This window comes from Triticum urartu, chromosome 1A, assembly GCF_056163025.1.
Source record: "Triticum urartu cultivar PI428250 chromosome 1A, HENAU_Tu73, whole genome shotgun sequence".
NCBI lineage: Eukaryota > Viridiplantae > Streptophyta > Magnoliopsida > Poales > Poaceae > Triticum > Triticum urartu.
The window spans coordinates 404,152,397-404,224,485 of NC_141873.1; the positions used below are offsets into that span (position 1 = coordinate 404,152,397).

Sequence of the window (72,089 nt, forward strand, 5' to 3'; positions counted from 1 at the left end):
ATAGAAGTGTGATGATCATCATTCAATAGAGCATTGTCCCAAAAAATAAGAGAAAGGCCAAAGAAAAAAAAAGAAGGCCCAAAAAAAGAGAAAATAAATAAAAAGGGGCAATGCTACTATCCTTTTTTCCACACTTGTGCTTCAAAGTAGCACCATGTTCTTCATATAGAGAGTCTCTTGAGTTATCACTTTCATATACTAGTGGGAATTTTCATTATAGAACTTGGCTTGTATATTCCAACAATGGGCCTCCTCAAGTGCCCTAGGTCTTCGTGAGCAAGCAAGTTGGATGCACACCCACTTAGTTTCTTTTGTTGAGCTTTCATACATTTATAGCTCTAGTGCATCCGTTGCATGGCAATCCCTACTCCTTGCATTAACATCAATCGATGGGCATCTCCATAGCCCATTGATTAGCCTCGTTGATGTGAGACTTTCTCCTTTGTTGTCTTCTCCACATAACCCCCTCATTATATTCTATTCCACCCATAGTGCTATATCCATGGCTCGCGCTCATGTATTGCATGAAAGTTTATAAGTTTGAGATTACTAAAGTATGAAACAATTGCTTGGCTTGTCATCGGGGTTGTGCATGATGAGAGCATTCTTGTGTGACGAAACGAAACATAACTAAACTATATGATATTGTAGGGATGAACTTTCTTTGGCCATGTTATTTTGAGAAGACATAATTGCTTAGTTAGTATGCTTCAAGTATTATCATTTTTATGTAAATATTAAACTTTTGTCTTGAAAGTTATGGATCTGAATATTCATACCACAATTAAGAAGAATCACATTGAAATTATGCCAAGTAGCACTCCGCATCAAAAATTCTATTTTTATCATTTACCTACTCGAGGACGAGCAGGAATTAATCTTGGGGATGCTGATACGTCTCCAACGTATCTACAATTTTTGATTGCTCCATGCTATATTATCTACTGTTTTGAATGTTTATGGGCTTTATTATACACTTTTATATCATTTTTGGGACTAACCTATTAACCCAGAGCCCAGTGCCAGTTTCTGTTTTACCCTGCTTTAGGGTTTCAAAGAAAAGGAAAATCAAACGGAGTCCAATTGACCTGAAACTTCACGGAACTCATTTTTGGAAGGAAAGAAGCCCAGAAGACTTGGAGTGCACATCGGGGGATCTGCGAGGAGGTCACGAGGCAGGGGTGCGCCCACCCCCCTGGGCGCGCCCTCCACCCTCGTGAGCCCCTCGTGGCCCTCCTGACGTACTTCTTCCGCCTATATATCTCCATATACCCTAAAAACATCAGGGAGCACAATAGATCAGGAGTTCCGCCGCCAGAAGCCTCCGTAGTTACCGAAAACCAATCTAGACCCGTTCCGGCACCCGGCCGGAGGGGGCAATCCTTCTCCGGTGGCCCTCTTCATCATCCCGGTGCTCTCCGTGACGAGGAGGGAGTAGTTCTCCCTCGAGGCTGAGGGTATGTACCAGTAGCTATGTGTTTGATCTCTCTCTCTCGTGTTCTTGAGATGATACGATCTTGATGTATCGCGAGCTTTGCTATTATATTTGGATCCTATGATGTTTCTTCCCCCCTCTACTCTCTTGTAATGAATTGATTTTTCCCCTTTGAAGTTATCTTATCGGATTGAGTCTTTAAAGATTTGAGAACACTTGATGTATGTCTTGCCGTGCGTATCTGTGGTGACAATGGGATATCACGTGATTCACTTGATGTATGTTTTGGTGATCAACTTGCGGGTTCCGCCCATGAACCTATGCATAGGGGTTGGCACACGTTTTCGTCGTGATTCTCCGGTAGGACTTTGGGGCACTCTTTGAGGTCCTTTGTGTTGGTTGAATAGATGAATCTGAGATTGTGTGATGCATATCGTATAATCATACCCACGGATACTTGAGGTGACATTGGAGTATCTAGGTGACATTAGGGTTTTGGTTGATTTGTATCTTAAGGTGTTATTCTAGTACGAACTCTAGGGCTGTTTGTGACACTTATAGGAATAGCCCAACGGATTGATTGGAAAGAATAACTTTGAGGTGGTTTCGTACCCTACCATAATCTCTTCGTTCGTTCTCCGATATTAGTGACTTTGGAGTGACTCTTTGTTGCATGTTGAGGGATAGTTATGTGATCCAATTATGTTAGTATTGTTGAGGGAACTTACACTAGTGAAAGTATGTACCCTAGGCCTTATTTCCTAGCATTGCAATACCGTTTACGCTCACTTTTATCACTTGCTACCTTGCTGTTTTTATTATTTCAGATTACAAATACCTTTATCTACTATCCATATACCACTTGTATCATCATCTCTTCGTCGAACTAGTGCACCTATACAATTTACCATTGTATTGGGTGTGTTGGGGACACAAGAGACTCTTTGTTATTTGGTTGCAGGGTTGCTTGAGAGAGACCATCTTCATCCTACACCTCCTACGGATTGATAAACCTTAAGTCATCCACTTGAGGGAAATTTGCTACTGTCCTACAAACCTCTGCACTTGGAGGCCCAACAACGTCTACAAGAAGAAGGTTGTGTAGTAGACATCAGATACCAAAGCAGAGAAGTGCGGGCAAAAACTTATATCGCCGGTGAGCTCGTTTTACGCCTCCTAGAGAATAAAAGGACAAGCTCAAACCAAAATGGGAAGGTTCCTTCATTATAGATGAAATTCTCACTGGAGGAGCCTACCGCCTTCGCAATGCATCAGATAATCGCTTAGAGCCGAACCCGTGGAATGCTGCTTGGCTCCGAAGATTCTACGCATAAGTTCGGCTATACTTCTTTTCGTTCTCTTTTTCTTTCTTCTCCTCATCTGTTTTTCATTTTCTCGTTTCTGTACAATTTCCATGATATGTTCGGATAAGCCGAACACTTGAGGGGTACATCCTTAAATATACACACCCCACCATGACTGGGGGCTTCTGTAAGTAGAAGCTTATCATTATCCCGAGCCTAGAGCTCACAATATATGTGTCATTTGTTGATATGCATCCTTTTTTTGCCATTATATGCACCTCTATGACTTAAGTTTTTGCCAAGTTGGGTTGCCTTGCTCCTGTGCTTATGCCCTACGTTCCCGATTGTTCGGCTAGAGCATAAAGGGAGCACCTCTGCGATTGTTACAACCGGGTTATCCGAACATGTACCTCAGACGGGTGAAGCCAAAAGCTAGCGTTCTTAAGGGAATAATTGGTCGGCAATCAAACGACAGATTGTTGCAGTATTGCAACTACTTTAAAACACTGTGAGACAGTTTTTCCGTATTTCGGATCGCACACGCCGGCCCAAGGAAAGGAATCCTTAACGGAACTATTTTTCTTGGAAGATTTTTCTTACATATGTAATATAACATACATTCTGAACTCAAATTTTGTCTGTTCGAGCACAATGATTGGGTTGCTTGGTTTCCGGATATAATGCATACTTCTTTCATTTCAAGAGAAAGTATCCGGAAATACTCCACCAGTTTCTGTTCGAAGGACAAAAGCCAAAGGCCTGCGATGACAAAATTTTCACATGTTCGGATAGAAGGTACAGGTTGACTAATACAAACACCTATTCCTTATCTACTCCATCTATAAGACTGTCTAACTTACATTCCTCCTGCAAGTACTTCGCAACTATCATTACTTGGTCATAAAACAATTTCACTGGAATTTCTTTCCCATCTGGTCCCTATGGTCCTACTCGGGCCATATGATTTGGGTCCAGTTTAGTGAAGAATGTCTTCACCATAGCCCAATCTTCTCGTGCGCCTTCATGGTAGGCAGATGTCTTCCATAGCTCGAACCGGTGTCGGGCACCTTTGAACAGGTCTGCCAGGCCCTCCATACTTTCCGGAGGGGTATCAGATGGCCATAAAGCCTTCACCATACTTTTCATGGCTTTCCGGGCACGAGCATGTACCACGGACAGTTCCTTCAGCACGTCGCCTTGAAATCCGGATACTTCTTCCTCCGGTCGACCAGTCAACAGGCCTGTGGCAACAGAGTCATGAGATTTTAAATTAAGGGATTGCACATAAGCACCTAGGATGGTTCTAAAGAAGAGAGGAAGACATACCGAACATGTCTCCTTTCAGCTTCTCATTTTCCTTATGAGCGGCCGATAAATGAGCCTTTAAGCTCTCTATCTCTTCGGATAGTTTGTCTTTTTCCATGTCATGTTTATTCTTTCCGAACACACTCGTTGTGCCCTTTTTCATTTCCGCCAGCTCGGCGGTGACATCATTTAGCTGTGTGTGATTTTCTTCTAGCTCTTGGGGCAGCGCGGTATTTTTCTCTTTGAGAACCTGCGGGTGATAGCGATCCTTAAATCGGTTTAACTCATCGCTTCAAGTCTTGGGGGCTACTAGCACATGACTATCAAAACTTTCCTGAACTTTTACTTGTATGTCCTTTTAGAACAGCTGAATGACTCCAGCAAGTCCATCTCGAGCGGCTCGGAGATACGCATCCACCGAGCTGAGTGTGGTAAAATCTTGTTCGGAAAACGACGGAGCCTGCATAGCCTCTTTCAATCGACGGTGATTCATCACTCATTCCACTTTGAAATTCATGACGGATACGTCATCCGAATCTTCTTGAGGAGGCATAACTGGCATTGCATCGGCGCTAGTTGACGAGTCCGGCACCGGATCAGTGAACATTCGGCTAATCGGGCGTTTTTTCAACCGTCCGCCGCGTACTCCTCCTGATGTCAAGGATAAAAGGAGACTTTTCACAATCTGGACTCATGCCTAGGCATGTATTAGAGCACGCGTACCTCTTGGAAGGCTGTGAGGTCTTCGCAGCACTCCCAGTCTCTTTCCGTTTTGAATGATGGCCTTGCGTAGGGGCTGCCCTTGAGGAGGTACGGTCCCTAGAGCGTCAATCCTGTTAAAATACGGATCAGTATAAATAGATAAAAATGCAGACAAGGATTTTCTTTTAAGGGCCCTCCGAATACTCACAATGCAAAAGGGATAGAGGCAGGGGTAGTCGGCGGTAATAGCCACCTCCGAACCGTCAAGGCTCGCTTGATAAAATACCCCGTCGTCAAACTCTACATATATGTCCGGATCCTCACAAAAGCCAGGATCTTTATCACGGTTATGATCCTCTGGCTAGGGAGCGGGACAGTAGACATCCTCAGTCATCTTCCTCCATGACTGTTGGTGGGAACAAAGATCAATTTTGATTAGTGTCTATAAAGCAATAAAATAAATACAAACGATCGAAATCTTACCCATTCAATGGGGGTGTACATGGAATAACCCTCCCGATAGTTTAACCGGAGAATCGCCCTTATACAGATCGGCCAAGATTGAGGACAGTTCGGCTGGAGTATCCGGACCCTTCCGTCTGTAGCGGGATGTGTCGTCATTCTCCGTTGTAACACCATAAAGGGGTTACTCTGGATTGAAGAGGCTGGACACACCTCTATATTGCAATGGACATAACCTCAACTATCAAAAGTTTGGTATGGGCTAACAGCCTGACCTTGCTGACCAATCTCTTTATCTCCGCACTGTCCACTTCCTTGGGGCTTCGGGGACGCCAGTTGAGGCGCTTCTTTAAAGGAGCATTTGAAAATTCTAGGAGGCCACGCCGAACTGGATCCGGCAGCGGAACGTCATCCATATAGAACCATTCCGAAGACCACTATGGGTATACCTCTTTAGGTGTTCCTACGGGGTATCCGGATCCGGCTATACGCCATACTTCGGCACCGCCCACTTCAAATATGGAACCGCCCCGGTGGCGGGAAACGAGGCAAAAGAACTTCCTCCATAATTCAAAATGGGCCTCGATGCCTAAGAATAGTTCGCAGAGGGCAACAAAACCTGAGATGTGCAAAATCGAACCTGGGGTGAGGTTGTGTAGTTGGATGCCATAAAATTCCAATAACCCCCTGAGGAAGGGATGGATGGGCAATCCCAGGCCCCGCAATAGGAATGAGATGAAGCATACCCTCTCCTCCTTATTGGGGTTGGGGAAGTTCTCAGCCATCGCATTGTTGCCGATTGAATATAATCCCGCTCGAACGGAGACTAGATCCGCGGGGGGGGGGGGGTAACCCTGCGTCTAGAGTCGGCTTAGCTGAAGATGAGGCATGGAGCAACTCTGCCAATCACCCTGAAAGTGCAACTATCCCTGGGTGGTTTTGGTAATTCCTAACAACATATAGCTCATTGAGCTAATACTATTTTAAGATAAATATTTCAGGAAAGCTCAATGATTGGCATGGCATGGATTAGAAATGTGGACCCCTCAAAATGCTAAGGACAAAAGATTGGCTCCAGCTCAAGCTCAAGACTACATTTTACCATTTAGTGATCCAAGATCACATTGAGTCCATAGGAAAAGCCAATACTATTAAAAGGGGATGAGGTGTTGCTTAATGGGTTACTTGCTCAAAATGCTTAGTGATATGCTCCAAAACCCTCAACCCCTTTCTCAAATCCACGTATGTTCCAAACCAAAAGTCAGACTTGGCCCCACCGAAACTTTCCATCCGGCGCCACCGAGTTCAGTTGACATAGCCACTGCCACCAAACCCTAGTCTCTTTGGTCTTACCAATAGGGATCTCGGTCTCACCAAGATGGGATTGCAAACTCTCTATTTCCCTTCATAATGTTTTGGTCTAACCGAGATGAGTGATCGGTCCCACCAAGTTCGCAATGCAAACTCTCTGTTTCCCCTTCGTAACGTTTCAGTCCAACCAAAATGAGCGAATCGGTCCCACCGAGTATGTATGACCAACTCTCTGTTTTCTTATTACCAAAATCAATCCCACCGAGTTTGTGTAATCGGTCTCACCGAGATTACGTTATGCCCTAACCCTAACAAAATTGGTCCCACCGAATTGACATGTCGGTCCCACCGAAAATCCTAACGTTCACATTATGAACTAAATCGGTCTGATCGAGTTCTCTGATTCGGTCCCACCGAGTTTAGAAAATTATGTGTAACGGTTAGATTTTTTGTGTAGGCTATATATACCCCTCCACCCACTCTTCATTCATGGAGAGAGCCATCAGAACATGCCTACACTTTCATCATACATTTTCTGAGAGAGAACAACCTACACTTGTGTTGAGGTCAAGATATTCCATTCCAAACACATAAATCTTGATTTCTAGCCCTTCCCAAGTTGCTTTCCACTCAAATCATCTTTCCACCAAATCCAATCCTATGAGAGAGAGTTAAGTGTTGGGGAGACTATCATTTGAAGCACAAGAGCAAGGAGTTCATCATCAACACACCGTCTATTACCTTTTGGAGAGCGGTGTCTCCTAGATTGGTTAGGTGTCACTTGGGAGCCTCCGTCAAGATTGTGGAGTTGAACCAAGGAATTTGTATGGGCAAGGAGATCGCCTACTTCGTGAAGATCTACCCTAGTGAGGCAAGTCCTTCGTGGGCGATGGCCATGGTGGGATAGACAAGGTTGCTTCTTCGTGGACCCTTTGTGGGTGGAGCCCTCCGTGGACTCGCGCAATCGTTACCCTTCGTGGGTTGAAGTCTCCATCAACTCGGATTTACGATAGCACCACCTATCAGAACCACGCCAAAAATCTCCGTGTCTATATTGCGTTTTCTCCCTCAAACTCCCCCCTTTACCTTCATGTGCAATGTTTTACATTCCGCTGATATACTCTTAGACTTGCATGTGTAGGTTGTTTACTTGACTAGTGCTAAGTTGCTAAAATCTGCCAAGACTTAAAATTGGGAAAAGGCCAGATTTTTATTTTGTCAAGTAGTCTAATCACCCCCCTTCTAGACATACTTTCGATCCCACAAGTGGTATCAGAGCTTTGGTCTCCATTTCCCTTGATTCCATAGCTTTTGGTGATCATAGCCTTGGTTTCACAACCTAGGAGAGTATGGCGTCTAGCGAGGGAAATTACCACCATAGAGGTCCTTACTTCGATGGTACTAATTTTGCTAGTTGGAAGCATAAGATGAAAATGCATATTCTTGGACATAACCCCGCCGTTTGGGCTATTGTATGCATTGGCTTACAAGGTGAATTCTTTGATGGGAGAGAACCAAACTGTGAAGCTAGCACGGAAAAGTTGAAGATGCTGCAATACAATGCTCAAGCTTGTGATATTCTCTTCAACGGATTGTGCCCCAAAGAATTCAACAAAATCAGCCGTCTTGAGAATGCAAAGGAAATTTGGGATACTTTGGTTGATATGCACGAAGATACCGACTCCGTCAAGGAATCCAAATTGGATGTGCTTCAAAGTCAACTTGACAAGTTTAAAATGAAGGATGATGAAGGTGTCGCTGAGATGTACTCTAGGCTTGCTCTCATCACAAATGAGATTGTCGGCTTAGGAAGTGAAGAGATGACCGATAGATTCATCATCAAGAAGATCCTAAGAGCCTTGGATGGAAAATATGATACTGTGTGCACATTGATCCAAATGATGCCCATTACAAATATCTCAAGCCAACGGAAGTCATTGAAAGAATTGTTGCTCATGAGATGTCACTTAAAGATAAGGAAGAGATTCACAACAAGTTAAGTGGTGCTTACAAAGCCTCATGTGATGCTCCCACATCATCAAGTGAGGAACAAGCCTTCAATGAAGAATTGAGCCCAATGGTGAAGAATTTCAACAAGTTCTACAAGAGTAGAAGCAAGGAAAGAAGTTCCAAGTCAAAGTCCTACAATGAAAAAAGATCTTCAAGTCGTGAATGTAATTGCTACAATTGTGGAAGACCCGGACACTACTCCAATGAGTGTAAGGCTCCCTACAAAAGAAGAGAAGATTCTACCAAAAGAAGGAGCAGGAGATAAGAATCACCACCAAGAGAGAGAAGGAGTAGAGATGACCGTTATGAACGAAGAACACCACGGAGAAGCAAGGATTCAGAAAGGAAGGGCAAATCATCAAGAAGCTACACAAAACGAAGGCATCAAGCTCATGTTGGTGAATGGGTATCCGGCTCTGACTCTGACAATCACTTCGAGAGAAGTTATCACTCCGACTCCGAATATACTCAAGATGAAGGTGTTGCCGGTCTAGCACTTGTGTCAACCAACTCCTACGACATATTTGAGTCACCAAATGAAGGAATTGGAAGATGCTTCATGGCTAAAGGCCCAAAGGTATCACACCCCAAGTATGTTGATTTCAATAGTGATGAAGATGATTTGCTAGGTGATGATGATTTACTTGTTGACAATTCTAGTGATGAAAACTATGATGAACTTGCTATTAATCATGCTAATTAAGATAAAATGAATGACGATGATAAGAAGGAGATTGAGTGTCTAACTAAAGAACTAACCACTCTTCAGTTAGCTCATGAAACTACCTTGGAAAATCATCGAGAGCTTTTAAAGACTCATGGGAAGTTACGCTTCGAAAATCTCAACCTTGATCAAGAGCATGAGTTCTTAGAAGCGATCAATGATGATCTTCGCAAGAAAAGTTCTTCTTACATTGCCAAGCGTTTACTCTTGTCTACTTACATGCCTCAAGTTAAATCTAGCAACAAGAGTAAGAAAGATTCTTCGTCTAGTAGTAACAATAATCATGGTAAACCCAATGGTGTTGCTTCTAGTAGTTCTCTTGATTCCACTAATGATTCTCTTAGCCAAGTTACACTAGAGAAATAAAATAGCTTATTGAAGGGAATTATAGAGAAGGGTGTTTACAAGAGCCTTGCCGGAAGTAAGCAATTTGAGGATATTGTACGCAAGCAAGGAACACACCGGAAGAATCAAGGTGTTGGTTTTGAACAGAAGTTCAATTCCAATGGAGCTGAGTGGGAACAAGATCAATACCCCAAGACAAAGTTTGTTTCTCAAAAAGAGAAGTATGATCCTACTTCTTTCCAAGGAACACAAGCTCAAGATGATCTTCCACCACTAGACCACAAGCAAAAAGGCAAGGACAAGCTTCAAGAGGAGATTGATGCTTTCGAGGAAGCTCCCAAAGCCTTGGTCAAGTGGGTTCCCAAGACTACATCAAGTTCTACTTCATCAAGTACGACTACAACTCCAAGGATTCCCATCAAGATGGTGTGGATCCTGAAGAAGAAGAACTAGAGAGTTCTTGAGGGTGACTCCGCCAACATACTTCACTCATATCATTTTGGCGAGGACAAGTGCAAACAACTTCCACATCTTGCACTAGTTCAAGGAGTCACAAATCCTCTTGTTGGTAAGACAAGGGACAAGGTAACCTAATGCTTTCATGGACATCATCCTATGTGAACATCACTCTGTCTATGGATATCCTTGTTTCTTCATTGTGGGACTAACCCGTGTAGGTATTGAAAGTGCAACTCACTCTAATGGACTGCTGCAAATGATCTACATCAACATTGAGCATCTACATCTTCAACACCTACATGAAGTCATCATCGAGAAAACCCAAGGTTAGTTCATCCCTCTTAGGGGGGATATCACATCTATGGGGAGCTTTACTCTAACCAATTGAGCTAAAGCAACTCTAATGGTGTGAACACAACAATGCTCTATGTAAAAGTGGCAACCCCACTTGTGCTTAAACGATGAGTATGACCTATGATCAAATGTTCTCATTTGACTCCTCAATGAATATACTCATATATAGATGACCTAGTCATCGCAAATTGATTGATAGATGCTAGAGTGATTGTGCATGCTTTGTCACATATTTCATTTGCCATCTTATTGTGTGAGCATGTTGGTTGCATATTTTACTCATTCGAGGACATCCATTTGTTGTTTTGATTGTTTGCCTTTTTATCTTTTGCCAAATGGATGGACAAGAATGTCTAAGAACCTCCTTTAGCTATCTATACTTTTCTCGTCTCAAACTCTATTCATGCTACATCACAAAGTTTGATCAAGTCAGATTCGAACCACTCTGTGAGGAGCACTCGGAGTCCCCGATTCATCATAGACTTAAACTTCCAAAACCTCTTTCTGCATTTTGGTATGACCGAGTCATGCACTTCGGTCACACCGAGTTCACTAAGTTGATCTAGGTTTTCCATCACGGTGCAACCGATTTGAACTTTTCGGTCACACCGAGTTGCAGTAACCGCTCGCGATTCTGCATCTCGGTGCCACCGCATTGTTCCACTCGGTCACACCAACAGGGTCGGGATATATATACTCACGGGTTGAATTTTGGAAATTTCTCCAAAACTCTTCATCCCATGCGTGTCCTGCTCTGCCTTCTCGGGTCTCCGGATCGTCTCCTCATCACCAGCGACCTCCCGCCACTGGTCTCCGTCGTCGTCAACGGAAATCTGCCCCACCGTTGTCGCCGTAGCGAACTCCCGCCGAACTAGGGTATGGGCTCGACCTTTTGTGCTATTACTTTACCTCTGATTCATAGCACATTGATTTGCCATGATCCTTACCATGTATGCAAACACTCTATCCACTGAAAACATTCTTTACGATAGATTCAATTTGAAAATTTAGGGTTAGGTCTCCGCCCAACTCATCTCGGACCGACCGAGTTGTAGAAATCGGTCTCACCGATTTGGATTAGGCCATAGCACATGCATTTTTGGTCCGACCAAAAATTGCAAATCGATGTGACCGAGTTCGATTCTTTGTGAAACCCTAGCAGTCTCGGTGCCACCGAACTGTGACTCGGTCTGACCGAGTTTACTAGTTTAGGTTCCAAAAGCTGCTTCGGTATCACCGAGTTTACAAATCGGTAGCTCTGAAATGCTTTCTGTAGAGAACTAAAACTAAGTTTTTAAGTCATATGTTTTGCAAAACCTCTGCACTTTGTGATGCTCATCCACTCTACCTCATCTACATCTATTCACAGGGTCTGCTGTCAGTAAGTTTGCAAAGATGTCTGATCAGAGTGACAGTCAGAACAGGTCTGAGGAACATGTTCAATTGAGTGAGGGATCAGATCCCTCGAGCACTTCTGATGATGGCAGCAGGAGCACTCCAAGTAACTTACCAAAGGAAGCCACCAGAACAAGGAAGAAGAGAACCTCAGATTCAGAGGATGGGACTATGTGGCTACTGAGGAGGAAGTAAGCTCCAAGAAGAAGGTGCTGAAAAAGGAGTATGGCACAGCTGATATAGTTAAGCCAGGGATGAATAGGAAGGCTCCAGCAAAAAGGATTCCTATGTCTAAGGCCAGAGCCTCTACTCAAGAAACAATGGAGTTCACTCTTGAACCCAAAGAAGCTGGAGAGGGAAAGAAGAGAAAGGAAAGAGTCAAGAAGACCATTGCCAGAGTCATTGGCAAGCCCTCCATGATGAAAGATCCCTCTAAAGATGAAGAAGAAGAAGAGGATGCTCCAGCATCCAAAGCTTAGAAGCGTATGGGAGATGCTATAAAGTCAGGGGCTGCAACATCAAAGCCCAAAGTTGCCCCCAAAGCTCAAGCTCAGAAGCCTCCTAAGCCCAAGAGGAACACCAGAAGTATTCCAGCTGAAGAGAAGAATAAGGCCCTAGTGCCTGAAGCTGAAGAAGAGGATGATGAGTTTCTTGTTTTGAGAAAGTTGAAACCCAAGATCCCAGACCACAATGATACTCATCCAGTAGCTGAAGACATGCACATCAGAAAAGATGCTGGACTGAGATTGTGGAGACAGTCTGATCCATATGCTATGAGGAGAAGGACTGCAGTTGACTACAGGTTTCAGACAAAAGAACAGCAAGACTTCTATGAAACTATTTTGCTTGACAAGAAGCCCATTGTGTGTGACATGAGATGGGTTGATTGAGAATTCATCAAGGAGAATGAAGATCACTTCCCAGGAGTTTATGACAGCTTCAAAGCATGTGGAGTAGATGAGTTTGTTGGACAGAAGCTCACAAAACGGAATGATGAGCTGATCATGCAGTTTTACTCCATTGCTCACTTTTACCCATATGGGAAGATCATTTGGATGTCAGAAGGTACTAGGTACGAGTCCACTATTGAAGAATGGGCCAAGCTGATAAATGCCCCAGAGGAACATGAGGATGACTTGGATGTGTATGCCAAGAAGAAGAAAGACCACAACACTATGGCACATGTACAAGGAGATCCCAGATAAAGCTTTGGAGACTCACAAGCTTGGATCAGTACATTTCTTGTTGTCTGGTCTGCCTACCATCATATGGATCCTGAGGCACACATTGCTACCCAAGTCAGGAGATCACAAGATGATCAGAGGGCATTCAATCAACCTGCTACAGTTTTTTATGTCCCTCAGAAGTTCAAGGTCATGAGTCTGATTATAGAGACAATCAAGAGGACTACCGCTGACCAGAAGAGAAGTTGTGGGTATGCTCCACACATTCAGGAGCTCATCAACTCCAAGATGGGCACAGGAACATATCTGTTGGATAAGGAACATCTACCCTTATATCCTGATTTTGAAGACAACACTGTAGTGATGATTGAGGAGGAACCATCATCAGTTCAAGCACAGGAGAAGAGAGCCAAAGGAAAGGCTGAGAAAGCTGCCAAGTGTTGAAGAGGCATCTCAAGTTTTCCTGAAGAGCAAGCAAGATCAACTTGCATATCTGATCCAGTCTACACTGAGGATTGAGAAGGGCTTGGCCACACTGACTCAAAACTAGGAGAGCTTGGAGAGGATCGTAGAAACTAAATTTTATGATCTTGATCTGAAGGTAACTGAGATTCAAACAACAGTTGAGCAGCTCCAGGAGGAAGCAAAAGAGAAGAGAGGGAAGGCAACTACTGATGCATTTCAGCGAGTGTCTAGAGGACAGAGGTCTGCTGCAGTGCATGTACCTGATACAAGAGCAACAACATTAGCACCACCTCTAGTAGCCACTCCACCAGCTCCAACTACATCAAAGGATGCCTTCGCCCTTGGATTTCTCTCTACACCACCTCCCGAAGACCAAGCCTGAGAGACGCATAGCACTATGCATATTTGAACTTTTTGGTAACTTGTTGCCAAAGGGGGAGAAATATGTATAGATCATAGGCCTCGAGAGAGTGTTTTGCTTCTTTGCCTTTTGGTTGAACTTTTTATTTGCCTGTGTGAGATAGTTGTGTGATCATGTGATTGATCATATGCTACTTTAATGCTTACTTGGATGATACTATCTTTTATATCTCTATATGATCATTCACTTTGCTTGGTGATGAGTGCATGCTTTTAAGTAATATCATTTTGAGCGCTCCATCAAGATGTATATGACATGGAAGAGTGACCCATGATCCGAATCGATTGTGCATTTGCATTCAAAAGAAAATTTTAAATAATGCACAAATTTAGGGGGAGCTCTTGCTTATCACATACTTCTCAAAGCGACGATGTATTTCAATCTTATTATCATTTGTCGAAGCTTTGATCTATATGTTGTCATCAATTACCAAAAAGGGGGAGATTGAAAGTGCAACTATCCCTGGGTGGTTTTGGTAATTCCTAACAACATATAGCTCATTGAGCTAATACTATTTCAAGATAAATATTTCAGGAAAGCTCAATGATTGGCATGGCATGGATTAGAAATGTGGACCCCTCAAAATGCTAAGGACAAAAGATTGGCTCAAGCTCAATGTCAAGACTCTACATTTTACCGTTTAGTGATCCAAGATCACATTGAGTCCATAGGAAAAGCCAATACTATTAAAAGGGGATGAGGTGTTGCTTAATGGGTTACTTGCTCAAAATGCTTAGCGATATGCTCCAAAACCCTCAACCACTTTCTCATATTCACATATGTCCCAAACCAAAAGTCAAACTCGGCCCCACCGAAACTTTCCATCTGGCGCCACCGAGTTCAGTTGATATAGCCACTGCCACCAAACCCTAGTCTCTTCGGTCTTACCGATGGGATCTTGGTCTCACCGAGATGGGATCGCAAACTCTCTATTTCCCTTCGTAACATTTCGGTCTAACCGAGATGAGTGATCAGTCCCACCGAGTTCGCAATGCAAACTCTTTGTTTCCCCTTCGTAACATTTCGGTCCAACCGAAATGAGCAAATCGGTCCCACCGAGTTTGCCTGACCAACTCTCTGTTTGCTTATTACCAAAATCGGTCCCACCGAGTTTGTGTAATCGGTCTCACCGAGATTACGTTATGCCCTAACCCTAACAAAATCGGCCCCACCGAGTTGACATGTCGGTCCCACCGAAAATCCTAACGTTCACATTATGAACTAAACCGGTCTGACCGACTTCTTTGATTCGGTCCTACCGAGTTTGGAAAATTGTGTGTAACGGTTAGATTTTGTGTGGAGGCTATATATACCCCTCCACCCACTCTTCATTCATGGAGAGAGCCATCATAACATGCCTACACTTCCATCATACATTTACTGAGAGGGAACCACCTACACTTGTGTTGAGGTCAAGATATTCCATTCCAAACACATAAATCTTGATCTCTGGCCCTTCCCAAGTTGCTTTCCACTCAAATCATCTTTCCACCAAATCCAATCCTATGAGAGAGATTTGAGTGTTGGGGAGACTATCATTTGAAGCACAAGAGCAAGGAGTTCATCATCAACACACCGTCTATTACCTTTTGGAGAGTGGTGTCTCCTAGATTGGTTAGGTGTCACTTGGGAGCCTCCGTCAAGATTATGGAGTTGAACCAAGGAGTTTGTATGGGCAAGGAGATCGCCTACTTCGTGAAGATCTACCCTAGTGAGGCAAGTCCTTCGTGGGCGATGGCCATGGTGGGATAGACAAGGTTGCTTCTTCGTGGACCCTTTGTTGGTGGAGCCCTCCATGGACTCGCGCAACCGTTACCCTTCGTGGGTTGAAGTCTCCATCAACGTGGATGTACGATAGCACCACCTATCGAAACCACGCCCAAAATCTCCGTGTCTACATTGCGTTTGGTCCCTCAAACTCCTCCCTTTACCTTCATGTGCAATGTTTTACATTCCGCTGCTATACTCTTAGACTTGCATGTGTAGGTTGTTTATTTGACTAGTGCTAAGTTGCTAAAATCTGCCAAGACTAAAAATTAGGAAAAGGCCAGATTTTTATTTTGTCAAGTAGTCTAATCACCCCCCTCTAGACATACTTTCGATCCTACACACCCTCTTGAGGGAAATGGGGCGCGAGGAGGAGCCTGGAGCACTGGCCATGACAGAAGGCTTTGTTCATGGCTAAATTTGGCAGTTTCCCTTTTTTGCGCGATGTGGAATGCATTAGGGGATCTACATCTCCTTATATAGATGTCATCTGGGCGTGGTGAGGGGCCTGTTTGTAAAAAAGCATGGACCGTTCGTATTCACTCAGTGCACGTAAATCAAAGCGACAACAGGGAGGAAGCGTAAGGGGTTATTGCCGGGCTGTCGTTGGTCCGAATTATAATGAAGAACCCGCCTTGCAAAGCCGAAGACATGAGCCGGATACTACATCGTCATTGTAGGCAAGTTCGGGGGCTACTGAGGGAGTCCTGGATTATGGGGTCCTCGGGTGTCCGGGCCGTATAGCATGGGCCGGACTGATGGGCTGTGAAGATGCAAGATGAAGGGCCTTTACCCGTGTCCTGATGGGACTTTCCTTTGCGTGGGTGGCAAGTTTGGCGTCTGGATGTATGATTTCCTTTTCCTGTAAATCGACTCTGTATAACCTTAGGGCCCTCCGGTGTCTATATAAACTGGAGGATTTAGTCCGTGGAGGCTATCGGAATTCATATAGGCTAGACATCTAGGGTTTAGCCATTACGATCTCGAGATAGATCAACTCTTGTAACCCCTATACTCATCAAGATCAATCAAGCAGGAAGTAGGGTATTAACTCCATTAAGAGGGCCCGAACCTGGGTAAACATCGTGTCCCCTTTGTCTCCTGTTACCTTTGATCCTCAGACGCACAGTTCGGGACCCCCTACACGAGATCGACCGGTTTTGACACCGACAACGGGTGCTAATCATATGTTTTTGGTGGCATTGGTGGAACAACTAGAATAAAGTCAGAGAAGGAGAACTTCCGTTGCATGTGGCAGAGATTGCGAGACGGGCGCGATGTGGTGCACTCGAATATGAGCATATTTTCTTACCGGCCAAGCCTAAACGGCCTCCCGAGAAGTGGCAACCGCCTATAGATGAGATCATTAAATTTAACCTGGACGACGCCTTCACACCGGGGAATTCCTTCAGTGGATGGGGAGTTATGGCTCGCGATAGCACAGGGCATGTCATCATCGCTAGGGCAGGGCGGCAAGAGCAGGTTCATGATGCTTTTGGAGCAGAAGTCAATGCTCTGGCGGCGACGGTGTCAACAGCAGCTGAGATGGGAGCCATCAGGGTGTCTTTTGAGATGGACTCTGAGCTACCGGCTGATGCGATGGATATCCGGCGTGTAGACTCCTCGCCATATGCAGCAATCATTGAAGACATGAAGTTTCAATTGAAGATGTGGTTCTTCAAATGGAGTGTCAATGCATGTTGACATGCTATGAATTCTGTTGCTCATGAGTTAGCCCAGATTGGTTGTAATTGTCCACCAAATGAGTGCGTTGAGTGGGATACTATTGTATCGCTCGAAGTGGTTGCTTGCGTGTCGGGCGATTTGCCCGGACGTCGTTGATCTATAAAGCTTTGCTTTCCCTAAAAAACACTATGTGATCTAAATTTCTAGTTTTCTAATTCTACGTGATTCAAAAGGACACGCCACTCTATTCCCATGTTTTTCCTGTCAACAATTCTACAACTATGGATGAATGTTAGGAATCAAAGTTACACGCTAATGTGGTTAATGAATAGAGGCGGCCACCTACCGCTCGTGGATGATCCTCTACGCTTCCTCCTGCGTTGTGCGTAGTGCGGCCACGGCCACTTTGGACGTGGGCTTGGGGAGAGGGCGGCGGTCTCGGAGGAGGCGACGTCGATGTCGGCGAGGGACCATACCTCGTTGTACCAGACCATCTCCGACGTCGTCATGAAGCGGTCCAAGGCCCAGGCGTACGCCAGGTCTGGGTACGACGTGATGTGTGGCGGCGGGACTTCCGAGTCCCTGTACTCGGACCGGTGCACGGCGTTGCGCCTGTCCCATCGATGCCGCTCCCACTCGACGTACTCCTGCGCCGTTATGGTGTTGCAGGACAAGGAGCAGCTGCTGCCGGACCAGCCACTGCTGAGGTAGTGGAGAAGACGACCGCACACCTTGGGCAGGGGCGGCGGCGCGCAGCGCTCCTCCTTCACGATGCGCCAGGGCTGTGGCGAGCGGCGCTCCTTCTCGAGGCGGCGGTGAGAGACGCTCCTCCTTGATGCGGCGGGGCGGCGGCGACAGCCACTCCTCCTTCACATGTCGTCTGATTTGGACGTTGTGGCTGGTCCTCCTTTTCGCCGGAGGAGATGACGATCTCCGCATGTGTCGAGTCGCCGCCAGTCGATGAGGACGATGGCCCCGAAGTTCGAGGGCAGCATCGCCACGATCCGCTAGATCCTGCTCCGGAACTGCCTGCCGATGCTGAAACCCAGGACTTGCCCATTGCCAGAGATGTGGAGGGAGATGGGCGGGGGGGAGGAGGAGGATGCGATGTGGACGGCGTCGGAGTGCAGCTTAAATAGACGTGGCCAGACCATGCGAACGGCCGGTCAGCCGCTTCAACGTGGCGCAACAGCCGGAGTTGGTTCCTCGGGAACCTGCGTCTACATTGAAGCGGCGGCTGCCGAGAGTTTGTGTCGGTCAGCGCCGCCCTCCCTTCCCCCGGTCACTCGCGACGTCAATGCCGGCCTCTGCGTACTCTGGGTCGGCATAAATACGGCGCGGTAAGCGGCGCGTGCATCGGAAAGAAAGCGTGGGAGGGACGGTGACGGGATTTTGATGGGCTAAGGCGATCAGAAGCGAGCGGGCCGGACTCCCGCAAACCGCCCCCACGTTTGTCTCCGGTTTACGGGAGAAAGCGCGTCTGTACCGCTCTGCGGACCGATACAAGATTGCGTTGAATGGCTTCCGTGGTCCGGACGGCACAGTCCGGATTGTTGCAGGAGGTTTGAGGATCCGCCTTGGACATGCTCTTACATTCTCGATATATCCTTGATCGCCTCAAAATGAAGTGGTGTTTTCTTCGATCCCTCTTTCGAGAGTGGAAAATCCTCAAATCTCAAACGCCTATAGAGGAAAACCCATATGTACCTCCGTTGGCCAATTCATGAAGGATGGATACACAGAGCAACAAGTGATTCACACATTCTCAAAAAAAAAAACAAGTGATTCACACATACTATTAACCATGGTATATTTTTCTGTGACCATAAAGAAACCAGTCATGTCCAAGGGGAGCCGAGAGCCCCCTAGCTAGCTAGCTACTCCGGTTTGCACCACACTCGATGGACGCACCACACGCTTCCTGTCTCCGTAGGGCAAACCCACTTGAAGACTCAATCCCCCGCGCCTCTCTCCCCCATGCGTGCGACGTCACGGTGTCATCGATCACTACTTTATGGCCGAGGAGCGGAGGATCGCTCCCTCCTTGCTGTGGCCGGCCGGGCCGGCTATATAAACCCAGCTGTGAGGCGTTGTTCTCCACTCGAGCATTCACCTCTCCCTCTTCGTCTACCTCCTCCGCCTCCATGGCGCTCCAGCCAGCTACCTCACTCTCCACTTGCTCTTCCTCTTGCTCTCTCGCTGCTTCTTGCGCCTACGGGCTTAACAAGTTGGTGAGGAGGTCCCTGTTGGAGAAGCAGGGCACGTGCAAATTATGATCGTAGCACGCTTCGTGCTTGTATAGTACGTGCATGCATGGATCGTCGTGCACGCGCTCCCCTTCTCCACCATGGCCTTCTCACCTAGCCTTCGTCTTCACCGGCCGCTCGCTGTACCAAGTTCTGCGGGCTGCGGCTAGCAGCGGCTTTGGTCTCGCATTGTGTGGGTTGTGCTGCGCATGCTTTGCTAGCTAGCTCGACATTGCACTTTCCCTCAAGTTCAACACACATTTTGTACTATAATAATTGCAATTACATACTACTTGGTTTACAAGTACGTACCGAGTATAGCTTATAAGCAACGACAAGAGCTTATAGGAGACAAAAGTAAAAAGAAAAAGAAAAAAAAGAGAGGAAAAGGGCAATCACGGGTTGTACGGCCATGAGGCTGTCCATCCCTCTTAGTCAAGTTCTAGTTTGTGTTGGATTTGCCGACTAATCCACATTTGTGATTACTATACTTGGAACATTGTCATGTTCCTTTCTGCTCTGTAATTTCTACCAAGAGAATCATTTAAGCAAGCGCCTATGTAAGTAGTACTATATACTCCTAAACGGAAGGGCTAGCTATCTGCGAAAGAGAGCATGCATGGGTAATTGAACCTCCATAATCCCGAGTTAACTTAGCTACCGACCATGTATCTCATTTCTTCCGGCAGTGCATGGCATGGCACACGCACACACATGATACATATGCATCCATCCATTTCTTCTGCTTAATTGCCGACTATTTATGTACTGCTTTACATCTATCTAGCTCGCACCCCAATCCGTAGCTAGAACGTAGAATTGTTTTTTTTTTCAGTGTGAACTCAGAGCGGCAGAGATATACGTAGGTTTTTAGAGAGCGCCGGGCCATGGCTGGAGGCAGCAGCTCACGCAATGAGACGGCTGAGACGGTGACGTCTGATTTCACGATTTGATCAATGTATATTGATTTCTGCGTGCGTGGAGAACTGGAGATCGACGACTTTGCATGCACCTGCTGCAGCCTGAGTGCAGAACTGCAGCACGGACCGAGCTTGCATGCGTTGGGAATGATTTATTGTTTGTACAGTGGAGCAGAGCACGTACGTACGGGTGGCACTGTCAACCACTTGCAGCTCTCTCTGGTTCCGACGCACCAAGGGGCGGTGGTAGAGGTAGCGGTAGAGTAGAGCACTGCAGATGGATGGATGCATGCACGGAGACGGAGATGAGACGGGGTACGGGCGCGAGCGATTCCCGGGGGGGCCTGACCTCATCTGACGGATGGGACGTGCACACAGGCGTTGCTTCATCCTCGCATTTCTTCTTTTCTTTTAGCCCGTCGTTCTCTGGCTGGCGCTTCTCCTTTTCTTTTCCTTTTCCCCTTTTTAATGGGCGTGTACCCTTTTCTATATGCATAAGGTTCGATGAGGGCATGGTCAATGGGTAGCCTCAAAGATGATGCTTCATAAGCCAACTAGGCTCGGATGCCACTGTGGCAGCATGACGGCTGCTTGCATGCGCCAGGTGAAGCTTGCAGAGGAGACGGGTTCTTCAGCAGATAAAGAAGGAAAAAGTAAGGAAGGAGAGAAAAAGAAGGGGAGGAAGAATGGAAAAGATGAACACATGGGGACCAAAGGATGACGGGTGTGAGGCAGCACCACCATAGCCACCATTGGACTGAACGCATGTGAGCAATAGCCTCAATCCTCCCATGCCTGTGTGTTTGATGAAGCACCTGTCTTTTTTTCGCCTCCATTGGTCATGCCCTGAGTTGTGTGATGTTCGAATTCGCAGTCGAGTAGAAAAAAGTACTGCTGTAAAATGCTTCCGATTCTTTCTCTTTTTTTTGAGACATGCATCCTATTCTAATGAGGTCTCGTTGTTAGTTCATTGGGCCTTCCAGCCACTTGGTTTGTTCGCCGTGGGAGCTATATCTCACATTAAGCTAGTTTTTTTTTTTGAGAACACAACATAGAGTAGGCGCACATATATACGTGCATACACTCATTCTATGAATACAAACCTGCAGATCCTGTCCTTATGACCATTTTCGAGAGACCGAGTCAGCATATTATTTTAATATTGACGAAGTCATCATTAAAAGGATCTTAGGACAGCCCATTATTTTACACCGGAAATAGAAATAGAGAAGAAAAACGGCGAGCGCCGAGAGTCGATCCCAGGATCTCCTAGATGGTAGACAAAGCTGCTTGCCACGGTTAGCTTCCGTTTCATGATAAACAACAGGGGTGCGGCCTACTTGAGAGGAAAAAGATCTGGTTTTGATGTGAAAAAAGACTGGTTTTTCTGTGGCTTTTCCGGCTTTTTTGTTTTTACTTTTTCACTGGTTTTTCTTTGTTTCTTTTCTCCGTTTTCACTGGGTTTTCTTTCATTTTCTTTAGTTCGTTTCATGATTTTTCACGTGTTTTTCCTTTTCTTTCTTTTTTTCTTCATTTTTCTTTTGGTCTTGTTTATTTCAATCTCGTTCTCATTGATTTTTTTTGTTTTCTCTCAGTTTTCACTATTTTCCTATAGTCATTTTTGGTACACTATTAAAAAAATTAAATGCTTGATTAAAAATTTCGAATACATGATAAATAGTTTTTTAATACATGGTCATCACTTTTTCCATAAACATTTTAGTTCTCCGAAATGCTTCATTAAAAATTTTAAAATATAACTTTAACATTTTTAATACATGGTCAACATTTTTTCTAGACACATTAAACATTTTTCAAATACAAGTTTGACATTTTTTAATACATGATCGTCATTTTTTCCATACATATTTAATCTATACTCGTATAAAATGCATAGTTGGTGATGATGGTGTGCCTGCCATCCTGCAATATAGGCCGTCTGATTTATATCTGACGAATAGGAAGGAAACTATGGCAATTTTGCAAAAATATACCCACGCCCCTCTCCACATTTATAAATAAGGCCTTCTCTTGTTCATCCTTTTCTTTCACAACATAAACTACTCATACAAATGCATCTTGATTTTCCGTGCAACGCATGGGCATCTTGCTAGTATTTTTCAAATGCTTGATTCAAAAATTTCAAATACCCGTTCAACATTTTTTTGAAAAGCTTGACTACATAATTAAATATTTTTATCGTGTTTTAATATATGGCCAGCAATTTTTCTATACACATTTAACATATTTCAAGTTCTTTATTTACTATTTTAAAATACTTGTTCAGCATTTTTTTCAAATGCTTGATTAACATATTTATATACATGATCATTTTTTCAGCATTTTACAGTACATGGTCAACATTTTTCTATACATATTTATCATTTTCTTAATGCTTGATTAAAAAAATTAAATACTTGTTCAACATTTTTTTCAAATGCTTGATTAGAATTTTTATATACATGATAAAAAATCGTCATTTTTTAATACATACTCAACATTTTTCTATACAAATTTAACTTTTTTGAATGCATGATTACATTTTGCAAAACATTATGCAAATTATGTGTGTGTGTGTGTGTGTGTGTGTGTGTGTGTGTGTGTGTGTCTATATATATTTGGAGCGTAAACGAAAGTAAAAAAACAAATCACAAAAAAAACATAAAAAGAAACTAGGCACTGCGTACCGCACACAAAGTCGACTCATACGCTCGCGTATGAGGCGTTCAGCGAGTCTTTCGCGTCCTAAGATAACTACACAAGCCCATAACCCGAGCATTCCATCCTTCCTAGTTTTGGCCCGGTAATGGTCCAAAGGATATAGGCCGTGGGCGCAGATGTGTGTCGCTTACATGGGCCTGGTCCAGCAAAAGCGAGCAAGCGCATGATTTTTTTACTTCATTTTTATATTTTGTCGGTTTAATTTTAATTTTAAAGGTATGCATGAATACGAAAAAATGTTGTCAAATTTAAAAAAATAAAAAATGTATGTGCCTTTTTAAAAATGTTCTAAAAAATGTACATGTATTTGAAGATTTTTCCATGAATTCAAATAATTTTCATGAATTAAAATATCCATGAATTTCAACAATGTTCATGAATCCAAAAATGAATGTGAATTGAAAAATGTTCATGAGTTTTAAAGGACAAGAAAGATAAAACAAAAAGTTGAAAGAAAACCAAAATACCGATGAAAAAACCTTTTGGAACCTTTCCAAAACCAGGCCAAGGGTTCTAGACGCTTCCCAAAACCAGAATCTGACTTCTCCTACGCTCAGGTTAGCCCATAGAAAACGGCTGCAACAAGCAATATATAGCAATCATGGTGGCCATGAATTGGGCAAGCGTCGGTCTTCCCAAATTGCATTGAATGCCCGCTTGAAGTCCTCTATGTCGAATGAAAGACTTCCTGGTCAAAAGTGTTCATCACACCTAAACATGACCATGAGCTAGATCTACACAATTGGCGTTGTCGACGACCCAAGAACAATACTGAAGAAACTATGGGAAACCGACTTGATTCGACACCTTCAGTTGGCTAAGTAGTGCATATTTGGCCCAAATTTAGTAGTGAGAAAGCCTTGTTGGATAAAGCAATCGTGTTGTGTGGCACATGCGGAAGATTAAAGCCGACACAACGGTGAAAATCGATACAATTTGAATAATGTTAATTTGACCCCATAAATTATTTATTTATTTGCGTACTATGGGCCTATTTGGCACTGCTGCTCTCCTTAAAATTCATCTCTGCTCTAGAGAATGCAAGTCAAACAGGATAGCTCCACGATATGTCGCTCCTTGAAAAAACTAAAATTTGGGGTACAACTCATTGTTTTTGTGAAGCTCTTTAGGGCGTGCTCCAAAAACTCTACAAGATGGAGTTGGGGGAGGGGGAATTATCCACCACTGCCACCACCTATTCGTTTTTCACCACGTCATTCAATCAAATAGATCATTTTTATCCAATTTCTCATTCTTGAAGTTGGAGCTAACTGGAAGCCAAACATGATAAACTGCTTTTTGATGGAACTGCAACTTCTGTATGGACTGCTTCAAAGTAGATTTGATTAAGTAAATCTGATTTTGGTGGAGCGGAGCAGTCCTAAACAGGCCCTATATTAGTCAACATCAGATGAGGTTTCTCCTAACAAAAGATAATTAATGAGGCTCATCTATTTTAGAAAAGGTGATATTATGGTAGTACAAAAAATAGCGAAGATGAGGAGCTAAGCAACATCCGTATCAGTATAAAAATATGATTTTGTTTCAAATCATCGCTGCGGAAAACCAAGCTATAATCTAAAATATGGTTACTGCATATCGAATTTACTATCTATGTTGCCGCACACTTATACTCCTAGTAATTGAGATGTTTTTTTATGTGAGTTTGGATCACATTTTTTCATCATGATGTTTTCTATCTTCTGTTGTATTCTTGTAGCCTGGTTGAGTAACAAGTGCAAAGTACTATCATGATAGTGTCATGAATGTTTTCATTTATTTGCTGGTAGACTCATATTTTCTTAGGAAATGCCATGTTATGATAATATTACTCTCTCTATGCACATATATATAGGGCCTAATACGTTCAATAAGGTAGCCTTTGATCAATGATAAAATTATTAATATATAAAATGTATGATATAAAAATTGTATCACTAGAAATTTTCACATACGAATTTGATGATATGTTTTGTGTAACATGCATGTCACATACTATTATGCTAATCTATTATCAAACGTAATCTAAAAAGACATATTTTGGAATATATGTGAATGGAGGGAGTATGTTACTCTAGTCCATCACGACTAGAGTACCACAACTAATACTTGTCACGTAAATAAATTTATCTTAGGATGTTACTAGCTAAATTATTTTCGCCCTGCAGATAAAATAAAATAAAATAACTAGGCTTACTGATAAGTTACATAGTCCAAGTCAACGTTCATATGCATCGCCCTCGTCACCACGTGTGACCTTCAATAAATGCTTATCCAAGAAAGCATCCAAACTTGCTGTTGCAGATAATTTAACAATCTTTATGCCACCCACGTCAGAAAGCGTAATCAATCCCATGGCAATCCGGGCAAAACCTACCGCCGATCGAGCCGCGATTCGACCATACAAGAGGATCCTCTATGAGTGCACTCTAGCTATGCGCCTGCGGTCTAGCACATTGCAGAAAATGAGCTGGCTTGACTCACTCTTTCACGCGGTACTTACTTTGCAATGCTGTTTTCTATTTCTAAAGAAATTGGTATTTTTAATCTGATGCCCACCATCAATAGATAATACATGCCTACACACATACACTCACTCTTATCTTTTATAAATGCTTGCGCATACATTATATCCTATGAGACCACAGACACTTTTATAGTCGACGGGAATTTCTTCTCTCACTGAACAATCATTGCCGAAAAGTTTGAAATAAATTCAAAAAACTGCACGAGCAGTGCTGAGTCTAAAACTTGAACACTTACAGCTGGTTTCACCATAAGAAATCTAACCATCTGAACTAACCCAGTTCGCAATCAACAGATAAAGTTACCAAGATTTGTACAACAGTACAAGTGCAAGTGATTAACATATCATCTTGCGGCTATGGATATCAAAACTCATACATTATGGACGAAGGAAGTAATAGCTATTTCTAAATTGACTAAGAAATAACCATTCCCAAAAGATAATGTCATGTTTAGCTTGTTTTAGTGAAATGCCCTTTTAAGCTTAAGAAAACAAGTTTGTGCATGTATGGTCGTTATACCACATTTGGCTAGAAAAAAACATAGCAGAATCGTACCAGTTCAACACCCATTTGACCATGAACAATAAATAAATAAATACTATAGCACCATTCACGGTTTTTGCAAAACAACATCTATTTAACGAAGGGATCTCTACTTCTAATGAATCAGTTGGTAGCCTTGTACGGTTTATTTTCGTCTTACCTTTCATGAATTTTTTTTGGTACCTTCTCCCACCTTCGCTGGATTTTTTCCCTCCCTCCATTTCATTGGTTTATTTTCGCGTCACCCTCTCACACAATGAAAGAAATCTGAACAGATCAGAACTTTTCATACTGACGCAAGTTATTTAGTAATGTAGAATCAATCACGAACGATCTCTAAAAAAAATCTAAATTAATTAACCTTACCTTAAATCACTCAATCACATTAATTAGAAAACAAATATTTGATTTTCAGAAAAATCGCTCAATCACATTAACCTTATCTTAACTCACGGACGGTAATCAACCTCCAAACAAAGGAAACAATACATAGAGGGAGCAGTAAATAAACTCCCTTTCTTATGACATGCATATGATCTTCCCTTCCCTCTCCGTTGTCGAGCGTTCTTGATTCTCGAGACCGATGCTTGGGCTGCGTCACTGGGTCGCGACGGTGCCGGAGGACGAGGACGGCGAGGCCGGGTGCCGTGACCGGTGAAGGGGGCGAAGAAGGGCGGCTTCCCTGGCCGTGGCCGTGGCCCTGGGAGTTGGTGCGGTCGAAGCGGCACTTGAAGGACCCGGCGTGAGTGGCCGGCGTGCAGACGCACTTGGAAGCGGGCCCGTGGCCCGCGCCGGATGGCGCCGACGCCGACCCGGGCCACCTCCTCCGCGTATTCTTGAAGCTGTGACTGGCCGATTTAATTTCCTCAGTTGTGGTGGCAAATATAATACACATAATTCATATTGTTATGCACTAATATGTGTGTGTGAAATAGATGGATTATGGTCCCGTACCCAATAAAATGAATATGTGTGTGTTAGAGAGAGAGGGAGGAGAGTGAGGAAGAGGGAGGAAGAGAGTGTGAGTGAGGATTTGATGATAAAAAAGATTGTCAATGTAACTTGATATGTATGAGAATATTAATATTAATGTGACCCCGTATGTTTTTCTAGTTATCAGAATCCCCTGACCTTGACCAGTCCACCACGACAACCATTTACGGGCTGTTCCCCCAGACGGCTCCGGGCCGCAGAGAATCCGGGTCACCAACCTCCACCTTCCTTCCCACTTCCAATGCAGAAATGCAGACGTTTGCTGGGCACGTGTTCCCCCTCCTCGACACGCCTGCTGCCTTCTCCCCTCCCTCTCCTCCTCCCACTCCCCTCATCTGACCAAAGCTCCTCTTATCTCTCTCTAGCCCCCTTTCCCTCCCCGTCTGCCCATCTACTGCTGCTTCTTCAATCGAGTCCCCGCGATCGCAACACTCGCGTTAATTTGATCCCCGCTTAGTTCCTGAGCGCTCAAGGGATCAGATAACCAGGAAGATGGACGTGCAATACCATGAGGTGAGCAGAAGCAACTCCATCTGCACATGCATGCCGACATGCTTGATCTCTCGGTTGCAAGCACGCACGGCCAGCGACGGTGCATGCGCGAGTGGTTGGATCTTGATCATGTTCATCATGATGCGTTTGATGGTTTCTCGGCTGATCCTGCAGGAATACGTGAGGAATCCGAGGGGGGTGCAGCTCTTCACATGCGGCTGGCTGCCCGCTTCTTCCTCGCCCAAGGCGCTCGTCTTCCTTTGCCATGGTACGTACTGCTCGTTTGCTTAATTTGCGAATCGACCGCTGCCGAAGCTTTGCGCATTTCTAACTTCAACAGTAGCTATGCCTAATTCCGGTGGCTTCATCAATCATATCATACCACATTGACTCTCTCCTCTCTTTTTTCTTGTATGTGCGTTCATTTGCTTCAGGGTATGGCATGGAATGCAGCGTCTTCATGAGAGGTACTAATGCTGCTTAATCTTCGTGCTTCTTGCTACCAATCTCGTTTATTTCCTCTATTGTTTTTAGAGACAGTTTCAGAGAAAATTCAGAAACATGATGAGGGGTATGGAATTGGAAGCCCTTCTAATACAAGAGATAATGTTTCACGAATTATTTTCGGTGTGCGGTCGTATCTTTATGGGCCTATATATATTGAATTCATGTATCTTTGTTCTTACATCATCCATGACTTCACATGCATGCACTGCGGATCTAGGCTTCATATATGTTAGCGCCATTGATCCTTCTAGAATCTAGATGCATGCGTCAGCCTCAGCCTGGTTGTTAATAGGAGCATGGGAGTAGCATGGGAGGCTACGAGCCTTCTTATTTCCTTTTTGGTGATGCCAGGAGCATTCTCTGGCCTAATTTGATCATGTCCTCCAGTAAGATTTAACAGCTACTCCCTCCGTGAAGAAATATAAGAGCGTTTCGATCATTAAAGTACACCTTAACATAGAAAGAGCCCTGTGAGTCGCATAGTATCACAAGTTCTTTCGACGCATCAAGCGTTGCTGATCGTAAAAGAATTTTAAATATTTCTCTCTATATAAATGGATCGAAATGGAAGCTTTGTGTTTTCTCCAAAAACATCACATTGCATTGCAGTCTAGGGAAAGATGGTAGAGGAGAATTTTATGTAAGCAAATTAGCGGCCAGAGACCATTAATTGCCGTGTACTTTAAGGAATAGGTTGCAGATGCTGATAGGGAACTACAACTACTGGCTGGTGATAGATACCGTGACTTCATGAATTGGACAGCTTTCAGCAGCAGATGCTGCTATATATATACTGACAATGGTCTTATTCGATCCAGTATATCCGTAATTTCAGAACTAATTGTCGAGGGTACATGCCTGAAAATCGTCTTGAAAACGTTGCTACTACAGAAAAGGAGTTGACATATGGAAGAAGTATTTTGCTCATTGTAGGGTAGTCTCGGATTCAGATCAATTACTTACCACCCACAAAGAACCGCATCACCATCTATTCTTTCTCTCATTTGATCTTTCCACAGAGAGATAGTTAAACACAATATAGGTGGCAGTTAATAACACTCTTCTCACTTGTATTGGTGGGATCCTTTTGTTCGGCTGCGAGTGAGAGCTGCTTTTGATAAAGAGAGAAGATGATGATGGCAACACCCTCCTAAAGGTTCCACCACGCGACATATTCGTTTGATAATTCCAGCATAAAAGGTGATTGCAACCTTATGTTCGTGAGTGATATTGGTGAGCTGCAGCCAAGATTGTTGGTTGCCGTAGAAGGTTAACTAACCAGCCCACTTTTGGTAGCGTTTCGCTTGGAGAGTTTGATTCAGACAAACCAAAGGTCAGTGGTTGGGTCTATGGTTGTGCGGCCTATCCACCCGGTTTGATTTCAATGAACCAATTGACCCACACATGGTTTTTATTCCTTATTTATATGCCACGTTAGCGAATGAGTGTGTGCACTTCTTTGCCCACAAGACTAAAATACCGATACTCACAATTAAACTCTAGTTGGTGCAGAGGTCGGGAAAATTCTCCGCCAATTGTTTTGCAAACCGAGCAACGCGTGCAGTTGTGCGCCTTGCCCACCCAGCTTTTCTGCCAAAGATTGACTCGTGGTGCATAGTGTGTTTGCCTCTATGTGTCGCCTCTTCCCATTCGTGTAGTGAAGGAGTTTTTCTCCTATTAATTTCCCCTGTTTTGATAGGGAGGGAAGATGATGGCAGCACAATTTGCAAGTTCCATCACGTGATATGTTCATTTGATAATGCCGACATAAAAGGCGATGTAACCTTTACATTCGAAGTGATAGTGGCGTGCCGCACATAGATTGTTTGTTGCGTCGGAAGGTTAACTGGCCCTCCTCAACAACATTTGGCATAGAGGGTTTACTTTGTCAGTGAGCAGAATGAAGGCGATGCAGAGCAACAGAAGGCACTCCCATTATGCCAGAAGAAAGCGGCGTTTAAAGGCAAAACACCATATGAAAACGAGGTCCCACATGGCACCCGGCCCAGCCCCGATTCAATGAGAGAGCTCCCTAGAGCTTCATTTTTATGGAGCTTAGTATCTTTTAAGATAGTGCCCGAAAGCAATAATAGAGTGGTGATCGTCAGTCAGCACTCAGCAGGAGATGTTGTATGTTCCATTTATTCAGAAATCCATCTTTTGGAAACCCGTTCTACTCAGGGTACATGGGTATCCAAAATTAGTTTGACTTGACAAACGAAGAAACAGTAGGAAGGTCATCATATTTGGATTGGATATGGACGAGTGTGCGTGTTGGCCCATCTTTCATGCACCTTATCACTAAAAAATGATGACGCAGCTAACCCCCGTTGTCTCGCGAGCTGTAACTGATTGTAATTGGGTACGGAGTTGTAAGTGATTGTTACTGTTTCCTGACAGCGTGCGGGTTCAAGTTGGCCGCCGCGGGGTACGGCGTGTTCGGCATCGACTACGAAGGCCACGGCAAGTCCATGGGCGCCAGATGCTACATCCAGAAGTTCGACCGCCTCGTCGCCGACTGCGACCGCTTCTTCAAGTCCATCTGCGGTAGAAATCACCTTACAATTCTGCTTGGTTTCCATACGAACATGTCTGCAGTTTGGTCGATCATCAAACGGACGACTGAACCAGACGCTGCATTCTGTCTCCGTGCGCAGACATGGAGGAGTACCGGAGCAAGAGCCGGTTCCTGTACGGCGAGTCCATGGGCGGCGCCGTCGCCCTGCTGCTGCACAGGAGGGACCCGGCCTTCTGGGACGGCGCCGTCCTCGTGGCGCCCATGTGCAAGGTGCTGCCATCAACTTCTCCTGCCATGTTGATGAACTTCTACTGCAATGCCTGCCTCTGCCTGCTAGCTCATGTGTAGGTTGTTGTTTTGATGGCATGGTGGTGGTGCAGATATCGGAGAAGGTGAAGCCGCATCCGGTGGTGGTGACCCTGCTGACGCAGGTGGAGGAGCTCATCCCGACCTGGAAGATCGTGCCCACCAAGGACGTGATCGACTCCGCCTTCAAGGACCCCCTCAAGCGCGAGCACATCAGGAGGAACAAGCTCATCTACCAGGACAAGCCGCGGCTCAAGACGGCGCTGGAGCTGCTCAGGACCAGCATGGACGTCGAGGACAGCCTCGCCGAGGTGAGCATGCCCTTCTTCATCCTGCACGGCGAGGCCGACACCGTCACCGACCCGGAGGTCAGCCGCGCGCTCTACGACCGGGCCGCCAGCGCCGACAAGACCATCAAGCTCTACCCCGGGATGTGGCACGGCCTCACCGCCGGCGAGCCCGACGACAATGTGGAGCTGGTCTTTGCCGACATCGTCGCCTGGCTCAACAAGCGCAGCCATCATCGCAAGCCTGAACACGGCGGCCGGGTAGGAAGTGCCCCGTCGGAGCCTGCAAGGTACCAACGGCGGCCGGTTTCCGGCGGCAGCGGCATGGACAGCCCGGTGTCGATACCTCGGCGGCGAGGTGGCTTCCTCTGCGGGCAATGTAGAATGTAAACATGGAACTGTTTGTGCAAGGAAAAGAGAAGCAGCAGATGAAAGCATGTAAATACTGTGCTGCACCAATGCTCAGTAAACTGAATAAAGTTTTGCTCCACTCTGAAGTTTCTTGTGTTCTAGACAGAGATTGGCTTCCTGAAGCATCTGGGAAGATCCACATTCTGAAACAACATGTAATTTATACCATATAATGCTATCTTCTCAACAAAGAATTAGAAGATCCAGATTTGATTTATATATATCCAACAATCCAACTGGGATATCTGTCCGTATAGCTGAGACTGGCGGAGAAGGCGACAGACAAAAATGAATAACATTACATCAACAACCAAGGTATTTAGCAGTAAAACTCTCGACGACGACTACGTGGCCATAGCTCTGTCAGTGGGGGGATTAACCAAGAAGCAAGCTAGAAGCAGGCCACCAAAATTTCAAAGTATAGTACTCCGGTCTACTCTTTACTGGCCTTCGGTGGCGGTGGTGGCGCTATCTTGGTCGCCGAAGATCCGCTTGCGGAAGTCAGTGACCATGAGGGGAAGACCGTCACGGAGGGCGATCTTGGGCTCCCACCCGAGCTGCTCCTTGGCCTTGGTGATGTCTGGCTTGCGCTTGTGCGGGTCGTCCTGGGTGTTCTCACGGAACTCGATCCGTGCATTCGGGTCGATGGTGTCCTGGACAACCTTGGCCAGCTCCAGCATGGTGAACTCACCAGGGTTACCCAAGTTGAATGGCCCTATGTGGTCACCTTCCATCAGCCTCATCAACCCCTCAACCTGGAAGACGGCTATTTTAGAAAGCGCATTCCAGATAGCATTGCCATAATTATTGTTCACTCATGGTTAGAGATGACCTACCAAATCAGAAACGTATTGGAAACTCCTGGTCTGCTTGCCATCGCCGTAAACCGTCAAAGGCTCCTTCCTTAGCGCCTGCCACCATGTTACAGCATTTGGACGTTACTTGTGAGAATAAAAGGAAGCTTACAGTTTTAAAACTAGCAGAGCACAGCAGTGTATGTATGTTTACCTGAGCAACAAAGTTGCTGACAACACGGCCATCGTCAATGCACATGCGTGGGCCATAGGTGTTGAAGATCCGAGCAATCCTAACCTGAATAGTGAATACAACAAAATACACCAATCACTACACATACAGACACCTATTTTCTTACGGATGGAATGGAAATTTCAGTGCTTGCAACAATATATTAGTATAGCACAAATGACAAATACCTCAAGGTTGGCACCACGGTGGTAGTCCATGGTCAAGGTTTCAGCTGTACGCTTGCCCTCATCGTAGCAACTCCTGACACCTGTTGTCCAGAGAAACATACATACATACACATCAGTGGAGAATGAGTAATACGTTCTATATGTAACGAATTCAAACAGTACATGACAAATGCACTCATAGAAAATGGAGCGACGACTAGCTGTAGCTATCTAGCCCAACAAACTCCCCTCCTTTTATGCGCGTTCTCTTAATTGTTTTAAGTGTCTTGGTTGGTGGATGTTTGGTCAAGCGCAAGCATAGTTTTGCCCCACCTTCTTCCTTCACTAAGAAGGGATCAAGATCCACCATGTGGCACATTTCACCTACCAGAATTGTCCCTTTCCAGCAGAAAGAATCAAACCACGCAGGAGGCCACCCCCCATCTAGATTCCACGGGCGGCATCTCCAGCTAGTAAGATTCCAACACCCCTTTCCCCAAATTGAGTAAACGAGGATTTCTGGTTATAACAGTAGCCTTCAGCTCAAGAACATTTCTATTTTGAAAACCTCATCACTGCTCTCCTTGTGCTTCCTTCTTCTGTAATACTACTACTGGTAGTAGATATAACCCAACTGGCAATATGTTTTATTTTCTATTCTCAATCCACCCCCACAATCAAAATCACTCGAAACTACTTCCAAAACTACTCTGAGTAAAACTAGGACAACCCCAAATCCATGCTCAGCATACCTACCCCCAATATCATACGGAAGTGTGAAACGTAATGAACGTGAGTCCAGAAGACCAGAAACATCATTAGTTTGGTACCAACAGTCCCTACCACGCAAAGACTGGGCAACTTCTACTATGCATGATCCAACTTGGATCTACTTTTTCCCGCTAACCTCGTGTAACAATAAGCAAAATCATCATGATAGATCTGGTACAGTAATGAGACACCTAACACGATCACACTTAAGAATGAGCTGGAGGAATATGAGGATTGAGGAGAGTTCTTACCGATGGGGTTGACATTGCCCCAGTAGGTCTCCACCTGAGGGTGCTGGAGGGGATCACCGTAGACCTCACTGGTGCTGGTGAGGAGGAACCTGGCGCCGATCCGCTTGGCCAGTCCAAGCATGTTGAGCGTACCAACCACATTGGTCTTGTGCCATCTCGAAGGTCAAGGATCACACATAGCATTCCCAAAGGAACACGCAATATTGCATCATAATAACTTGGTTGTTGGACTAAAACCTCCAAAAGGTTGTTGCAAAAGCACGCAACAGGAAGGTCATGTGAAGTGAACAGTAAGCAAAGTTGCTTAGCGGAAAAAGGGACCGCCCCCACTTGGATCTCACGGTTTAGCTGTACTGTCTTTATGTCAGAGTTAAGCTAGCCCTACAGCTCAACCAGATCCAAGCACAATGCGAGTTTGCTTTTGCTTTTGCCTTTTCCTCTCCTCCAATTACTGGATCATAAAGTAAAGTAAACTGGTCTAGAGATGCCACATCTAGAAAATCTGATGATAGAATCGACTTTTGCTATGCCTGTGTGCATCATGTGATGCAGAGGCCATGCTTGTTCCCTATCAAGATTGGCAGATTCTACTAACCCAACGTTTGATTGAACTAAACGCTAGGCGACGCATTCGCATGCTGCAAAACAGAGTAATTTTTGTGGTGGAAACGGTAACTTGGATCAAGCTCTGTATCGCGCAGAAAGCTCCAAAATTGACGCGAAACGTGGCGCAAATCTCGAGCTCCACGCACCCAGAAATCCCCCTTGCAATCGCAGATTCCCAATCCAGAAATGAGCACGGGATTTACCCAGATGTGCAGCAAGCGGCAGGGCTGCGCAAAAGAACAGGACCCTTGTACCGCAAATATCTCCCACCCAGTAAAATGCAAGGAAATAAAAATTAGCGATCGCGAGAAGGCAGGAAAAGTCAAAGCATCGAGATCCAAGCAGTTGAGCTTTGAATGAATTAGAAGAAGAAAGGATATGATTGTCTTGACGGGGTTGTACTTGTAGTGGACGGGGGATGCGGGGCAGGCGAGATGGTAGATCTGGTCGACCTCGAGGAGGATGGGCTCGACGACGTCGTGGCGGATCATCTCGAAGTTGGGGTTGCCGAAGTGGTGCATCACGTTCTCCTTGCGGCCCGTGAAGAGGTTGTCCACCACGATCACGCTGTCGCCGCGCGCCACCAGGCGGTCCACCAGGTGGCTGCCCACGAAGCCGGCGCCGCCGGTGACGAGGACGCGGAGCCCCTTGCGCTTGAGCCCGAGGGGCACCTTTCCGGCCACGAACTGGCGGCCGGGGTTGCGCGCGGCGGGGTCGACGGAGAAGCGGGTGAGCGCGCCGGAGACGGCGGCGGCGCGTCCGGAGGAGTAGGGCGTGGCGGCCGGGCCGGAGCCGGAGGGGGCGGCGAGGCAGAAGATGGCGGCGGCAACGAGCATGCCGACGAGGGCGAAGAGCGGGCGGTGCTCGGCCGCGGCGTAGCGGGCGGCGCGGGGCAGCCACGCGAGCGGCTTGGAGCCGGCGGGCTTCGCGGACGAGTACTCGCCGGCGGCCCCGGCGGCGCCCGCGGACGGGGACGCCGCCCCGCCGCGGTACGTGAGCTCGGACGCCATCTCCGGCGGGCCGAGGCAAGAAGGACCCGGTGGCGTGGCCGGAGAAGTGTAGGGCCCCCCGTGTAAGAGGAAGCGCGGGCAGGGACCTCGCCGCAGGTTTGTGTCGGTAAGGGCGCGGGGTGAGGTGCGTGTCAGAGGTGGGAGAGGGAGGTATTTATGCTGCGGCCTGGGTGGGAGGCGCCGCGTGGTCTGGTTCTCGTGGGACCCGACCCGTTGGACGCGATCGAGATCGACGGTGCGGTGCGGGGTTTGACTACGGGCAGGCCGGCGAGATTAGGTGGTGGTGCGGCGGCCGTGTGTGGCCTGATCGCCAGGGCCTCAGTCGGCGGCTAGCTGGCCTGGCCTGCCGACCGCTTCTACGAAATTAACCTGTGTTTTTTAAAGGTAGTAATAAAACCATTAGTTTCAAAAACATTTCTATTACTCCCTCTGTCTCATAATATAAGAACGTTTTCGTCACTATAGTAATATTAAAAACGTTCTTATATTATGAGACGGAGAAAGTACTTTTTTTCGTATGATGAAAACCACTATAGTACTTCATCCGTTTCTTTAGATATACAATAGGGTTTTTTAGATACTCAGAAATTACCACCATACCATGGTCTCATAGAGGGACTGTTTTTAATGTCATATAATTTACTGACATACTTGGGGCGTACCAAGTCTAAGTTTAGAACAAAGTTAATCATTTATCATTTTTAATTAGATGATAAATGTGCATTTACATTGTTTCACATAGGATTTGCAATGTCTTGAATTATTGTCATATCTGGGGCGTATCGTATCTAAGTTTAGACCAAAATGAATCAGTTATCATCTTTAATTATATGATAAATATACATTTATATTATTTCACATAGAGTTTGTGATGCCTTAATTTAATGCCATGTTTAGCGCGTATCAGACCTAAGATTAGGCCAAATTGATTCATTATCATTTTTAGTAAGAGATTGATTGGGTGTTATTAAGCATGGAGCATTTATAGTAGGTGTTAACTGAGAAACAAAAAAACTCTAACCATATGAATGAGCTCGGGTGCATTGTCCTTTTTTTTTGTGTTTGTCATGGTTAACCTCATGGCGAATCTCGAGATGGACAACCTTGGTTTGAAAAACCTCTAGAGCACTTCATCCGTTTCTAAAATTGTGTAAGTGTGTTTTACAAATATCTAGATTACGACATACAATCGCTTCACATAGGGTTTACTAGGAAACATGCCGGTGTGTTGCAATGGGAGAAAACATCCCTCACACTCCCTTACCCACTGAGCATGGCTAAAGACCTCATTCACATCCCCATAACATAATAAACATGACTAATACCTCATCCTCAGATCCACATCCTCCATTTCAATATAACACCAGACACATGTTTCCGCTTGTCGTCTTTGCCGTCCTCGTCATCGGTGGTCGCAGTACCAGTTGGCACTAACCAAGGTTGGCAAGGTCCATAGCTGGATTGTTGAGCCGCCTTCGTGTCCAATGAAGATCAAGAGCGTTGAACACAAAATTTTTATCATCTGGCTAATATAATAGGAAAAAGCACTGCACATAATATATGTCTGTGTCATCATGTAATTGAGTAGTTTGTGTCAGATAGACCATGAAACCTTAGTTGGACTCCTCATACATTTTGACGGGAGTCACTGGGCCAAGTAAGACTGGTTATACGTGAAGACGCGACGTAGAAAATGATTCCTTCCATATCCCTAGTTTAATAAAATGAAGTAAAAGAAAGCATTATGTGGGCATATTTCAAAAATTCGCTAAGTCTTATTAATATAGGTATAGATTAAAACAATTTAGCTATAGTACCTCCAAGTTTAAAAAACATGTTTACAAAAATATTTATATTTTCAAATTTAAAGCTCAAAAAATATTTGTCTTTTTAAAATGTTTGCAAATTTGAGAAATAATCACAACAGTACCTCCTAGTTTTAAAAATACTCAGGTTTAAAAAAAATTGTTCTTTAAAAAAATGTTTGGCTTTAAATATTTTATTGACAACTTTGCAAAAATTTTGCATTCTAAAATGTATTCACTTTTATAAAAATATATTTTCCTCACGCGACTGTGTATTAATTTAAAATTTCATGGTGCTAATTAAACACCTAGTTTTGTTTAGTCTAGTGGTTAGCATTTGAGTGTTCTAGTGTGAGCGGCTGGGTTTGATTCCTTGCGCCGCAGTCTTTTTCCTTGAAAATTCTTTTACTGGCGCGGGCTGTTTTTACACTAATGGGCGGGCCCATTGTGGCTTTGTGCCTCCAGTAATTTTTTTTGACAAAAACGAATAGGGAGAACGAGGAAACGCGTGCGACATACGAAGCCTGGGACGTACGAAAATTATGTGGGTCCCGCCATGAACGAAAAAACCTGAAGAAACAATTCTCCCTTTAATATTATGTAAAGATGTGATTTTACTAGTGCATATTTTCCACGCCACACCATGGTTTCGGAGATGGTTTTTAATGTCTTAGCTTACTGTCATATTTAGCGAGTACCTGATCTAAGTTGAGATCAAAATGATCCATTTATCACCTTTAATTATTGATGGTGGAGATCTCTCGTTTGTTAAGATGATAAGGATTGCTAAGGCCCCTGTACTCATACATTGGCTGCTCCCAAGACGCTAACGGTTGGATATTCCTCCCAAGTGATATTTTCAAGATTTACATGCCTATAAATCCAGCGTCCCTAAGCTCGAAAAGCACATACACTAGCAGGTTGTTCTCTATGGAGGGGTCGGTCACTGAACTCCTGGACTACATTTCTTGGGGACGATTGTTTTTAAAAACTAGATAATATCCTGCGCGTTGCTGCTGGAATTCAAGTCAAGAAAATCAGTAGGAAAAGATACAAAAATGTGAGACAACTGTACTAAGGTCCCTCACCTCACTCTGTGCATTTGAAAACTGAACCGAAAAACCATACCGAAAATAAACCGAACCGAACCAAATTTATGGTTTTTATGGTTTCTGGTTTCAGTATGGTATGAACTTTTCATACCGATTTGAACTTTGGTTTTTATGGTATATACTGAAAAACCAAACGGTTAACTTAATAAACCGAAGTAAAAAATAATTTTATATTTCTTGTGATGAACAACCATACAAGTTGTCATTTTTCTTGTACATGAGTCAAATTCACCACTATACACATAATTTTTTCTTATAACATAGTCATTTTTCTTTTTTTAAAATGCTAAGCACGTCCATAACCATTAACAGATGAATCAATGCATGCATATATACTTTTATATACGGTTATATGCTATTTGTGTAAAACAGTATGTGTTTTGAGTCATAAATTTGCAAATTATTATTACGTCATTTTCAAATTCGTGTCAACTTTGGTTATTATAGTATATACCGAAACCATACTGAAATAATTTGGTATATACCGAAACCGAACCGTATTTTAATTTCATTTCGTATTTACCGATGTATTAATACCGTACAAACCAAAAAACCATATAAACCGAACCATGTAAACCGAATGCACATAGTGGCCTCACCAACTAGTTACTTGAATGTGTGTTTGTTTACTCCTTGGTTGTTGCCTACCTGTGTTTTGCTAGTCTGGTTACCATACTATAGATACATGTGTGTCTTATCCTTTTCCTCACCCCTCAATGTTGTAAGACCAATTAGCAACAGGAGTTTCTTTTTTTCAAAAACTCAATGATAATTAGTTATGTCTTCAACAAACATTCAATAAGGATGATGACACAGGAAAATAGTAAGATTTCATTGATAATAAAGAGGACGTAAAATGCAACTATAATCGAAAACATGAACATAATATGATTGAATTAATTATGTCTGCAAGTAGAACTTGGCTTAAAAGCGAATTAGTACCATGTTGGTTTATGCATGCCTATGTCCAAAAGCTTGGAGGGGACAATATTAGACTCAAGCACGAAGACCGAAAGAGCCTAACTTGGCATAAATTCCATAAAGCTCTGCATTGAAGGCTCCATACTGTATTAACTTCCTATGTATAAAACATCTTGAAAATGAGAAAGAAGGACATAATAGGTATGGTTACAGAAATCATGCTACCAAAATATAGTTTTTTTTTGTAACATGATCAACAATAGTCTTTAAATCAGATTCAAAAGTAAAAAGCTGAAAAAATTCCATATGTAGAAATTCCATGGCGGAAATGTGATTATCCTTCATACATCATAAAGATTACATTGGTTCATCTCACTTGCAACTTGTTTGGATTTTCATCAAATGCCTTGTCGACATGACAAAACAAATATCCGCATAATCAACATACTAATGCAGCCCCAAGATGTTGGTGCGGCTGCTCAAATCAAAACAAAACATAATAAGAAAGGTAAAAAAATAACCGATGTTGAAAAATCTAAAATCAATCTAAATGAAATGCAGCCGCATGAACCAGCCAACCAAATCTATATCCGATCGAGGAGAAAATTTTAGTGTGTGCCAGATGCTTGCATATGATGTAGACGATATCTAAATCTTATGAAGGGATTGTGTCCCCAAAGTTCACAAATTGAAAGTGGAAGTCGAGTAATGATGCATTCATTTTGCATCATGTTTTTCTGCTGTTATTTATAATGTTTTAGAGATATATTCCACTTTATGGTGCAATTCTAATGTCTTTTCTCTCTTAAAATGCAAGATACACCGAAAGAGGGAGATTACCGGCAGATGGAATTCTAAGGCTAAAAAAGCTACAACACAGATAGCTGTCCTCCGGAGCTCCAAATGACCTAAATAATTACGGAGAATTATTTTGGAATATATAAAAAAATACTAGAAGAAAGAAGTACCGGAGAGGAGCCTCGATGGGATCACAATGCAGGGGGGCGCCCTGGTGTCTTGTGGGCCCCATGGAGGTCCACCGACACCAACCTACTACTACATGAAGCCATTTGCCCTAGAAAAAATAAGAGAAGACTTTTGGGACGAAGCGCCGCTATGTCGAGGTGGAACCTGGGCAGGAGGACTTTTGCTCTCCGGCGGAGCGATTCCGCCGGGGAAACTTCCCTCCAGGATGGAGGAATCGAAGCCATCGTCATCACCAACGCTCCTCTTATCATGAAAGGACTCATCTCCATCAACATCTTCATCGGCACCCTCTCATCTCCAAACCCTAGTTCATCTCTTGTGTTCAATCTTTGTATTCAACCTCAGATTGGTACCTGGGGGTGCTAGTAGTGTTGATTACATCTTGTAGTTGATACTAGTTAGTTTACTTGGTTGAAAATTATATGTTCAGATTGTCGATTACATATTTATCTCCTCTAGTCATGAACTAAAACATGCTTTGTGAGTAGTTCCTTTCATTCTTGAGGACATGGTAGAAATCTTGTTATAAGTAATCATGTGAAGTTGGTATTTGTTCAATGTTTTGATGGTGTGCCATGTAATTCTTCCTCTAGTCATGTCGTGTGAACGTACACTACACAACACTTCACCTTGTTTGGGCCTAGGGGAAGGCATTGTGGGATTAGTGAGTAGATGATGGGTTGCGGAAGTGGCAGAAGCCTAAACCCCAGTTTATGAGCTATCCCTTAAGGGGCTGATTTGGATCCTTTTGTCTAATGCTACAGTTAGATTTATCTTAATTCTTCTCTTGTATTTGAAGATGCTTGTGAGAGGGGGTAATCATAAGTAGGTTGTATGTTCAAGTAAGAACAACAACTTAGCACCGGTCCACCCACATAAGAATTTATCAAAGCAATGAACGAGTGTTACAAGCGGCATTGCCCTTCTTCACTCATGCGATATTGCTGGATCAGGCTTTCATCCATTGTCCAAGATTCCCCACTGCTGCCCCTAGTGGGAGTCCGGGCCGTGTCTCAGCAAATTTTTCATATAGTTGTTTCCTCTGTAGTGATCTCTGTTAGTGGAGATCATGAGGCCCCTGATACCCTGGCTCAGGACCTCGTTATCGAATTGATATTGAAAAAAGATATGCAGGAGCACGTCACTCAATTCTGTTGGGGGACGTAGCATGCAATTTCAAAAAAATCCTACAATCACGCAAGATCTATCTAGGAGATGCATAGCAACGAGAGGGGGAGGGTGTGTCCACGTACCCCCATAGACTGAAAGCGGAAGCGTTAGGTTAACGCGGTTGATGTAGTCGAAAGTCTTCGCGATCCAACCGATCAAGTACCGAACGTACGACACCTCCGAGTTCAGCACACGTTCAACTCGATGACGTCCCTCGAACTCTTGATCCAGTAGAGGGTCGAGGGAGAGTTCTGTCAGCACGACAGCGTGGTGAGGGTGATGGTGATGTGATCAGCGCAGGGCTTCGCCTAAGCACTACGACGCTATAACCGGAGGAGTAAACTGTGGAGGGGGGCACCACACATGGCTAAGAGAACAATTGATGTGCCATGGGGTGCCCCCTGCCCCTGTATATAAAGGAGGAGAGGAGGAGGCGGCCGGCCAGGAGGCGCGTGCCATGGGGGGCAAGTCCTAATAGGACTCCACTCCTAGTAGGATCCCCCCTTTTCCTTTCTTCATCGGAGGGGAAAAGGAAGGAGGAGGAGAGGGAGAGGGAAAGGGGGGCGCCGCCTCCTACCTAGTCCAATTCGGACTGCCATGTGGGGGCACCCCTTGCGGCCCTCCTCTCTTGATACGCCCCCAACGTATCTATAATTTTTTATTGTTCCATGCTATTATATTATCAACCTTGGATGTTTTATATGCATTTATATGCTATTTTATATGATTTTTGGGACTAACCTATTAACCTAGAGCCCAGTGCCAGTGCCAGTTTCTGTTTTTTCCTTGTTTTAGAGTATCGCGGAAAAGGAAAATCAAACAGAGTCCAATTGACCTGAAACTTCACGGAACTTCTTTTTGGACCAGAAGAAGCCCACGGAGTATCGGAGATGGACCAGGAGAGTCTCGCGCTGCCCACGAGGGTGGGGGGCGTGCCCACCCCCCTGGACGCGCTCCCCTGCCTCGTGGACAGCCCGAAGATCCACCGACGTACTTCTTCCTCCTATATATACCCATATACCCTAAAAACTTCGAGGAGCACAATAGATCGGGAGTTCCGCCGCCAGAAGCCTCCGTAGCCACCGAAAACCAATCTAGACCCGTTCCGGCACCCTGCCGGAGGGGGAATCCCTCTCCGATGGCCATCTTCATCATCCCGGCGCTCTCCATGACGAGTAGGGAGTAGTTCTCCCTCGGGGCTGAGGGTATGTACCAGTAGCTATGTGTTTGATCTCTCTCTCTCTCTCTCTCTCGTGTTCTTGAGGTGGTACGATATTGATGTATCGCGAGCTTTGCTATTATAGTTGGATCTTATGATGTTTCTCCCCCTCTACTCTCTTGTAATGGATTGAGTTTTCCCTTTGAAGTTATCTTATCGGATTGAGTCTTTAAGGATTTCAGAACACTTGATGTATGTCTTGCACGTGCTTATCTGTGGTGACAATGGGATATCATGTGATCCACTTGATGTATGTTTTGATGATCAACTTGCGGGTTCCGCCCATGAACCTATGCATAGGGGTTGGCACACGTTCTCGTCTTGACTCTCCGGTAGAAACTTTGGGGCACTCTTTGAAGTACTTTGTGTTGGTTTGAATAGATGAATCTGAGATTGTGTGATGCATATCGTATAATCATACCCACGGATACTTGAGGTGACATTGGAGTATTTAGGTGACATTAGGGTTTTGGTTGATTTGTGTCTTAAGGTGTTATTCTAGTACGAACTCTATGATAGATCGAACGGAAAGAATAGCTTCATGTTATTTTACTACGGACTCTTGAATAGATCGATCAGAAAGGATAACTTTGAGGTGGTTGAAGGAAATATGCCCTAGAGGCAATAATAAAGTTATTATTTATTTCCTTATATCATGATAAAAGTTTATTATTCATGCTATAATTGTATTAACCGGAAACATAATACATGTGTGAATACATAGACAAACAAAGTGTCACTAGTATGCCTCTACTTGACTAGCTCGTTAATCAAAGATGGTTATGTTTCCTAACCATGAACAAAGAGTTGTTATTTGATTAACGGGATCACATAATTAAGTGAATGATCTGATTGACATGACCCATTCCATTAGCTTAGCACCCAATCGTTTAGTATGTTGCTATTGCTTTCTTCATGACTTATACATGTTCCTATGACTATGAGATTATGCAACTCCCGTTTGCCAGAGGATCACTTTGTGTGCTACCAAACGTCACAACGTAACTGGGTGATTATAAAGGAGCTCTACAGGTGTCACCAAAGGTAGATGTTGGGTTGGCGTATTTCGAGATTAGGATTTGTCACTCCGATTGTCAGAGAGGTATCTCTGGGCCCTCTCGGTAATGCACATCACTTAAAGCCTTGCAAGCATTGCAACTAATGAGTTAGTTGCGGGATGATGTATTACAGAATGATTAAAGAGACTTGCCGGCAACGAGATTTTAGGTATTGGAATACCGACGATCGAATCTCGGGCAAGTAACATACCGATGACAAAGGAAACAACGTATGTTGTTATGCGGTCTGACCGATAAAGATCTTCGTAGGATATGTAGGAGCCAATATGAGCATCCAGGTTCCGCTATTGGTTATTGACAGGAGACATGTCTCCGTCATGTCTACATTGTTCTCGAACCCGTAGGGTCCGCACGCTTAAGGTTACGATGACAGTTATATTATGAGTTTATGCATTTTGATGTACCGAAGTTTGTTCGGAGTCCCGGATGTGATCACGGACATGACGAGGAGTCTCGAAATGGTCGAGACATGAAGATTGATATATTGGAAGCCTACATTTGGATATCGGAAGTGTTCCGGGTGAAATCGGGATTTTACCGGAGTACCGGGAGGTTACCGGAACCCCCCGGGAGGTACATGGGCCTTAATGGGCCTTAGTGGAAGAAGAGGAGAGGCAGCCAGGGCTGGGCCGCGCGCCCCTCCCCCCTAGTCCGAATAGGACAAGGAGCGGGGGTCGGCGCCCTCTTCCTTCTCTCTCTCTCTTTTCCCACCTCGCGAGTCCTATTCCAACTAGGATTGGGGGAGAAGTCCTACTCCCGGAGGGAGTAGGACTCCTCCTGGCGCGCCATATGTGGCCGGCCGGCCTCCCCCTCTTGGTCCTTTATATACGGAGGCAGGGGCACCCCAGAGGGACACAAGTTGATCCACATGATCTTACTCTTAGCCGTGTGCGGCGCCCCCAGCCACCATAGTCCTCGATAATATTGTAGCGGTGCTTAGGCGAAGCCCTGCAGCAGTAGTACATCAAGATCGTCACCACGCCGTCGTGCTGACGGAACTCTTCCCCGAAACTTTGCTGGATCGGAGTCCGGGGATCGTTATCGAGCTGAACGTGTGCTAAAACTCGGAGGTGCCGTAGTTTCGGTGCTTGATCGGTCGGGCCGTGAAGACGTACGACTACATCAACCAAACGCTTCCGTTGTCGATCTACAAGGTATGTAGATCACGCTCTCCCCTCGTTGCTATGCATCACCATGATCTTGCGTGTGCGTAGGAAATTTTTTGAAATTACTACGTTCCCCAACAGTGGCATCCGAGCCTAGGTTTTATATGTTGATGTTATATGCACGAGTAGAGCACAAGTGAGTTGTGGGCGATATAAGTCATACTGCTTACCAGCATGTCATACTTTGGTTCGGCGGTATTGTTGGACGAAGCGGCCCAGACCGACATTACGCGTACGCTTACGCGAGACCGGTTCTCCCGACGTGCTTTGCACATAGGTGGCTTGCGGGTGACAGTTTCTCCAACTTTAGTTGAATCGAGTGTGGCTACGCCCGGTCCTTGCGAAGGTTAAAACAGCACCAACTTGACAAACTATCGTTGTGGTTTTGATGCGTAGGTAAGATTGGTTCTTGCTTAAGCCCGTAGCAGCCACGTAAAACTTGCAACAACAAAGTAGAGGACGTCTAACTTGTTTTTGCAGGGTATGTTGTGATGTGATATGGTCAAGACATGATGCTAAATTTTATTGTATGAGATGATCATGTTTTGTAACCGAGTTATCGGCAACTGGCAGGAGCCATATGGTTGTCGCTTTATTGTATGCAATGCAATCGCGCTGTAATGCTTTACTTTATCACTAAACGGTAGCGATAGTCGTGGAAGCACAAGCTTGGCGAGACAACAATGATGCTACGATGGAGATCAAGGTGTCGCACCGGTGACGATGGTGATCACGACGGTGCTTCGGAGATGGAGATCACAAGCACAAGATGATGATGGCCATATCATATCATTTATATTGATTGCATGTGATGTTTATCTTTTATGCATCTTATCTTGCTTTGATTGACGGTAGCATTATAAGATGATCTCTCACTAATTATCAAGAAGTGTTCTCCCTGAGTATGCACCGTTGCGAAAGTTCTTCGTGCTGAGACACCACGTGATGATCGGGTGTGATAGGCTCTACGTTCAAATACAACGGGTGCAAAACAGTTGCACACGCGGAATACTCAGGTTATACTTGACGAGCCAAGCATATACAGATATGACCTCGGAACACGGAGACCGAAAGGTCGAGCGTGAATCATATAGTAGATATGATCAACATAATGATGTTCACCAATGAAACTACTCCATCTCACGTGATGATCGGACATGGTTTAGTTGATTTGGATCACGTAATCACTTAGAGGATTAGAGGGATGTCTATCTAAGTGGGAGTTCTTTAAGTAAATTAACTGAACTTAAATTTATCATGAAACTTAGTACCTGATAAGTATCTTGCTTGTTTATGCTTGTTTGTAGATAGATGGCTCGTGCTGTTGTTCCGTTGAATTTTAATGCGTTCCTTGAGAAAGCAAAGTTGAAAGATGATGGTAGCAATTACACAGACTGGGTCCGTAACTTGAGGATTATCCTCATTGCTGCACAGAAGAATTATGTCCTGGAAGCACCGCTGGGTGCCAGGCCTGCTGCTGGAGCAACGCCGAATGTTATGAACGTCTGGCAGAGCAAAGATGATGACTACTCGATAGTTCAGTGTGCCATGCTTTACGGCTTAGAATCGGGACTTCAACGACGTTTTGAACGTCATGGAGCATATGAGATGTTCCAGGAGTTGAAGTTAATATTTCAAGCAAATGCCCGGATTGAGAGATATGAAGTCTCCAATAAGTTCTATAGCTGCAAGATGGAGGAGAACAGTTCTGTCAGTGAGCATATACTCAAAATGTCTGGGTATAATAATCACTTGATTCAATTGGGAGTTAATCTTCCAGATGATTGCGTCATTGACAGAATTCTCCAATCACTGCCACCAAGCTACAAGAGCTTCGTGATGAACTATAATATGCAAGGGATGAATAAGACTATTTCTGAGCTCTTCGCAATGCTGAAAGCTGCGGAGGTAGAAATCAAGAAGAAGCATCAAGTGTTGATGGTCAACAAGACCACTAGTTTCAAGAAAAAGGGCAAAGGGAAGAAGAAGGGGAACTTCAAAAAGAACGGCAAGCAAGTTGCTACTCAAGAGAAGAAACCCAAACCTGGACCTAAGCCTGAAACTGAGTGTTTCTATTGCAAGCAGACTGGTCACTGGAAGCGGAACTGCCCCAAGTATTTGGCGGATAAGAAGGATGGCAAGGTGAACAAAGGTATATGTGATATACATGTTATTGATGTGTACCTTACTAATGCTCGCAGTAGCACCTGGGTATTTGATACTGGTTCTGTTGCTAATATTTGCAACTCGAAACAGGGACTACGGATTAAGCGAAGATTGGCTAAGGACGAGGTGACGATGCGCGTGGGAAACGGTTCCAAAGTCGATGTGATCACAGTCGGCACGCTACCTCTACATCTACCTTCGGGATTAATATTAGACCTAAATAATTGTTATTTGGTGCCAGCGTTAAGCATGAACATTATATCTGGATCTTGTTTGATGCGAGACGGTTATTCATTTAAATCAGAGAATAATGGTTGTTCTATTTATATGAGTAATATCTTTTATGGTCATGCACCCTTGAAGAGTGGTCTATTTTTATTGAATCTCGATAGTAGTAACACACATATTCATAATGTTGAAGCCAAAAGATGCAGAGTTGATAATGATAGTGCAACTTATTTGTGGCACTGCCGTTTAGGTCATATCGGTGTAAAGCGCATGAAGAAACTCCATACTGATGGACTTTTGGAACCACTTGAATATGAATCACTTGGTACTTGCGAACCGTGCCTCATGGGCAAGATGACTAAAACACCGTTCTCCGGTACTATGGAGAGAGCAACAGATTTGTTGGAAATCATACATACAGATGTATGTGGTCCGATGAATATTGAGGCTCGTGGCGGATATTGTTATTTTCTCACCTTCACAGATGACTTAAGCAGATATGGGTATATCTACTTAATGAAACATAAGTCTGAAACATTTGAAAAGTTCAAAGAATTTCAGAGTGAAGTTGAAAATCATCGTAACAAGAAAATAAAGTTTCTACGATCTAATCATTGAGGATAATATTTGAGTTACGAGTTTGGTGTACATTTGAAAAATTGTGGAATAGTTTCGCAACTCACGCCACCCGGAACACCACAGCGTAATGGTGTGTCCGAACGTCGTAATCGTACTTTACTAGATATGGTGCGATCTATGATGTCTCTTACTGATTTACCGCTATCGTTTTGGGGATACGCTCTAGAGACGGCCGCATTCACGTTAAATAGGGCACCATCAAAATCTATTGAGACGACGCCTTATGAACTGTGGTTTGGCAAGAAACCAAAGTTGTCGTTTCTGAAAGTTTGGGGCTGCGATGCTTATGTGAAAAAGCTTCAACCTGATAAGCTCGAACCCAAATCGGAGAAATGTGTCTTCATAGGATATCCAAAGGAGACTATTGGATACACCTTCTATCACAGATCCGAAGGCAAGACTTTTGTTGCTAAGTTCGGAAACTTTCTAGAGAAGGATTTTCTCTCGAAAGAAGTGAGTGGGAGGAAAGTAGAACTTGACGAGGTAACTGTACCTGCTCCCTTATTGGAAAGTAGTACATCACAGAAAATTGTTTCTGTGACACCTACACCACTTAGTGAGGAAGCTAATGATGATGATCATGAAACTTCAGAACAAGATACTACTGAACCTCGTAGATCAACCAGAATAAGATCCGCGCCAGAGTGGTACGGTAATCCCGTTCTGGAAGTCATGCTACTAGATCATGATGAACCTACGAACTATGAAGAAGCGATGGTGAGCCCAGGTTCCGCAAAGTGGCTTGAAGCCATGAAATCTGAGATGGGATCCATGTATGAGAACAAAGTATGGACTTTGGTTGACTTGCCCGATGGTCGGCAAGCAATTGAGAATAAATGGATCTTCAAGAAGAAGACTGACGCTGACGGTAATATTACTGTCTACAAAGCTCGACTTGTCGCAAAAGGGTTTTGGCAAGTTCAAGGGATTGACTACGATGAGACCTTCTCACCCGTAGCGATGCTTAAGTCTGTCCAAATCATGTTAGCAATTGCCGCATTTTATGATTATGAAATTTGGCAGATGGATGTCAAAACTGCATTCCTGAATGGATTTCTGGAAGAAGAGTTGTATATGATACAACCAGAAGGTTTTGTCGATCCAAAGGGAGCTAACAAAGTGTGCAAGCTCCAGCGATCCATTTATGGACTGGTGCAAGCCTCTCGGAGTTGGAATAAACGCTTTGATAGTGTGATCAAAGCATTTGGTTTTATACAGACTTTTGGAGAAGCCTGTATTTACAAGAAAGTGAGTGGGAGCTCTATAGCATTTCTGATATTATATGTAGATGACATATTACTAATTGGAAATAATATAGAATTTCTGGATAGCATAAAGGGATACTTGAATAAGAGTTTTTCAATGAAAGACCTCGGTGAAGCTGCTTACATATTAGGCATTAAGATCTATAGAGATAGATCAAGACGCTTAATTGGACTTTCACAAAGCACATACCTTGACAAAGTTTTGAAGAAGTTCAAGATGGATCAAGCAAAGAAAGGGTTCTTGCCTGTGTTAAAAGGTGTGAAGTTGAGTAAGACTCAATGTCCGACCACCACAGAAGATAGAGAGAAAATGAAAGACGTTCCCTATGCTTCAGGATCTATCATGTATGCAATGCTGTGTACCAGACCTGATGTGTGCCTTGCTATAAGTTTAGCAGGGAGGTACCAAAGTAATCTAGGAGTGGATCACTGGACAGCGGTCAAGAACATCCTGAAATACTTGAAAAGGACTAAGGATATGTTTCTCATATATGGAGGTGACAAAGAGCTCATCGTAAAAGGTTACGTTGATGCAAGCTTTGACACTGATCCGGACGATTCTAAATCGCAAACCGGATACGTGTTTACATTAAACGGTGGAGCTGTCAGTTGGTGCAGTTCTAAACAAAGCGTTGTAACGGGGTCTACATGTGAAGCGGAGTACATAGCTGCTTCGGAAGCAGCAAATGAAGGAGTCTGGATGAAGGAGTTCATATCCGATCTAGGTGTCATACCTAGTGCATCGGGTCCAATGAAAATCTTTTGTGACAATACTGGTGCAATTGCCTTGGCAAAGGAATCCAGATTTCACAAGAGAACCAAGCACATCAAGAGACGCTTCAATTCCATCCGGGATCTAGTCCAGGTGGGAGACATAGAGATTTGCAAGATACATACGGATCTGAATGTTGCTGACCCGTTGACTAAGCCTCTTCCACGAGCAAAACATGATCAGCACCAAGGCTCCATGGGTGTTAGAATCATTACTGTGTAAGCTAGATTATTGACTCTAGTGCAAGTGGGAGACTGAAGGAAATATGCCCTAGAGGCAATAATAAAGTTATTATTTATTTCCTTATATCATGATAAAAGTTTATTATTCATGCTATAATTGTATTAACCGGAAACATAATACATGTGTGAATACATAGACAAACAAAGTGTCACTAGTATGCCTCTACTTGACTAGCTCGTTAATCAAAGATGGTTATGTTTCCTAACCATGAACAAAGAGTTGTTATTTGATTAACGGGATCACATCATTAAGTGAATGATCTGATTGACATGACCCATTCCATTAGCTTAGCACCCGATCGTTTAGTATGTTGCTATTGCTTTCTTCATGACTTATACATGTTCCTATGACTATGAGATTATGCAACTCCCGTTTGCCAGAGGATCACTTTGTGTGCTACCAAACGTCACAACGTAACTGGGTGATTATAAAGGATCTCTACAGGTGTCTCCAAAGGTAGATGTTGGGTTGGCGTATTTCGAGATTAGGATTTGTCGCTCCGATTGTCGGAGAGGTATCTCTGGGCCCTCTCGGTAATGCACATCACTTAAAGCCTTGCAAGCATTGCAACTAATGAGTTAGTTGCGGGATGATGTATTACAGAACGAGTAAAGAGACTTGCCGGCAACGAGATTGAACTAGGTATTGGAATACCGACGATCGAATCTCGGGCAAGTAACATACCGATGACAAAGGGAACAACGTATGTTGTTATGCGGTCTGACCGATAAAGATCTTCATAGAATATGTAGGAGCCAATATGAGCATCCAGGTTCCGCTATTGGTTATTGACCGGAGACATGTCTCGGTCATGTCTACATTGTTCTCGAACCCGTAGGGTCCGCACGCTTAAGGTTACGATGACAGTTATATTATGAGTTTATGCATTTTGATGTACCGAAGTTTGTTCGGAGTCCCGGATGTGATCACGGACATGACGAGGAGTCTTGAAATGGTCGAGACATAAAGATTGATATATTGGAAGCCTACATTTGGATATCGGAAGTGTTCCGGGTGAAATCGGGATTTTACCGGAGTACCGGGAGGTTACCGGAACCCCCCGGGAGGTACATGGGCCTTAATGGGCCTTAGTGGAAGAAGAGGAGAGGCAGCTAGGGCTGGGCCGCGCGCCCCTCCCCCCTAGTCCGAATAGGACAAGGAGAGAGGGGGCCGGCGCCCTCTTCCTTCTCTCTCTCTTTTCCCACCTCGCGAGTCCTATTCCAACTAGGATTGGGGGAGAAGTCCTACTCCTGGAGGGAGTAGGACTCCTCCTGGCGCGCCATATGTGGCCGGCCGGCCTCCCCCTCTTGGTCCTTTATATACGGAGGCAGGGGCACCCCAGAGGGACACAGTTGATCCACGTGATCTTACTCTTAGCCGTGTGCGGCGCCCCCAGCCACCATAGTCCTCGATAATATTGTAGCGGTGCTTAGGCGAAGCCCTGCAGCAGTAGTACATCAAGATCGTCACCACGCCGTCGTGCTGACGGAACTATTCCCCGAAACTTTGCTGGATCGGAGTCCGGGGATCGTTATCGAGCTGAACGTGTGCTAAAACTCGGAGCTGCCGTAGTTTCGGTGCTTGATCGGTCGGGCCGTGAAGACGTACGACTACATCAACCAAACGCTTCCGTTGTCGATCTACAAGGTATGTAGATCACGCTCTCCCCTCGTTGCTATGCATCACCATGATCTTGCGTGTGCGTAGGAATTTTTTTGAAATTACTACGTTCCCCAACAGTGGTTTTGTACCCTACCATAATCTCTTCGTTTGTTCTCTGCTATTAGTGACTTTGGAGTGACTCTTTGTTGCATGTTGAGGGAAAGTTATATGATCCAATTATGTTATTATTGTTGAGAGAACTTGCACTAGTGAAAGTATGAACCCTAGGCCTTGTTTCAACGCATTGCAATACCGTTTGTGCTCACTTTTATCATTAGTTACCTTGTTGTTTTTATATTTTTAGATTACAAAAACCTTTATCTACCATCCATATACCACTTGTATCACCATCTCTTCGCTGAACTAGCGCACCTATACAATTTACCATTGTATTGGGTGTGTTGGGGACACAAGAGACTCTTTGTTATTTGGTTGCAGGGTTGCTTGAGAGAGACCATCTTCATCCTACGCCTCCTACGGATTGATAAACCTTAGGTCATCCACTTGGGGGAAATTTGCTACTGTCCTACAAACCTCTGCACTTGGAGGCCCAACAACGTCTACAAGAAGAAGGTTGTGTAGTAGACATCAAGCTCTTTTCTGGCGCCGTTGCCGGGGAGGTTAGCGCTTGAAGGTATATCTTTAGATCTTGCAATCCAATCTTTTTGTTTCTTGTTTTAGCACTAGTTTAGTTTATAAAAGAAAACTACAAAAAATATGGAATTGAGTTTGCCTCATACGCTTCATCTTTTTAATATTTTTCGTGGGTATGATGGAAAGGAAAATTGTGCCAAAGTGTTAGAAGAAGAATGCATTAAAATGTTTGGCACTAAATCTTTGAATGATGAGCATGATTGCAATGTTGTTAGTATGAAATCCTTGAATATCCATAGTACTAATGATGATTGCACTAGTTATGATGAAAATGCCTCCTATAAACATGTCAATTTTTGTGGAGTGCATTGGGTTTACAAGAACACACCAAATAGGGAAGATAGATATTGCAAGAGGCATAAGCATTTAGAAACTAAATGGTTGCAAGAAAGGCTAAATGTTAGTGCTGAAAATTTAAAATTTCTTAGCCATACTTGTGAACTTTGCAATGAACATGGCCATTTAAATATCAAAAGCAAATTGTTTCATGACCGAACCGTGTCCAAAAATTGTGATGACTTGATTTCCCGTGCACATTATAATGAACTTAGTTTGCTTTTGGGTTATGAAGAAATGAAACGTCAAACTAAGATTATTCCAGAATATAACCTAGAGAAATGTCTCGATATTGATCTAGAAGAAATTTATATGTATTGTGCGGTGAATTGCATTGAAAATCCTTATATTGCCACTAGCATAAAAAAATAGAGGATGAAGAGAATACTAATGAAAGGTAAGAGACTTCCCAATATCCTCCTATTATTTCTTATGATGAATCAGGTAACAAGGAGGAGCCTTCTATTCAACCAATCTCATTAATAAGGAGCTCCAAAAAGAGGATTAAACCCACACATGATGTGACGAAGAAAAAGAAAAGACGGAGAAGCAAAGGCAAAAAGGTGTCTCTCCCAAATGATGTTGCTCCTATTACTCCTTGTGATGATGATAATTGCTATACTATTGGTGCTATCCATACTATTAATGATGAGAGTGATTATGCTTATGATATGAAAAGACCCAAGCTTGGGGATGCTATGTTTGATGAGAATGACATTTTTGAGAATATATTTGCTGCAATTAATGTTTGTCCCAAGCTTGGGGATGCTACGTTTAATGAAGATGATATTTTTAGCCTCCCAAGTTTTGATATGTAAATTTGTTATGATGATAGCATGCCTCCGACTTATGATGATTATATTGATGAAAGTGGGTTTGGAAGAGTGTCAACTTTAGGAAGTAATGATCCCACTATTTTGGAGGATGTTGAATCTTATTGTGATAATTATGAAAGTGGATTTGGAGAGGTCGTGAATTTATTTAGTGATGATTCCACTATCTTGGAAGAGGTTTCAATCGATTATGATGAGAACAAAGTTGCTACTTATGATAATTATTGTGATGATACATATGCTATAAAAACTAGTGATGATTATATTTATAAAACTTGTCATGTTATGATTACCATTTTTCTGAACATTACTCTTTTAATGTGGAAACAATTTATAGTATTCGAGTCTCTTATGATACTCCCACTATTCCGATTGAGAAGAATTTTGCTTATGTGGAGAGTAGTAAATTTTCTATGCTTGTAGATCATGAAAATAATGCTTTATGTGATGGTTATATTGTTGAATTCATTCATGATGCTACTGAAAATTATTATGAGGGAGGAATATATGCTTGTAGGAATTGCAATAATATCAGGTTTCCTCTCTATGTGCTTAAAGTTTTGAAGTTATGCTTGTTTTGCCTTCCTATGCTAGTTGATTATTGTTCCCATAAGTTATTTGCTCACAAAATCCCTATGCATAGGAAGTGGGTTAGACTTAAATGTGCTATTCATATTCTTCATGATGCTCTCTTTATGTTTCAATTCTTATCTTTTATGTGATCATCATTGAAATCATCATGCCTAGCTAGGGGCGTTAAACGATAGCGCTTGTTGGGAGGCAACCCAACTTTATTTTTGTTCCTTGCTTTTTGCTCCTGTTTAGTAATAAATAATTCATCTAGCCTATGTTTATATTTGGTTTTTTTTGTTTTAATTAGTGTTTGTGCCAAGTAGAACCTTTGGGAAGACTTGGGGAAAGTCTTTGCGATCATGTTGTAAAAAACAGAAACTTTAGCGCTCACGAGAATTGCTGCCATTTTTTTATTGGAGAGTGCTATTTAGTAAATTATTTTTGCAGATGATTAATAGATAAATTCCTCACGTCCAGCAATTTTGAGAATATTATGAGTTCCATAAGTATACGTTTGATCCAGATTACTACAGACTGTTCTGTTTTTGACAGATTCTGTTTTCGATGTGTTGTTTGCTTATTTTGATGAATCTATGAGTAGTATCGGAGGGTATGAACCATAGATAAGTTGGAATACAGTAGATATTACACCAATATGAATTTAGAATGAGTTCACAACAGTACCTAGGTGGTGATTTATTTTCTTATACTAACGGAGCTTACGAGTTTTCTGTTAAGTTTTGTGTTGTGAAGTTTTCAAGTTTTGGGTAAAGATTCGATGGACTATGGAATAAGGAGTGGCAAGAGCCTAAGATTGGGGATGCCCAAGGCACCCCAAGGTAATATTCAAGGAAAACCAAGAGCCTAAGCTTGGGGATGCCCCGGAAGGCATCCCCTCTTTCGTCTTCGTTCATCGATAACTTTACTTGGAGCTATATTTTTATTCACCACATGATATGTGTTTTGCTTGGAGCGTCATTTTATTTTATTTAGTTTTGCTTGCTATTTGAATAAAATACCAATATCTAAAATTCTTAAATTTAGAGAGTCTTCACACAGTTTCACAATTATTCAACTACTCATTGATCTTCACTTATATCTTTTGGTGTAGTTTGTCATTTGCTCTAGTGCTTCGCTTATATCTTTTTAGAGCACGGCGGTGGTTTTATTTTGAAGAAATAGATGAACTCTCATGCGTCACTTATATTATTTTGAGAGTCCTAAACAGCATGGTAATTTTCTTTGGTTATGAAATTAGTCCTAATATGATAGGCATCTAAGATGGGTATAATAAAAACTTTCATATAAAGTGCATTGAATACTATGAGAAGTTTGATACTTGATGATTGTTTTGAGATATGAAGATGGTGATATTAGAGTCATGCTAGTTGAGTAGTTGTGAATTTGAGAAATACTTGTGTTAAAGTTTGTGATTACCGTAGCATGCACGTATGGTGAACCGTTATGTGACGAAGTCGGAGCATGATTTATTTATTGATTGTCTTCCTTATGAGTGACGGTCGGGGACGAGCGATGGTCTTTTCCTACCAATCTACCCCCCTAGGAGCATGCACGTAGTACTTTGTTTCAATAACTAATAGATTTTTGCAATAAGTATGTCAGTTCTTTATGACTAATATTGAGTCCATGGATTATACGCACTCTCACCCTTCCACCATTGCTAGCCTCTCTAGTACCGCGCAACTTTTGCCGGTACCATAAACCCACCATATACCTGCCTCAAAATAGCCACCATACCTACCTATTATGGCATTTCCATAGCCATTCCGAGATATATTGCCATGCAACTTTCCACCGTTCCGCTTATTATGACATGCTTCATCATTGTCATGTTGCTTTGCATGATCATGTAGTTGACGTCGTATTTGTGGCAAAGCCACCTCTCATAATTCTTTCATACATGTAACTCATGATTTATTGCACATCCTGGTACACCGCCGGAGGCATTCATATAGTGTCATACTTTGTTCTAGTATCGAGTTGTAATCATTTAGTTGTAAATAAATAGAAGTGTGATGATCATCAATAATAGAGCATTGTCCCAAAAAAAGAGAAAGGCCAAATAAAAAAAGGAAGGCCCAAAAAAAGGGGCAATGCTACTATCCTTTTACCACACTTGTGCTTCAAAGTAGCACCATGATCTTCATGATAGAGAGTCTCTTGTTTTCTCACTTTCATATACTAGTGGGAAATTTTCATTATAGAACTTGGCTTGTATATTCCAACAATGGGCCTCCTCAAGTTCCCTAGGTCTTCGTGAGCAAGCAAGTTGGATGCACACCCACTTAGTTTCTTTTGTTGAGCTTTCATACATTTATAGCTCTAGTGCATCCATTGCATGGCAATCCCTACTCACTCACATTGATATCTATTAATGGGAATCTCCATAGCCCATTGATACGACTAGTTGATGTGAGACTATCTTCTCCCTTTTTGTCTTCTCCACAACCACCATTCTACTACACATATAGTGCTATGTCCATGGCCCACGCTCATGTATTGCGTGAAGATTGAAAAAAGTTTGAGAACACCAAAAGTATGAAACAATTGCTTGGCTTGTCATCGGGGTTGTGCATGATTTAAATACTTTGTGTGGTGAAGATGGAGCATAGCTAGACTATATGATTTTGTAGGGATAACTTTCTTTGGCCATGTTATTTTGAGAAGACATAATTGCTTTGTTAGTATGCTTGAAGTATTATTATTTTTATGTCAATATTAAACTTTTGTCTTCAATCTTATGGATCTGAATATTCTTGCCCCAATAAAGAAGATTACTTAGAGAAATATGTTAGGTAGCATTCCACATCAAAAATTCTGTTTTTATCATTTACCTACTCGAGGACGAGCAAGAATTAAGCTTGGGGATCCTGATACGTCCCCAACGTATCTATAATTTTCGATTGTTCCATGCTATTATATTATCAACCTTGGATGTTTTATATGCATTTATATGCTATTTTATATGATTTTTGGGACTAACCTATTAACCTAGAGCCCAGTGCCAGTTTTTGTTTTTTTCCTTGTTTTAGAGTATTGCAGAAAAGGAAAATCAAACGGAGTCCAATTGACCTGAAACTTCACGGAACTTCTTTTTGGACTAGAAGAAGCCCACGGAGTATCGAAGATGGACCAGGAGAGTCCCGGGCTGCCCACGAGGGTGGGGGCGCGCCCACCCCCCTAGGCGCGCCCCCTGCCTCGTGGACAGCCCGGAGATCCACCGACGTACTTCTTCCTCCTATATATACCCATATACCCTAAATACTTCGAGGAGCACAATAGATCGGGAGTTCCGCCGCCAGAAGCCTCCGTAGCCACCGAAAACCAATCTAGACCCGTTCCGGCACCCTGCCGGAGGGGGAATCCCTCTTCGGTGGCCATCTTCATCATCCCAGCGCTCTCCATGACGAGTAGGGAGTAGTTCTCCCTCGGGGCTGAGGGTATGCACCAGTAGCTATGTGTTTGATCTCTCTCTCTCTCTCTCGTGTTCTTGAGGTGGTACAATATTGATGTATCGCGAGCTTTGCTATTATAGTTGGATCTTATGATGTTTCTCCCCCTCTACTCTCTTGTAATGGATTGAGTTTTCCCTTTGAAGTTATCTTATCGGATTGAGTCTTTAAGGGTTTGAGAACACTTGATGTATGTCTTGCACATGCTTATCTGTGGTGACAATGGGATATCATGTGATCCACTTGATGTATGTTTTGATGATCAACTTGCGGGTTCCGCCCATGAACCTATGCATAGGGGTTGGCACACGTTTTCGTCTTGACTCTCCGGTAGAAACTTTGGGGCACTTGAGGGAGTCCTGGATTAGGGGGTGTCCGGATGGCCGGACTATACCTTCAGCCGGACTCCTGGACTATGAAGATACAAGATTGAAGACTTCGTCCGGTGTCCGGAAGGGACTTTCCTTGGCGTGGAAGGCAAGCTTGGCGATACGGATATGTGGATCTCCTACCATTGTAACCGACTTTGTGTAACCCTAACCCTCTCTAGTGTCTATATAAACCGGAGGGTTTTAGTCCGTAGGACAATATAGAGAACAACAATCATACCATAGGCTAGCTTCTAGGGTTTAGCCTCTCCGATCTCGTGGTAGATCTACTCTTGTACTACCCATGTCATCAATATTAATCAAGCAGGACGTAGGGTTTTACCTCCATCAAGAGGGCCCGAACCTGGGTAAAACTTCGTGTCCCTTGCCTCCTGTTACCATCCGGCCTAGACGCACAGTTCGGGACCCCCTACCCTAGATCCACCGTTTTTGACACCGACATTGGTGCTTTCATTGAGAGTTCCTCTGTGTCGTCGTCGTCAGGCTTGATGGCTCCTACGATCATCAATAGCGATGCAGTCCAAGGTGAGACCTTCCTCCCCGGACAGATCTTCGTCTTCGGCAGCTTCGCACTACGGGCCAATTCACTTGGCCATCTGGAGCAGATCGAAAGCTATACCCCTGGCCGTCAGGTCAGATTTGGAAGTTTAAACTACACGACTAACATCCGCGGGGACTTGATCTTCGACGGATTCGAGCCACTGCCGAGTGCACCGCACTGTCACGACGAGCATGATCTAGCTCTGCCGCCGAACAGTGCCCTGGAGGCCGCACCCGCATCGGCTTCGACCCTTAATTCAGAGCCAACTGCGCCGATCGAGGACAGGTGGTTGGACGCCGCCTCGGGGGTTGCGATCTCAATGGCGATCAAGCCGAACACCAGCCCCGCACTCCGCGAGACTCGTGACTCCAAGGAGCCGGACTCCTCTCCGGACTCCGAACCCTCCGCGCCCCTGCCAATCGAATCCGATTGGGCGCCGATCATGGAGTTTTCTGCCGCGGACATCTTTCAGCACTCGCCTTTCGGCGATATTCTGAAGACACTAAAGTCTCTCTCTTTGTCAGGAGAACCCTGGCCGGACTACGGTCAGCAAGGTTGGGATACGGACGATGAAGAAATTCAAAGCCCACCCACCACCCACTTTGTAGCCACTGTTGACGATTTAACCGACATGCTCGACTTCGACTCCGAAGACATCGACGGTATGGACGCCGATGAAGGAGACGATGAAGAACCAGCGCCTATTGGGCCCGGGAAAGCCACCTCGTCATATGACGTATACATGGTGGACGCACCAAAAGATGATGACGAGGAGCGGAAGGACGCACCGAAGGCTTGTTCCCTCAAGAAGCAGTCAAAGCGGTGACGCAAGCGCCGCCCCAAATCCCACCTCGACAAAAATAACGATCACACAGACCCAGCGCTGGAGCAGGGTGAACCGCTGCCGGACAACGGCAATTCAGATAATCAAGCCGAACAAACAAATTCTATCAAGGATAATGGTCCGGACGATATAACGCCGGACAGGCACCCGGAGCAGCAGAATGCCCGTAAAAGGCTTGTTGCCACCGTGAGGAGTCTTAAAAAGCAGAAGCAAAGGCTCAAGGCTGCGCAAGACACACTCCAAATCAGATGGAGTAAAATACTCAACACGGCAGCGAGGTACGGCGACAATCGCCCCTCCAAGAGCTACCCAAAGCGGAAGCTGCTACCTGAATTCGATGAGGAGGCCTCAGACCCCCCACAACCAAATACCAAAGCAGCCACCTGGCTGGATAGATGACCCTTCTGCCAACACAGAGCGGCGTACAACACCACTCACAATACAACACGCGACCCATGCAAGGGCTCGCACCCAAAGGACGGCGCAACAAGATCCATCTATGGACCACGCAAGCGCGCCCCAGCATACAATGCAACACAACAAACATCCGAACAATGCGGTACACCCAGCTACAGGGGTGCCGCACACCCCCTATGTTTCACCGATGAGGTGCTGGACCATGAATTTCCAGAGGGATTCTGTCGGTGTCAAAACCGGCGGATCTCGGGTAGGGGGTCCCGAACTGTGCGTCTAGGCCGGATGGTAACAGGAGGCAGGGAACACTTTGTTTTACCCAGGTTCGGGCCCTCTCGATGGAGGTAATACCCTACTCCTGCTTGATTAATATTGATGATATGGGTAGTACAAGAGTAGATCTACCACGAGATCAAGGAGGCTAAACCCTAGAAGCTAGCCTATGGTATGATTGTTGTGTATGGAGTTGATTGCCTACGGACTACAACCCTCCGGTTTATATAGACACCGGATAGGGTTAGGGTTACATAAAGTCGGTTACAATGGTAGGAGATCTTGGATATCCGCATCGCCAAGCTTGCCTTCCACGCCAAGGAAAGTCCCATCCGGACACGGGACGAAGTCTTCAATCTTGTATCTTCATAGTCCAGGAGTCCGGCTGAAGGTATAGTCCGGCTACCCGAACACCCCCTAATCCAGGACTCCCTCAGTAGCCCCTGAACCAGGCTTCAATGACGACGAGTCCAGCGCGCAAATTGTCTTCGGCATTGCAAGGAGGGTTCCTCCTCCAAGTCCTTCGTAGAAGATTGTAAACACCAAGAGTAGTGTCCGGCTCTGCAAAATAAGTCTCCACATATTGCCATAGAGAGAATAACATTGACACAAATCAAATCTGCCGACGTATTCCGCAGTGCGTCATCACACTACGGCCAAGTCCTTTACTTGAATCGTTTTTACTTTTCCACCTCAGCATGTTTCGCGAGGCGGTTTCCTTGGCACGTCTTGTCAAAGCAGAGATCGTGTACCCCCTTTACGGGATTCTCATCAATACGGATGTGGATAAACCAACCGCGCCATTTATCACGGCGCTTGGGAGGCAAGCGAGTTTTACTAGGCTGGTGGGGACACACAACCGCATCCACCCATATAAGGGGATAAGGATCCACCCTTTTACCTACGCCTTCTTCCTCTTTTGCCTATCCATCTCCTGCGCACTCGAGCTCCAGCGCCCAAGCCCGCACTTCCCACCTCAACCTTCTCCAGCAATGTCCGGAGCGGGAGGCAAGTGGATGGTCTCCTCCATCACGGAGGGCCATGTTAAAAAGCTAAGGAAGGCTGGGTACTTGTCCAAAGACATTGCGCACCGGCTTCCCGAGGAGGGGCAGCCTCTCCCCACCCCAAGGCCCCATGAGAGGGTAGTATTCCTTCCCCATTTCCTCCGCGGACTGCGTTTTCCACTCCACCCATTTGTCCGGGGGATCATGTTTTACTATGGCCTGGATTTCCAAGATCTAGCCCCGAACATCGTCCTCAACATCTCGGCGTTTATCGTCGTGTGCGAGGCCTTCCTCCGCATCCGCCCCCATTTCGGCCTCTGGCTCAAGACCTTCAACGTCAAGCCCAAGGTGGTGCGCGGCAGCCAGACGAAATGCGGAGGCGCCATGGCGGGCAAGATGGCCAACGTCCTATGGCTCGAGGGCTCCTTCGTGGAGACCCTGAAGGGGTGGCAATCATGGTGGTTTTACATCACCGAGCCGCGCGATCCGAAATGGACCGCAGCCCCCGAGTTCCGATCCGGACCCCCCACGCGGCTTATGTCCTGGAAAGAGACGGGCCTGTCATGGGGCGACGAAAAAGAGCTGACCGGACTGCAGACGTGCATCCAGTCCCTGGTGAGCAAGCCGATCAAGCTCGTTAATGTAGTCCAGGTTATGCTCGTCCGCCGGATCCTCCCGTGTCAACAACGGGACTTTAATCTGTGGGAGTTCGACCCGGCGCAGCACCGAACCCTTAACAGGCTCTTCGACACGACGTATGAAGACGTCTGGAGGGTGCTAACCAAAGGCGCCGAGGCTCCCACATCCGCTTCCGAGGACCGCGGATACAGCTCGCAGCGTCACGCTAGCAAGGTAAGCTATTTTCACCTTTTATAGGATGTTAGGTTTTTTCATAGTTTGACTCTATGCGGGATCTAAACTCCCTCACCTTTGACAGGCTTGGCGGGCGAAGTCCAGATCGATTAACTGTCCGGCTCCCTTGCCCGAAGACCCAGCCCCGGCTCTACTAGCGAAGCTGCTGGTTCCGGCACCTTATGTGGTGTTGGAGAAGAAGGCCACTGGGACTCGAAAGAGTTCCCGGCATATGGTGGTGTTGGACTCATCGTCCGACGAGTCCGAGACGCACTCCTCCCGTGGAGATGAGGAGGAGGAAGAAGAAACCTCTCCCCCTCCAGTGGGGGGAGGAAAGAAGAGGAAGGCTGCCCCAGTAGGGGGGGCGAAGGGTCCAAGAAGAGGAAAACCCCTCCGCCGGACTACGCCCCCGACGCCAACGAGGACGAAGAGGAGTGGCCGGACAGGACCAGGCGTCCGGCGAAATCGTAAGTGTTCGGATACCAGAGTAACTCATGATATTCCTTTTGTTGCATAGCTTTCCCTAATGTCGAATATAATCATGCAGCCCGCCCCGGGCCGAACTCAACGAGTCGTCGAGCGGCTCCCTGGATTCATCGGACGTGAACTCAGTTCCGCCCGCTGTCTCCCCCCGCACTGCGGATGACGCCGAAGTGGCGTCGCAACGAGCTCCGGGGCAGGAGGAGGTGGTCCTGGAGGAGCCGCGAGGCGACCTCCCGGACTCCAGGAGTAAAGGGGACAAGACCCCCCAGGGCTCCAAGTCCGGCTTTGTGCCGGACACCGCGCTGGAATCTTTAACAGTTCCGGACCGCGATAGGCGAACTCCTTCCAAGAGGAGCAAGCCTTCTGAGCCGGCGGCCTCCGTCCAATCGGAGGTGCCGGACAATCTGCTGGAGGTGCTTGACGGTGCCACCATCGACGAGGAGCACCGTACTGTTATGAGTACGGTGATCCAGAAGGTTTAGTCCGCCAAGAGCGGACTGGGTGAAGCTTGCGCTAGCCTCCTAACAGGCTTCGAGGTAAGTAAAAATATATAAAAATATTACCGCATAGACAGTAGCCCCTGATGCTCTGTTTGGCATTCGGAAAGAAAAGCCGAATAGAGGATCTATTAAATTTCGCAGGAGTCTAACAAAAAAGAGTCAATATGCGTATGCAGGCTTCGCTGCTATCCACCGCCGCACTGACTGCGGAGGTGGGTGTCCTGAAGCAGGACCTCGAGCGGACCGAGCAAGAGCTCGGCCTTGCCAAGCGGCAGCTCGAGGAGAAAAAGGGTAAGAAATACCTTACAGAAAGAGTGCCTATAGAAAGGCGTGATTGAAAAAAATAACAGGATTGCACTGCTTATTATAGGGGCCACGACTGAGGTGGCGACCCTCAAGCAGGCGCTGTCCGAGGCTAAAAATAAAACGGCCGCGGAGCGCACCGAGCGAGAGAAACTTGGGGCTCAGGTCGGGGAGGTGCAGCAAGAGCTTCAGGCTCTCATGAAAAAACATGAGGGTTTGGAGCTTGAGTCAAAGACCCAAGTGTCCGAGCTCGCGGCGGCCCTTGAGACTGCCAAGTCTGCCAAGGCCGAAGCCCAAAAGGCCCTCCAAGAGTTGGAGGAGATGAAGAAGATAGCAGCGGGTAAGGCATTCTTTATGCAAAGCAGAAATATAAAAGTAAACTACCTGTTACTTACCCGAATCCGGAGTTCTCCAGGGGCATTCGCAGATCTTCCCCGCAGCGTATCCGACACCGCCGCATTCTACCGAGCTGAAGAGGGCAGCTCGACGGAGAAGGTGTTCTCGTCTCAGTATGCTGAGGCCGGACACCCTGTGCCCTTGAGCGACTAGCTGAAACAGCTGGTCGAGCTCCACAAGGTGGCCGAACAGGCCATGAAAGACTTCATAGTTCGGCTGTGGCCCGGAGAGGCCCTGCCTGGGAGCTACTTCGGGCTGGTGCGGCGGCTGGTGGAGGCCTGTCCAAGGCTTGAGGTCATCAAGCGCTCCATCTGCATCGAAGGTGCCCGTAGGGCCCTTGCCCGTGCAAAGGTGCACTGGGGTAAGCTAGATGGTGAAAAGCTTGTGAGGGACGGGCCGCCGCCGGGGAAGGAGCATCGCAAGCCCGAGAACTATTACAAGGATGTTCTTGCAGGTGCCCGCCTTGTGGCGGATGAATGTACCAAGGATGTAATTTTTGAATAAACTCGCTCGTTTTTATCCTGTGCGCTGAAAACTTGTTCATATGCGCTAAGCAATGCTTATTGAATTTAAAATATTATTTTCTGTGCGGCCGTTTATCAAAAATTGAGAGATGGCCAGTCGTCGGCTTCTGCCCCCATGCCACTAGTGCTGGGGTGTTTGGTGATAAACCTGAGCGCTCTTTTTCCCATGGTTGGGTCCTTCGAGGGAGGCGCTCAGCACGACGAACCAGGCAATCGGACTATAATGCTTGAACACTCTCACTTAGCCATAGAACTTTATAATTTTAAATTTCGGCGAAGCCCCTAGTTTGGAAGACCGAGCTCGGGGCGCTATCCATGCCTTGGCCGGACAAATCCGGCTCCTCGCTCGAAGCGGCATAAGTCTTTAGGGACTCGAAAAACCTCTCGAACAGCGACCGGTCTCTCGCCTCATCATGACAGTCAGTTTTAGCTTTCTCCACTGAGGTGCTTAACCCAGCTCAACCGGGGCACAATCGCAGTGGTTCTCCTAGTGCTACCTTAGCCGATAGAGCGGAACGTAAGGCACCAAAACATAGGAGCTGGGCAAACCCAACTATTGACCCAAATCATGATTCGGAGCCGATGCATATAGTGCTATAAGTTCGGGGTGCCGCACTTGTGAAAGTGTACGGGCTTCTCACACCATATTAAAGGGTACTGAAGCCCCTGGCGTACTTGCCGTACCACAGTGTACGGGTGCAACATGTCATTAATGAACATATATAAAAGAGAGTAATGCATAAAATAGACAAAAGCTATGCATTGTTTAAGAGAGGCTATTTATCAAAGCCGAACGATACAAGGAGTGCGATAAGCAAAAAGATATTTGGACTATTCAGTATGTCCTGACCAGGGGCAGGCCGCAGAATTGTATTTAAAACAGGTATACCGCTCGTAACAGAGACCACCTGGGAGTTCCATAATGCGGCATGGCTTGTCTGCCTCCCTGGATCTTGCATCGGTTGTGCGGCAGTCGAATTGCCGAACAGGTCGTCCGAAGTATGGAGTCCTGAAAGTAAAAAAAATGAAAAAAATAATCCAACAGCCCCTAGTACATTTTAAGCCGTGTTTTGGGCGTGCCGTTATTGTGCCCCTTCCCCTGTGCCCATGGTATTTCGAGGGCGTAGTTATGTACGCGAGGTACTGGTTTCGCTATGTCGCGAAAGCTGGGGTTGGGGCTGCATTTCTACGCTTGCTCTGGGTGTGCCAGGCTGTTCTGCTGTGGGTTACTCCGGGCGCGCTTGGCAGTGTCTGACTTTTTAATGGCCGGACTGGAGAATTGCCTGAGAAAGCTACTATGTACCTCCGCTGCGAGAGCCGCCGTATGCTCCTCCGTACGGAGGGAGCGTTTGGTGTTTCCGTTGACCGTAATTACTCCTCGAGGGCCTGGCATCTTGAGCTTGAGATATGCGTAGTGCGGCACCACATTAAACTTTGCGAATGCGGTTCGTCCGAGCAGGGCGTGATAGCCACTTCGAAACGGGACTATATCGAAGATTAACTCTTCACTTCGGAAATTGTCCGGGGATCCGAAGACCACGTCAAGTGTTACTGAGCCTGTACAGTTGGCTTCTACACCTGGTATAACGCCTTTAAAGGTCGTTCTTGTGGGCTTAATCCTTGAGGGATCTATGCCCATTTTCCGCACTGTATCCTGATAAAGCAGGTTCAGGCTACTGCCGCCGTCCATGAGGACTCTTGTGAGATGAAATCCGTCGATGATTGGATCGAGAACCAATGCGGCGAAGCCGCCATGACGGATGCTAGTGGGATGGTCCCTTCGATCAAAAGTGATCGGGCAGGAGGACCATGGGTTGAACTTTGGGGCGACTGGCTCTATCGCGTATACGTCCCGTAGCGCACGCTTCCGCTCCCGCTTGGGAATGTGGGTTGCGTATATCATGTTCACCGTCCACACTTGTGGGGGAAAGCCCTTCTGTCCATTGTTGTTCGGCGGCTTGGGCTCCTCGTCATCGCTGTGCAGCCCCTTGTCTCTGTTTTCGGCCCTTAACTTGCCTGCCTGCTTGAACACCCAACAATCCCTGTTAGTGTGATTGGCTGGCCTTTCGGGGGTGCCATGTATCTGGCACAAGCGATCGAGTATTCGGTCCAAACTGGACGGGCCCTGAGTATTCTTTTTGAATGGCTTTTTCCGCTGACCGGATTTATAGCCTTTGAATCCGGCATTGACTGCCGTGTCTTCATTGTTGTCGCTGTTAACACGGCGTTTTTGCTTATTCCGACGTGTCCTTCCACTTTTGTCCTTGGTATCCGAATTACCAGGGTTCTTTGATAAGTTGTTACTGCGAGCTAGCCAGCTGTCTTCTCCCGCGCAAAAGTGGGTCATGAGTGTCGTGAGGGCTGCCATGGATTTCGGCTTTTCCTGTCCCAGGTGCCGGGCAAGCCACTCGTCGCGGATGTTATGCTTGAAGGCTGCTAGGGCCTCTGCGTCCGGACAGTCGACTATCTGGTTTTTCTTTGTTAGGAACCGTGTCCAGAATTGTCTGGCCGATTCTTCTGGCTGCTGAATTATGTGGCTTAAGTCGTCGGCATCCGGCGGTCGCACGTAAGTTCCTTGGAAGTTGTCGAGGAATGCAGCTTCCAGGTCCTCCCAAGAACCGATTGAGTCTGCTGGCAAGCTGTTAAGCCAATGCCGGGCCGGTCCTTTAAGTTTGAGCGGGAGGTATTTGATGGCGTGTAGATCATCGCCGCATGCCATGTGCATGTGAAGGAGATAATCCTCGACCCATACCGCCGGGTCTGTTGTGCCATCGTATGATTCGATGTTTACGGGTTTGAAACCCTCTGGGATTTTATGATCCATTACTTCATTCGTGAAGCATAGCGGGTGTGCGGCGCCTCTGTACTGGGCTATATCACGACGCAGCTCGGAAGAGCTATGTCTGTTGTGTTCGGCCTGGCTGGATTTGTTGTATCCGGCGTGAAGATCATTATCACATGCTGTAGGGCGCCTGCGCGATCCGTAGATCGATCTTGTTTGTCTTGCCTTATCCTCCAGTATGTCTCGCAGGTCGGGCGCATTTTCCCATGCCTTAGTTGAGTGGCGTCGGGGCATGGCTTGGGTGGAGGGCCGAGAGGCCTCTCTGTCATGGCCGCGAGGTGGCCGGTCTGCCATGTCATGCGCTGGTGATGTAGGTGCTTCCTCCTCTGATCGAGGTAGCGGCTTGCACATTGGGTAACTCTTGGAGGGGCATTCGAGTTCATACTCTTCGGCCGCAAGGACTTCAGTCCATCTGTCAGCTAGCAAATCTTGGGCAGCTTTAAGCTGTTGCTGCTTTTTCTTGAGGCTGCTTGCCGTGGCTAAAAGCCTGCGTTTAAAATGCTCTTGTTCGGCGGGGTCTGATGGTATGACGAATTCGTCGTCATCGAGGCTTGCCTCGTCTTCGGAGGGAGGCGTATAGTTATCATCCTCGACCTCTCGGTTTGCCGCTCTCTCATGAGGGCTAGCTTCTCCATCTTCCTGTGCCGAATCTTGCTGAGGTGGGTGTTCTTCAGCGTTATCCGGGGTAGTATTGTCTCCCGTGCCGGAATCACCGTTTTTACTTTGGCGGGATTTAGAGTGGCGCCGCTGACGCCGGCGCTTTGGCTGTTTCTTGGGGGCGTTATCCCCCACTGTTCCATCGCCATCTCCATCTTTTGGAGTATCCACCATATATATGTCATAGGACGAGGTGGCCTTCCAGCGCCCTACAGGTGCTGGTTCCTGTTCGTCTCCTACATCGTCGTCCATGCCGTCGATGTCTTCGGAGCTGAAGTCAAGCATGTCGGTTAGATCGTCGACAGTGGCTACAAAGTGGGTGGTGGGTGGGCTTTGAATTTCCTCATCGTCCGTATTCCACCCTCGCTGACCGTAGTCCGGCCAGGGCTCTCCTGATAAAGAGAGAGACTTGAGAGAATTTAGGATGTCGCCAAAAGGCGAATGCTGAAAGATGTCTGCAGCGGTGAACTCCATTATCGGCGCCCAATCAGATTCGATTGGCAGGGGCGCGGGGGGTTCGGAGTCCGGGGAGGAGTCCAGATCCTCAGAGTCACGGGTCGTGCAGAGTGTGGGGCTAGCGTTCGGCTCGATCGCTTTTGGGATCGCAGCCCCCAAGGTGGCGTCCAACCGCTCATCCTCGATTGGCGCAACAGGCTCCGAGTTAGGGGTCGGAACCGATGCGCATGCAGCCTTCCAGGCGCTGTTCAGCGGCAGAGCTATATCATGCCCATCGAGACAGTGCGGCGCGCTTGGCTGTGACTCGAATCCGTCGAAGATCAAGTTCCCGTGGATGTCAGCCGTGTAGTTTAGGCTTCCAAACCTGACCTGATGGCCAGGGGCGTAGCTTTCGATCTGCTCCAGGTGGCCGAGTGAATTGGCCCGTAGAGCGAAGCCGCCGAAGACGAAGATCTGTCTGGGGAGAAAAATCTCACCCTGGACCGTATCGTTATTGATGATCAAAGGAGCCATCGGGCCTAAAGGCGACGACACAGAGGAACTCTCAATGAAAGCACCAATGTCGGTGTCAAAACCGGCGGATCTCGGGTAGGGGGTCCCGAACTGTGCGTCTAGGCCGGATGGTAACAGGAGGCAGGGAACACTTTGTTTTACCCAGGTTCGGGCCCTCTCGATGGAGGTAATACCCTACTCCTGCTTGATTAATATTGATGATATGGGTAGTACAAGAGTAGATCTACCACGAGATCAAGGAGGCTAAACCCTAGAAGCTAGCCTATGGTATGATTGTTGTGTATGGAGTTGATTGCCTACGGACTACAACCCTCCGGTTTATATAGACACCGGATAGGGTTAGGGTTACATAAAGTTGGTTACAATGGTAGGAGATCTTGGATATCCGCATCGCCAAGCTTGCCTTCCACGCCAAGGAAAGTCCCATCCGGACACGGGACGAAGTCTTCAATCTTGTATCTTCATAGTCCAGGAGTCCGGCTGAAGGTATAGTCCAGCTACCCGAACACCCCCTAATCCAGGACTCCCTCAGATTCAAACCCGTAAACATAGAGACCTATGACGGAACAACAGACCCTGGGGTCTGGATCGAGGACTACATCCTTCATATCCATATGGCTCAAGGAGATGATCTCCATGCCATCAAGTACTTACCCCTCAAGCTCAAAGGGCCAGCTCGTCACTGGCTTAAAGGCCTCCCCGAAAGCTCCATTGGAAGTTGGGAAGAGCTTGAAGATGCCTTTCGGGCAAATTTTCAAGGGACTTATGTCCGACCTCCAGATGTGGATGATTTGAGTCATATAACTCAACAGCCTGGAGAGTCAGCCCGAAAGCTTTGGAACAGGTTTCTTACTAAAAAGAACCAGATTGTCGACTGTCCGGATGCCGAAGCCTTGGCAGCTTTTAAGCATAGCGTCCGTGACGAATGGCTCGCCCGATACCTCGGCCAAAATAAGCCGAGAAGGATGGCCGCATTAACAAGCCTCATGACCCGCCTTTGCGCGGGTGAGGACAGCTGGTTAGCCAGATGCAGCACCAGCGACCCCAGTACATCTGAAGTTAGAGATGGAAACGGGAAATCACGGCGCAACAGCAATAACAAACGCCGGAATAAAGAAGACAGCACGAAGGGCACGGCAGTAAACGCCGGATTTAAAAGCTCTCGGCCAGGTCAGCAAACGCCGCCCTCTAAAGGCACCAGGGATGAATTGTCCAGCCTCAACAAAATTCTGGACCAAGTATGTCAGATCCATAGTACCCCTGGTAAACTTGCTAATCATATCCACAGAGAATGTTGAGTCTTCAAGCAGTCCGGCAAGCTCAACGCCGTACACAAGGGGGAGGATACACCAAGTGAAGACGAGGACGAGCCTCCCAAGCAAGACACTGGGGAACAAAAGAAATTTCCACTAGAAGTCAAAACAGTAAACGTGTTACACGTGATCAAGGGAAAAAACAACGCGACACTCCCAGGAAAACATACCCAAGTGCCTGTCACCGCGAAGTCCTGCCACTGGTCATCTCAACCGACCACTTTCGACCATCGCGATTACTCAGCAAGTATCCGACGCGCAGGATGGGCTGCCCTGGTATTAGACCCAGTAATTGGCGGATATCACTTCACACGAGTCCTGATGGACGGTGGCAGCAATCTAAACCTAATATATCAAGATACAATCCGCGGGATGGGGTTAGACCCAACAAAAATTCGCCATAGCAATACTACCTTTAAAGGAGTAATGCCAGGCCCAGGGGCTTGTTGTACGGGCTCCCTCCTACTACAAGTTATATTCGGCTCCCCCGATAACTTCCGTCGCGAGCATTTAACCTTCCACATCGCTCCGTTCCAAAGTGGCTATCAAGCACTGCTCGGACGCGAAGCTTTCGCTCACTTTAATGCAATACCACACTACGCCTCCCTCACACTCAAGATGCCCGGTCCACGTGGCATCATTGCAGTGAACAGAAATATAAAGCGATCTCTGCGCGACGAAGAGAGTGCGGCTGCCCTGGCAGCCGCACACTAAAGGCGCCCGGACCAGCGAAAGCATCCAATAGGTCGTCAAGACCTCAGACACAACTAATCAAGTCCGGCGCCGCTATTTATACTAAATAAGGGGTCACACCCCTATTTGTCAATACAAGGGGCTCAACGCACGCAGACAAGTGGCAATTTTTTCTCATCTTGAATTATACATGGTTTCTTTAAAAACTATCTTTTTGCACGACAACTTTTTCACCTAAATTCCTCTCTTTTACATACGATCATCATGCTACACCCGTCCAGGATACGACACAATGGAGACACATGCACAGACATGCAGCAGGGACCCGCTCCAAGGATTCTTTTTAGGTTAAGACCCTGCGTAAACCTTTTTTACTGTCTCTTGTTGATACATATCCACCGTTGAGAAGGATGCTGACGTCTTGGCATGTGGCCACGCCAGAACAATGCACGTACCTGGACACAAGGGGCTTCTTACAAAGGCCATTATTTAGGCTCGGTTTATACCACAAAGACCGAATACCTTAGGAAGTGTTCGGCGTCGCGAGTTTGGCTTTATATGCATCAGCTCCGAATCATTATCTTTGGTCAAATGTTGGGTTTGCCCGGCTCCTGTGTTTTGGTGCCTTACATTTCGCTTTACCAGCTAAGGTAGCACCAGGAGAACTACTGCGATTATGCCCTGGTTCATCCGGACGAGCACCTCAGTAGAGAAAGCCGAAAACTGACTTTCATGATATAGCATGAGACTGGTCAACCACTCGATGACCTATTGGAATGTTAGAATTCCTCCGCCTTAACGAAGGGCCGTTTTCCGGCCAGGCATGTACGCACCCCGGGATCAGGAGAGTGCGGAGCCACCAGGGGCTATCTAGTAGCCCCACTGTCAAACTCCTATGGCTAAGTGAAAGTGCTAAAGCATTATAGTCCGGTTGCCTCGCTCGCTCCGCTATCACCTCCTTAATAGGACCAAGACGTTGGGTTAAGCGTGAACGCGTGTTTTTTGCGAGCACCTCTGCATTATATGCATGGGGGTTGAAGCCGACGGCTGCAATCTTTCAGGTTATACACATGTATACATAAACGGCCGCCCAGGAGGCATCATATTACTTTCAGGAAAAAGTATAAAAATAGCCTTATAAAAATTTATAAAAGCAT

At 45.5% G+C, this 72,089-nt stretch overlaps 2 protein-coding genes across 2 annotated transcripts; one reads left to right on the forward strand and one right to left on the reverse strand.

Annotated features, from left to right (window-relative positions):
* The first annotated feature begins 27,512 nt into the window (after window positions 1-27,512).
* LOC125514660 (caffeoylshikimate esterase) lies at window positions 27,513-31,887 on the forward strand. The gene is made up of 6 exons (XM_048680003.2): window positions 27,513-27,793; window positions 27,947-28,040; window positions 28,207-28,239; window positions 30,680-30,826; window positions 30,937-31,067; window positions 31,178-31,887. The coding sequence occupies exons 1-6, from the start codon at window positions 27,773-27,775 to the stop codon at window positions 31,778-31,780; spliced, it is 1,029 nt and encodes a 342-aa protein (XP_048535960.2). The 5' UTR covers window positions 27,513-27,772; the 3' UTR covers window positions 31,781-31,887.
* Window positions 31,888-31,995: 108 nt separating this feature from the next.
* LOC125514651 (UDP-glucuronic acid decarboxylase 2) lies at window positions 31,996-35,781 on the reverse strand. The gene is made up of 6 exons (XM_087522875.1): window positions 35,002-35,781; window positions 34,017-34,163; window positions 33,016-33,095; window positions 32,810-32,893; window positions 32,638-32,712; window positions 31,996-32,556 (listed from the first exon to the last, which is right to left on the reverse strand). The coding sequence occupies exons 1-6, from the start codon at window positions 35,630-35,632 to the stop codon at window positions 32,242-32,244; spliced, it is 1,332 nt and encodes a 443-aa protein (XP_087379001.1). The 5' UTR covers window positions 35,633-35,781; the 3' UTR covers window positions 31,996-32,241.
* Window positions 35,782-72,089: the final 36,308 nt, after the last annotated feature.

What these genes read in the sequence shown, in the direction of transcription:
- LOC125514660 (XM_048680003.2), top strand. Translation starts at nt 27,773, where the DNA reads ATGGACGTGCAATACCATGAG. An exon ending in TGGACGTGCAATACCATGAG is followed by an intron (nt 27,794 to 27,946) that starts GTGAGCAGAAGC and finishes CTGATCCTGCAG; the next exon opens with GAATACGTGAGGAATCCGAG. An exon ending in ATGCAGCGTCTTCATGAGAG is followed by an intron (nt 28,240 to 30,679) that starts GTACTAATGCTG and finishes GTTTCCTGACAG; the next exon opens with CGTGCGGGTTCAAGTTGGCC.
- LOC125514651 (XM_087522875.1), bottom strand. Translation starts at nt 35,632, where the DNA reads ATGGCGTCCGAGCTCACGTACCGCGGCGGGGCGGCGTCCCCGTCCGCG. An exon ending in GGGCAATGTCAACCCCATCG is followed by an intron (nt 33,096 to 34,016) that starts GTAAGAACTCTC and finishes TCTGGACAACAG; the next exon opens with GTGTCAGGAGTTGCTACGAT. An exon ending in TCAGCAACTTTGTTGCTCAG is followed by an intron (nt 32,713 to 32,809) that starts GTAAACATACAT and finishes ACATGGTGGCAG; the next exon opens with GCGCTAAGGAAGGAGCCTTT.